The 72,089-nt window shown below is 37.8% G+C and overlaps 1 protein-coding gene and 1 long non-coding RNA gene across 2 annotated transcripts in view; both read right to left on the bottom strand.

The window, feature by feature from the left end:
• The window catches only part of LOC117318145, a 56,105-nt gene extending 36,489 nt beyond the window's left edge, over positions 1 to 19,616 (bottom strand). The window contains exons 1-4 of the mRNA XM_033873162.1: positions 19,279 to 19,616; positions 18,674 to 18,781; positions 4,833 to 4,988; positions 1,130 to 1,324 (exon numbers count right to left, since the gene is read on the bottom strand). Coding sequence (XP_033729053.1) covers positions 1,130 to 1,324; positions 4,833 to 4,988; positions 18,674 to 18,781; positions 19,279 to 19,558 — 739 coding nt within the window. The 5' untranslated portion in view covers positions 19,559 to 19,616. The remainder of the gene's footprint in view (positions 1 to 1,129; positions 1,325 to 4,832; positions 4,989 to 18,673; positions 18,782 to 19,278) is intronic.
• Positions 19,617 to 42,640: 23,024 nt separating this feature from the next.
• On the bottom strand, positions 42,641 to 47,301 carry LOC117318144. Its single transcript, XR_004530300.1, has 3 exons — positions 47,238 to 47,301; positions 46,907 to 46,950; positions 42,641 to 42,765 (listed from the first exon to the last, which is right to left on the bottom strand). It is a non-coding gene; the product is annotated as an uncharacterized LOC117318144 (long non-coding RNA).
• Between the last annotated feature and the right edge of the window lie 24,788 nt (positions 47,302 to 72,089).

The following is a 72,089-nucleotide window of genomic DNA, read 5'->3' as shown; positions in this document are numbered from 1 at the left end:
TCTCGCAAACATGTACAGTAACCTATAGTATGATACAATGTATCGTCTCTATGCCGTTATTGATATATTTCTTTCTCTAAATTATAGAAATACCCATCTAGTTGATAATGATGTAACATTCTAGAATATATATAATACACATTTAAGTAAATCGCGGACATATTTGCAGACCGATGCTATAATGTCAGCCGTTTTGGAATGAACACGGAAGAGCAAAACTTTCTAAACATCCGGAGACGAATGCGCCTGCGCAATATTTGTTTACATAAATATATTGACCTGGAGTTGTTCGCAAAGTTCAGGTTCATTTAGTCTTCACATTTCGCTAGCGTTATGCATTTCTCAAATCGTATGCATCTTGAAAACATCTACTGAATACATTTCAACATTTTCGGTAAAACTACTACATAAAACGAAGATGTTTTTGCAAGTAAATTATTTGAAGCGTAAGGCAATGGGGGCAGCCATATTTCATTGAAACAGACAGTAGATGGCGTATTGGTGAATGTGGTTACCAAATATGGTCATATTTCTCAGTCCAGTTCTTGATGGCAATAACCGAACATTAATGTTCGTTTAAAAACACAGAATGAAGTCAGGCAGTGCAGACACAACGCGGGATCTGTAAACAATGTGACGTCATTGGAATGTACAAGTTGCAACAATGTACAACAATGTATATTTTACATGAATACACTAATGAGCAACAAAACGGGACGCAACATTAACCCACATGCGTGTGTCAATTCTGAAAATGTGCATGGGCTCGGGCTTTGTTTCAAATGAAAGTCTGTGTCTGGTTCAAGGCTGTGTTTTCATCATTGAATTGTGTGTCTCGATCATTCCATACCGTGTGTCCATCACTGTGTGTCAGAGCCAGACCTTGTGAGGCATGCAATGTGGGCCTTATACTTTTCATAGAATCCATAAAATTGCAATGTTCAAAATTTGTCCCCTTTCGCCTTCCATAGTATGGCCATAATCATATAGATGATCCCTGTGCTACATATGAACAACTTACTACAAAGCAAAAACATACTGTAATATATTCTTTGTAGTTCTTGAAATATAATATCTAATTCGATATCTCGTCATCTAATGTTTATCATATAATTATTTTTTTTCTTACCATCTTTAGCAGCAGCTTGTGGTGTTATCTTGAAACTAGCTTCTTTGTCTACATGTAACACTGTTTGTGATTCGTCAGTTAATTGAATAGTTCCACCATCTAACAGATAATGTTTGAACTCTTCAGCCAGATGTAACGAAGATGGTTCTGATGAATTACTGGCAGGCGATATATCTATACATATTATTACGCTTCCTGCAAAGTAAAAATATAAAGTTTGTACATGTACATGCATTTATAAGAATAATTTTGTTTAGTATGTCATTAATATTATATACATCTAATCAGTGCTATTATAGCATTTTTGAGAAGTTTGATCAAAATCCATTAAGGAATGAAGTCGCTCGAGTGCTGACAAAGATTTTCTAGCAAAGACCCTTAAAACAAAAACTTAAATCATGGTCAAGGTCATTCATTTTACCCTAGTTGGCTGCCTTTTACCCCAGTATGCTACAGACCCATTATCAGGTATCTGGGCATCTCCGTTATTAAGGAGAAGTCCTTTAAAGATGTCAGCATATTTGACCCTTGTCACCTTTAATATAGGTCAAGGTCATTCAGTTGCTAATATCAGGTCTCAGAGCCTCTTAGCTTACGAAAAATCATTGTTTTAAGATTTAAACCTATTTGACCCGTGGTATTGAATGTAGGTCAAAGTCATACATTTGAACAGATTTAGTTGCGCTTTAACCAAGCATGGTACAGACCTAATAGCAAGTTCATCAGCCGCTTGGCTTTTGAGAGGTTGTTTAAAGAGTTTAGCCCATTTGACCCCTGTGACCTTAAATGTAGATCAAGGTCATTCATTTGCACAAAATTGGTAGCACGCTATCTAAGCATGTTACAGGCCAAATTTGAGGCATCTGGGCATCCTGGTTATTGAAAATAAGTTGTTTAAATGTAAAAAAAATGTCGCCGGCGATGGACGGATGGCGGACGCCGTGCAACGGCATAAGCTCACTTGCTCTTCTGGCAGGTAAAGTAACAAGTGCAATCGATGATTGCGAAAGCTCACCAGCGGCAGAAATCACACTATGCACTCATTTTTATGTATGTATACGCATGTCATTTTAAAATTGTACGTCACATAATATCGCTTAGACCTCTAATGGATGTATAAACCAAATAAGAAGGGTGTGGACTTACAAGCTTTCCAAAACTTACCCCAAAACCTTTAAAGTAGGTTTTGGTGACAAATAAATTAAGTCCACTGAATGGTAAAATGGCAAAACAAATCACATTTGTTTGCATGATTTTGCTATAACATCACTCTGGGACATCTTATGAATGCCAAAACAAAATTAGAAGGGTGTGAGAGCATGATTTTGGACCTACCCCAAAAACTTTACAGTGGAATTTGGTGCTTAAAAAAATTAAGTTCACAAAATGGTAAATTGCGAAAAAATCGAAAACAATTTCTGCATGATTTTGCCATATTAGAAGGGTGTGAGGTGTATACTTTTGGACTTAAAAGCTTTCCAAAAACTGATCCCAAAAAAGTTTTGGGATGGGACACCGAGGTGGACGACGGAGTGACAGCATTAGCACAAGCTTTTCAAAACTAACCCCCAAAATCTTTAAAGTGAGTTTTTGTGTCAAAAAAAAGTAAGACCACTAAATAGTAAAATGCCAAAATGCAATTTTTTTCTGCATGATTTGCCACAGCATCACTCCTGCATCTCTAATGAATGTATAAACAAAATTAGAAGGGTGATAGGTGTATACTTTTGGACTTACAAACTTTCCAAAAACTGACCCCAAACCTTTAAAGTGAGTTTTGGTGCAAAAAAAGTTAATTCCACAAAATGGTAAAATGCAAAAAAAAGTAAGACCACTAAATAGTAAAATGCCAAAATGCCAATTTTTTTTCTGTATGATTTGCCATAACATCACTCCTAGACCTATAATGAATGCATCAACCAACTTAGAAGGGCCTGAGGTATATACTTTTGAACTTACAAGCTTTTCAAAACTTACTCCAAAAACTTTAAAGTTTTGGGGTGGGACGCCGACGCGGACGCCGGAGTGACAGCATTAGCTCACGGTTATTCGTAACCGGTGAGCTAAAAATGAATCTGCTAGAGCACTGATTTTCTAAGATAGTAATGGTGACCATGATTTTGCTATAACATCACTCTGGGACATCTTATGAATGCCAAAACAAAATTAGAAGGGTGTGAGAGCATGATTTTGGACCTACCCCAAAAACTTTACAGTGGAATTTGGTGCTTAAAAAAATTAAGTTCACAAAATGGTAAATTGCGAAAAAATCGAAAACAATTTCTGCATGATTTTGCCATATTAGAAGGGTGTGAGGTGTATACTTTTGGACTTAAAAGCTTTCCAAAAACTGATCCCAAAAAAGTTTTGGGATGGGACACCGAGGTGGACGACGGAGTGACAGCATTAGCACAAGCTTTTCAAAACTAACCCCCAAAATCTTTAAAGTGAGTTTTTGTGTCAAAAAAAAGTAAGACCACTAAATAGTAAAATGCCAAAATGCAATTTTTTTCTGCATGATTTGCCACAGCATCACTCCTGCATCTCTAATGAATGTATAAACAAAATTAGAAGGGTGATAGGTGTATACTTTTGGACTTACAAACTTTCCAAAAACTGACCCCAAACCTTTAAAGTGAGTTTTGGTGCAAAAAAAGTTAATTCCACAAAATGGTAAAATGCAAAAAAAAGTAAGACCACTAAATAGTAAAATGCCAAAATGCCAATTTTTTTTCTGTATGATTTGCCATAACATCACTCCTAGACCTATAATGAATGCATCAACCAACTTAGAAGGGCCTGAGGTATATACTTTTGAACTTACAAGCTTTTCAAAACTTACTCCAAAAACTTTAAAGTTTTGGGGTGGGACGCCGACGCGGACGCCGGAGTGACAGCATTAGCTCACGGTTATTCGTAACCGGTGAGCTAAAAATGAATCTGCTAGAGCACTGATTTTCTAAGATAGTAATGGTGACCATGTCAAACACAGACAAATGAAGAGGAAAACTATAGTCGTCCCTCCCATCTTTGCTTTGGAAAACCAAAGTATACTATTAGCTTGAAACTGATTTTAATGTAGTAATACAAGACATTGCAGTCCTAGTATTTTGACTTCACTGAAAATTTGAAATCAAATTAAACTGGCATTTTCTGAAAATACTAGCTGTGATCTTGACCTCACGTACCACACTATAAATCTAGCCCGTTTAAGATAGTATGGTCGTTCACAAAAGCTTAGTAAAAATCCCATTGTTAAAGAATAAAGGTGCTAGAACCCTGACAATGATTTTCTAAAAATAGTAAACTTGAACTTGACCTTTAACCCTAAATCTAATTGTCCGAGATATTATGTTCCTTAATTAGTGTGGTAAGTTTGATGAAAATCCTTCAAGGAATGTATCCGCTAGCTCACTAATATTTGTCCGATGTTTTATTACATGGGCATGCGCACTGACTACCTTTAAACAATTACAGCTACTATTTGTGTACATATCAAGCCTATTCAAAACACATTGATTACAGATCTAAGACTATTGTGTAACTTTAATTTTGCGACTTAATTTTAAATGAATAGATAAAAACTAGAACTGTCGCCAGGATGGCTGACTTATATCCCCGCAATCCGCATGAGTCAATGGTAAATCAGGATAATTTTAGGTAAGTTAGAGCTCAGTCCTACAGGTAGGATGTTTGAACTTACCTTTTACAAATTCTCCTGTCTTCGCTCGTTTTTTGGCCCGAGTAACTCTTTCAAATTCATCAGAAACATCTTCTTTTGACTTTCGTCTCTTTAAATCAATGTCTTGTGGTATTTTAAACGACATCTGGCTACCTTGGTCGACAGAAGCATGCATGGCTGTAAACAAACAATATAGTATCTTTGTATCCAATATTCAGCATTTTAACTCTAGAAATGACAGTTAAACTGACATAATTAAAATACAATGCACAATGCCTGTGGATCCTGCACATATGCTTCATCAAGTTATCTAATAGTGTTCAAAATATATGTTCTGGACAAGATTGTGTTGGAAATTTTGCACACAGTTGACCTTTGACCATGAAATCTCAGTGACCTCATTAAAGTACAATAAACAATGCCGATGGATATATACTTCAAGTTCATACTTAAACTGTTTAATTTACAAAGATTTATATTGGAAAGATTGAGTAAGAATAACGATAACAGCAATGAAGAAGGAAGCCAGACATAAAAGAAGGGATTGGACCTCACTGTAGCATTTGGTATAAAATCACGAGTGATTCACATAGATTTGTAATGGTGTCTTATTTTACTTCATGGTTTCATTTCAAATTTATGATGTAGACTGGCATAAAAACCCTTTGTTTCAAACCCCATCTACAACAGCTAGACTGGCCTGTTGGCCTTAATGACCATCTGACTCTAAATACCCTTGTACTATTGTAGCATACATACTCAGTAGCAAGTTGGGACTTAATGAATGCTAATCTTTCTTCCTTAGATTGGGAAACAATAATTGGAAATGACAATGATGTAGATGTAATTAATGATAAAATATTAAACAATATTAGAACATTAGCTAAAACTTACATTCCTTCAAAAAAGATAAGATTACGCCCAAATGACAAACCTTGGATGAATTGGAGTTCATAAAATAGCTAGAAACACTAACAAGGAAAGCGATTGGCTTAAGTTCAGAAATTCTCGTAATGAAGTTATTGACTTAATCCGGGAAGCAAAATCTAATTATTTGACAAAGATGCAAAATTCTCTATTAGATAAAAATACTCCTCCTAGAAAATGGTGGCAAATAGCCAAATCAATAAGTGATCTTCATAATAAATCTACCTCAAATCCCCCCACAGTTAATGGTAATACATTATTACATCATCTTGATAAGGCTGAGGCTCTCAATAATTTTTTTACTTCCATATCTAATGCAGTTGATGAAGATCCTGATGATATTGTTGATGAATTACCTCCCCTTAGTCACTTGGATTTTAATAATATAGAAATCACTGAACAAGATATTATAGACCAAATTAAAATAATCAAGGAGAATAAACCACCAGGACCTGATAATTTGTCACCTAAAATTGTAAAGAATCTTTTACCCTCACTTGTCAAACCTTTAAAAATTCTTTTTCAAAAAACTATAGACCTTGGTAAGATTCCACTTGCATGGAAATCTTCAAATGTAAATGCCTTATATAAAGGTAAAGGAAACACTGATGATCCTAGTAACTATAGACCCATTGCAATTACATCTTGTTTTATTAAAATACTTGAAAAAAATATTTTCAAATATGTGTACAATCATGTAAACAAACATCATATAATTAGTGTTCACCAATCTGGCTTCCAGAAAAATGATTCTACTATTAATCAGTTACTCACAGTATATAATACAATTTCAAAAAATTTAGATGAAGGGAAAGATATAAGACTTGTTTTTTTGTGACATTAGCAAAGCCTTTGACAGAGTCTGGCATAAAGGATTATCATATAAATTAAAAAATATGGCATAAAAGGTAATCTCTATAACTGGTTTGAAAATTATCTCTCAAATAGAAGACAACGAGTTGTATATGATGGTTATTCATCTAGTTTTAAAAATGTAAATTCTGGAGTCCCTCAAGGATCAATTCTTGGACCTTTTCTGTTTTTACTCTTTATTAATGATCTAACTAATGAAGTATGTACCAATATAAAGCTATTTGCTGATGACACTTCTTTATATGTTATTGTAGATGATGACTTGGTAACTCCATGTATGGAATTAAATGAGGATTTAGAATATATCAACAACTGGGCTAGCCAATGGAAAATAATCTTCAACCCAAATAAAACTATAGCATTAACCGTAACAAAAAAAACCAGAAATCATCCAACACTTATTTTTGATAATCAGCCTCTGAATGAGAAAGATATACATAAACATCTAGGAGTCACATTCAATTCTAAAGGCAAATGGAGCAATCATCCAAGATATTTATGAAAAAGGTTATAAAAGATTAAACATTTTAAGAATGCTCAAACATAAAATTGATAGGAACTCATTAATTACACTATACTGTTCATATGTTAGACCAATTTTAGAATATTCAGATACTGTTTGGGATAATTGTACTACTGCAGAGTACTACTTGAATCAATTCAAATTGAAGCAATGAAAATAATAACTGGGTTAAGAAGTGGAACATCTCATCATAAACTTTATATTGAAACTAATTTAGAACCACTTATTGAAAGACGTCGCAAACATAAACTTATCCTAATGTATAAAATATTGAATAAAATGACTCCTGAATATTTATTTGATATTGTTAGACCCTATATTAATAATAATGCTCCACATCATAACCTTAGAAATCATAGATTCATAGATTCTTTAATATTCCTCGATGCAGAACAAACTTGTATGATAACAGCTACTTCATTGATGTCATGAAAATTTGGAACTCCCTTGAAACAGACTTAACTAGTGCTCCTTCACTGAATATTTTTAAATCTAAATTGAATAGAAATAGACCTTTAAACACTGATACTACTCATTTATTTAAACTTTGCTCACCTAGAAAATTAAATATCAATCTTTGCCAATTAAGAAACTCTGCTAGCAACTTAAATTATCACAGATTAATAGATCATCTAATTCCAAATTCAGCCTGTTCCTGTGGTTATTACTCTGAGGATCTAGACCATTACTTCTTCTATTGTCCAAATTACAACCATATAAGGCACTTTATACATGACATATTTATACAAGTTGGTTTTATAGATATTAACTTACTAACATGTGGTAACTATGAACTTTCACTTGATCTTAACAAATTTGTTTTAAGTAATGTAGAAAGATTTATAACTAATTCGAGAAGGTTTTAATTCTCATTGAATCAATTAATTATATAATATTTCATTAATATGTATGTATATCATTATAATTGTTCAATAAAATACTCATCTTTCTCAATGTCAGGTAGGTGAAGCGCTTTTGCTTTACACAATTTTGTATAATTATCTATTTTTTATATATATATATATAATGTTTACCTATATAAATAAAAATATTTCCTGAACTTTTGATACTTTTCAACTATAAACTATTCCATTAAACTATGAAAAACTACTTAAAATATTACAATGATGTGTGTATGAGTGTATGAGTGTATGTTCAAATGTTATAAATAACCCTAATTATATACTATAGCTCTATTGTTCAAGTTGTCTAGAAAAATTCTATCAATATTATATTATCAAAATGTCATTTACATATGTATGTGGGAGAAGACTGATATAGGCTAAGCCTGTTGTCAAATCCCTTTGTACTATAAGATCTTGTATAATAAAATTTGTTGAAATGAGCAAGTAGTGTGGTACTGTTGGCCACGGCAGTCATCTGGGATTTCTAACCAACCCACAAAATAACAACACTTAGGACCATCTCAGGATCATTTCAGGCAAGCAAGATTGAGCTCATTCCTACCAATTTCCAACTCAAGGACATCGGTGAAACAAGAAAACAAGTTTAAATGGTGTTTTCTAAGATAACGGCCACCTTCGATTTTGACCCACTCCGAAAATAACAACCTTTGATAAGAAACCATCTCAGGATTGTTTGAGACAAATTGAGCTGTATCCCACCGGTGTAGTATGGTATTTTGACCCCAATGGTAAATTGACCCCGGGGTCAAAATACCATTATGGTAAAATGACCCCCCCCCCCCCCCCCCCCCCACCCATGGTAAAGTGACCCCCCCATATTAGAGTCACTAAAAACATGATTTTCATATATCATTTAACATATTTTCATTAAAACAATATTGTATCATTATAAAAAGTACAAATTTCAATGGGTAGGTTGACTATAGAGTGAAATATAGGTGAATAGTTGATGGAGAACATCACTGGAGAACAAAAGCTTTTTTATCATTAATTTTGGTAATGGTAAGTGACTTATTTTCACAAAACCTTTATCAGTATACATCAAAATAAATTCTATAAATTTCAACAACAACAAAATTGGTCTTACTTTGATGAGTCGTTTATGCTTGGGGGGGGGGGGATCACTTTACCATGGCCATGGTAAAGTGACCCCCCCCCCCCCCCTCCCGCCCCTCCATACACACCTACTAAAATAACAATATTTTATTTGTTTTACTTCCATTCAGTATAATATACATAAATAAAGTCAAGAAAATATTGGTCTTGGGGTAGGTGATTTTGATATGAGTTATTGTAGAGAGGTTGGGAGAGGGGAGTCACTTTACCATGATTATAGTGAAAATATTTTTTTGTGGATTTAATTTTTTTCACTTAATATTTTCCAATCAACCTCGATTCATTAATCTATACATTTAAAAAAAAATGAATTGAATCGTTATCAGTGAATTTAATGTGAGTCATGTAATGAGGGGGAAGATGGAGGGGGGGTCACTTTACCATGGCCATGTTAAAATGACCCCCCCACCACTCCCGCCCCTCTACACACTTACAAAGTTAACACTATTTTATTTGTTTTCCTTTCATTCATTATAATATCCAAAATAAAAATAATTGAAGTAAACTACTGAAAGTTTGGCAAAAAACTCTTTCTTGATGGAGGGGGAGGGGGTCACTTTACCATAGCCAATCCAAATCATGTTGCTGTTAATGTATAGTCCTGCCACGACTTGAAATGATCTCCCCCAATACAATTCTGTTGATACTTCACGATCTGATGTATAGAATAATACTTATTTAACCAAAATTTTCAATAATTTATTTCAATTAATTAATCAATCTATATGTGAGAACATAAAGCATCTACAAAATGTTTGGGTGTTAACATTATAACAACAACAAGTGATGTTAATGTGAGTCATGTGAGGAGTGGGGGAAAGCGACCCCCCTTCCTTACATAACTCACATCAATATCAATTATCAATTTAGATTTGTTATAATGTATAGATTAAGGAATTAAAGTTTATTAAGAAAAAAGGGTAAAATATTTTATTTTATTATGGATATAGTAGCGTAGTAAGTAAAATTGATTAATATATTTTATCAATTTTACTGATTACACTACCATATCACACATACATGATCACATCAAAAAATTTTCTTAGACAAATCTTGTTTTGTTATGATGGATAGTTTAAGGAATTGAGTTTTTTTAGGTCACCTGAGATGAAGTCTCAAGTGACTTATTCTAATCGCCTTTTGTCCGTCATCGTCCGTCGTCCGTCGGAGTCCATAAACTTTTCACATTTTCGACTTCTCCAAAACCACTGAACAAAATTCAATGAAATTTGGCAGAAAGTTTCTAGGGATGAAGGTCAACCAAAATTGTGAATTATATGGTCCCCACCCCCCAGGGGCCTGAGGGGTGGGGCCAAAAAGGGTCAAATTGACAAAAACTTCAAAAATCTTCTCTACTCTCAGATATGGTGGAGTCAAACACTCTTTATAGATGAAAGAGTCTTGTGGTGCTTTACCAAAATTGTGAATTGCATGACCCTAGGGTCTCACGTTTGCCCCTGGGGAGGGGGTAAACTTTACTATAGTTTATATAGGGAAATCACATTTTTGACTATTATTTGTTGGATTTGTATTGGAATTCATTCTAACTTGGTTCAAATTATCAGCATGGGATGACAGTTTGATGGTATGTACATGTTGGCCCTAGTTGACCCCAGGGGCTGGTCGGTGGGGCCAAAAAGGGTCAAATTGACTAAAATTTCAAAAATCTTCTTCTCTACTCTCAGATAAGGTAGAATCAAATACTCTTGTTTGTTTGCTTGTTTGTTTATGTTTTACGGCCCATCGACAACTAGGGTCATTTAGGGCCAAACAATATTCTAACATGTTTTATTTTTAAAGTTAAAATCGGATAAAATTTGTCATTTTTAAAAGCATCCGTATCGTATATTTACATCATTATGATAAAAGGTGGTTAAAAATGGTAAAATATATATATGTACGAATAGATTATGTGAAATAATATGTACGAGTAGATTATGTGAACTTTGTTATAAATAGAACGTCAAAGACAGTAACGTAAAAGACATCAAAGTCCATAAAATAGATCGATTTCTTTCAAGTAGCTAAATATTGTTTTCGAATCCACGGAACTGAAAAGGGTTTTCATATCCGGGACTCGAAAGTATTTATCACGCATATGCTTAAAATCGGAACATTCTATTAAAAAATGCTGCACTGTGAATTGAACATCACATGCATAACACACCGGTGGATCCTCTCGTTTCAAAAGGAACGAATGAGTAGGATATGTGTGCCCGGTACGGAGCCGAGTGAGGACTATTTCCTCTCTACGATCCTTCCGGCTTGGTTTTGATGTTTAAAGTTTTGGTTGTACTTTAAAAAGAGGTTTGAAATCTGTATATGGTATTTTAATATTTGTTTGTTGCAGATTTAGAGCAAGTTTTGCTTGGCGGTCAACAAGTTCGTTGCCTTTAATTCCGACATGGCTCGGAATCCAAAGTAATGTTATTTTGCATTTTTTTAAGATACGAGATATTCGTAAAACAAGGTTTTAAATGAGTATGTTCTTTGGATCTCTTGATTGTAAATTCTGAAGGACGGATAGAGAGTCGGAACAAATGATTGCTTTTCTGATGCGTTATACTTCGATATGGTCGAGGGCCAAATCGATGGCACATGCTTCCGCAGAGAAGATAGAGGCACCATCTGGTAAGCGGATTCAAATACTCTTCATAGATGGAAAGGTCTTAAGGTGCTTTACCAAAATTTTGGTAAATACTCTTCATAGATGGAAAGGTCTTAAGGTGCTTTACCAAAATTGTGAATTTCATGACCCTGGGGTCACACGTTTGCCCCTCGGGAGGGGGTAAACTGTACCTTAGTTTATATAGGGAAATCGCATTTTTGACTATTATTTGTTGGATTTCTATTGGAATTTATTCTAACTTGGTTCAAATTATCAGCATAGGATAACAGTTTGATGGTATGTACATGTTGGCCCTGGTTGACCCCCAAGGGCTGGTGGGCGGGGCCAAAAAGGGTCAAATTGACTGAAATTTCAAAAATCTTCTTCTCTACTCTTATATTTGGTAGAATCAAAAAATCTCCATAGATGGAAGGGTCTTATGGTGCTTTACCAAAATTTTGAATTTAATGACACAGGGGTCTCGCGTTTTGCCCCTGGGGAGGGGGTAAACTTTACTATAGTTTATATAGGGAAATCACATTTTTGGCTATTATTTGTTGGATTTGTATCGGAATTTATTCAAACCTGGTCAACATCATCAGCGTTAGATAACAGCTGATATAGTACACATATGTTGGCCCTGACTGACCCCCAGGGGCTGACAGGCGGGGCTAAAAAGTGTCAAATTGACTGAAATTTCAAAATCTTATTCTCAATACCTTTATAAGATAGAATCAAAATTTTTTCATAGAAGGAATGGTTTTATGGTGTTTTACTTGAATTGTGAATTTCATGACCCTGGGGTTTCACATTTGCCCCTTGGGAGAGGGTAAACTTTGCGATAGTTTATATAGGGAATTCATATCTTTGACAATCATTTGTTTTGTCTATTTGAATTCATTCTAACTTTCTTAAAATTATCAGCAAGGGATGACAGCTTTATATGCACATGCTGGCCCTGACTGACCCCAAGGACTGATGGGTGGGGCCAAAAAGGGTCAATTAAATTAACTGAAATATTTCAAATCTCAGGTGACCGTTAAGGCCCGTTGGGCCTCTTGTTTTTTTGAAAATATTTTGTGAAAAAAAAGTCAATCACAAAAATGGCCATGGTGAAGTGACCCCCCCCCCCCCTTACATGATCACATCAAAAACTTATGAGATCAATTTTGTTTTGTTTTGTTATTATGTATAGGTTAAAGATTTGAGGTTGACCAAAAAAAAATGTCAAAATATCTTGTTTCGTTATGGTCAAAAAGTAGTGGAAGGGAATAAGCGGGGGAGGGGGGGGGGGGGGGGGGGGGGGTAAAGTGACCCCCCCCCCCCCCCTTCCTCCTTACATGTACATGATCACATCAAAAACTTATCTGGGATCAATTTTGGTTTGTTTTGTTATAATGTATAGGTTAAAGAATTGAGGTTGATCAAAAAAAAAAATTTGAAAAAAAAATGTCAAAATATCTTGTTTCGTTATGGTCATGGTAAAGTGACCCAAACCTGCCCCAGCTTTTGCAATGATCTACCAAAATCTAATATTGTAAATACTTTATTTTTGTGAAGTAAACTTGTTATAAAAGTTTGGTGAAAAAGGTATATCAAAGTATTGTAAAAGTAGTGGAAGGGAATGAGCGGGGGAGGGGGGGTCACTTTACCATGTTACAAAATGGCTACCATGGCTGCCATGGAAAAGTTGTTACCAGGTTTGAAAGATAACAAAATTTTGTTGACTCCCCTTCCTTAACATTCAAACCAGTTTTAAACTCAATGGTACCAGTGGAACTGGGGAAGACGTTTAAAATGAGTATTTTTTTAAGATGGTTGCCATTAGCCATCTTGGATTTCGGACTGACCGAAAATTTTTAAATCCCATTTGGATCCCATCTATAATACCATCAGAAGTATTTTCTCTTGGAGAGATTTGATTATTAGCACAAAAGTCCAAAAATAGTTTGATAATCATTAATGCTGTTATACTTTCCATCCTCAAAACTACCTATAATATAATTTTAGGGCATGAACCTTCACATTTCACCTGTCTTGAGTTATTAGAGGTCTACAGGAAAATAGCAAATATAACCTAGAACTGTAAGTCAACTAATACCCCGCTACCTCTCATTTTCAACGGTTTCTCAACGGTTCTGGAAATACCGGATGTCTTAGAATGTAGACATTAATAAGTTCCATCACTTAAGCAAGTTTGAACATCTAAGGACTGATGAGCCATTAGCTAGCACACAAAACCTGTGTATACTCGCAAGGTTACCATGGCAACCAAAATTATATATATATATTTAAACAAGAGGCCAAGGGCCTGTATCTCGATGGTTCCAAAAATATACCCAAAGAAGAGGCCACTGGGCCTTAACGGTCACCTGCGAGTTTTGATATATTTTAGCATATTTGACCCCTGTGACCTTGGATTAAGGTCAAGGTCAATCATTTGAACAGTCTTTATAACCCTTTACCAAACAATGCTTAAAACCCCATATCAGGTCTGTTGGCCTTTTGGGTATCAAGAACTTGTGTAAAAGATTTTAGCATATTTAACCCTGTGACCTTGAGTGACGGTTAAGGTCATCCATATGAACAAACTTGGTAGCCCTTTACCGAAGCATACTATGGACCTAATATCAAGTCTCTTGGCCTCTTCGTTATTGAGAAGTCATTTAAAGATTTTAACCTTTTTGACCCCTGTGACCTTGAATGAAAGTCAAGATAATTCATTTTGACCAACTTGATATCCCTTCATCCCAGCATGCTACAGACCCAATATCAAGTCCCTTGGCCTCTTGGTAATTGAGAAGTCATTGAAAGATTTTAGTCTATTTGACCCATGACCTGAATGTTGTCACCTGTGTACAATCATTTTATGTTAGAACATCCTACATATCATCCCTACTTCAAGGGGATGCTACAAGGCGAATATGAGCGATATCTATTACTTAGTTTCAGAAAGAAGTTGTTTATATCAATTTAGCCAAATTGACCCCATTTGGCCCTGCCCCTCAGACCCCCAGGGGGTCAGCCCCATCATTTGTACAATTTTGAATCCCTACCTCAAGGGATGCTACCAGGCAAATATGAGCGATATCCATTGCTGAGGATCAGAGAAGACGTTGTCTATATCAATTTAGGCAAATTGATCCCTTTTGACCTGCCCCTAAGCATCAGTTTTGAATCCCGACCCCACAGGCCCCACAAACACACTTTCCTTAGGGACTTGGTTTACATAAAACAGCAGCTGATTGGCTGAATAAATTGTGCGAGTACATGTTGTCGGTCTGTCACGAGTCGTCCTGACATTCGGTTTTCGTCACGATAATAGGATCTTTCGACCACCTTTTTGTTTGGTTTCTAATGTCTAAATTTTACCTTTTTACACAATTACATCTATATGTTTTTAAAACTTGTTCCATTTCATTTAAACGAACTAATTTTAATATGGGATTGGCCACCCGATATTGTCACTGCAACCCGCTGTTTGGGCCGAGTTTTGCGGGACGAAATGTACATATCGAGGGGGAAAAAAACAATAACAAAAACATTCATGACATAACACGCGCTGCCATCACATCGAATCGACCCGCGATGCTTTTCTGTTAAACCTTTAAGTTATATTATTTATTTATTTATTTGTTCATTCATTCATTCATTCATTCATTCATTCATTTACTTTTAGCATCTGTACACCACCAAAGATGTTTCCTTATTAATCGTAATAGGCCCTCGGCGAATTTAGTATCGACCGAGGGGGATCATTTTTACAACATTATGATACTTTTTGTTGTTTATACCTACTATATTTGTGTAACTGTTCCATGTTCTATGTCTATATGTGATCGTATGTAATTTACCTGTGTCTTGATAAAGGGGCAGATTGCCTCGAAAATGTGACAATTTACTTGTCTGTACTGTCGTTATTACTACTTGACATATATATATATATATATGCTGATACACAATATGTGATTGTGTATATTTGTATTCTATATTCATGTAACATATATTTTGTGTGTGTACAGTATATATATATACTGTACACACACAACATATATATACTGTACACACACAAAATATATGTTACATGAATATAGAATACAAATATACACAATCACATATTGTGCATCAGCAGCTGAGCTTTTATAACAAAGGAAGTTGAGGTTCAAATAAATCTGGTGTAACAAGATGTCTTCAAGTGTCCTAGAGTAGTCTGAACCTGAAGTAGCTGCTCCTTTTCGAAACGCATGACCAGAAAAAGAACTTTCAGCATTTCCAGCTCTTAAGAGTTTCCTTTAACTTGCAAGGGGCCGCGGTGGCCGAGTGGTTTAACACTAGCCCTCCACCTCTGGGTTTCGAGTTCGAAACCTACGTGGGGCAGTTGCCAGGTACTGACCGTCGGCCGGAGGTCTTTCTCCGGGTACTCCGGCTTTCCTCCACCTTTAAAACCTGACACGCCTTAAATGACCCCGGCTGTTAATAGGATGTTAAATAAAAACAAACCAAACCAAACTTTTAAAGGTTAAAAAATCTGTTCACTCTCAATGAACAAGGGGAGACAGGTGGGGCAGGAACCTAAATGTGTGTCCAGGTTAGCAGGGTGTCAACACTCCTTTTGTATCCACAGGTGATGAATGTATGCATCATAGATTTTAGATCATTTGGGTGACTTATTCTAATCGCCTTTTGTCCATCCATGTGCGTCAGCCATCCTCCATTTGTGAACAATTTCCTCTCGGGTGACCTAAAAATCTAATATTAATTGACACAACTACATACCAAGGGGAAACCTAAGGAATATCCCTCCTGTACATTTCAAGAAATAGTGGTAACAAACTTCAATACACCAAATCCATGATGGTTGCCTGTCAGCCATTTTGTTTTCAAATTTGAATCTAAGGAGAACTTAAAAACAAGACTATGCTTAACCAGCACAAAGGAATAAAAGCATGATTACCGCAACTTCTTAAGATGTTATGAACGTTATGGGAAAACATATCTGTGATGTTTGGTTTGGTTTATTTTGTTTAATGTCCTATTAACAGCTAAGGTCATTTAAGGACGGCGTGCGTGCGAAATGTATGCGTGTGATGAGTGCGTATATGACCTCTCAAGACATCAGTATGGAAGGAGTAAAAAATTATCTTTCAAAAAAATAACAAGAGGCCCAATGGGCCTGTATCGCTCACCTGGCTCTACAGCAACATTGAAGTTGATTGAGGTCATTTCTACAGATACTATGCTGATTACCTCTTTATTCAAATATCATAGTAAGCTAGGTTTATTCCTATTAATAAATTTTCTAGTCTTTCATTCAAGCAATCTATTGGCCTAATATCAGGTCTAGGCTCTTGGCTATCGCAAAATTATTGTTTACGGATTTAAGCCGATTTCACACCTGTGACCTTGAATGTAGGTCAAGGTCATTTATTTGAACAAAATTGGTAGCCTTTCATCCCAGCATGCTAAAAGCCTAACTTCAAGTCACTGGTCCTTTTAGTCATTAAGGAGAAGTCAATTGAAGATTATAGCCTCTTTGACCAATGTGACCTTGAATGAAAGTCAAGGTCATTATTTGAACAAAATTGGTAGCCCTTCACCCCAGCATGCTACAGGCATAATATTAAGTCCCTGGGCCACTTGGTTATTGAGAAGAAGTCGTTTGAAGATTATAGCCTATTTGATCCATGTGACCTTGAATGTAGGTCAAGGTTATTTATTTGAACAAACCTTGTAGCCCTTTACCCCAGCATGCTACAGGCCCAATATCAAGTCCCTGGGCCTCTTGGTTATTGAGAAGTTGTTAAAAAATTATAGCCTATTTGACCCATGTGACCTTGAATGAAGGTCAAGGTCATGGTCATTTATTTGAACAAACTTTGTAGCCCTTCACCCCAGCATGCTAAGGGCCCAAAATCAAGACCCTTGGCCTCTTGGTTATTGAGAAGAAGTCATTTGAAGATTATAGCCTATTTGACCAATGTGACCTTGAGTGAAAGTCAAGGTCATTTATTTGAACAAACTTTGTAGCCCTTCACCCCAGGATGCTATAGGCATAATATCAAGTCCCTGGGCCAATTGGTTATTGAGAAGTCGTTTGAAGATTATAGCCTATTTGACCCATGTGACCTTGAATGTAGGTCAAGGTTATTTATTTGAACAAACCTTGTAGCCCTTTACCCCAGCATGCTACAGGCCAAATATCAAGTCCCTGGGCCTCTTGGTTATTGAGAAGTTGTTAAAAAATTATAGCCTATTTGACCCATGTGACCTTGAATGAAGGTCAAGGTCATTTATTTGAACAAACTTTGTAGCCCTTCACTCCAGCATGCTAAGGGCCCAAAATCAAGTCCCTGGGATTCTTGGTTATTGAGAATAAGACGTTTGTAGATTATAGCCTATTTGACCCATGTGACCTTGAATGAAGGTCAAGGTCATTTATTTGAACAAACATTGTATCCCTTCACCCCAGCATGCTACAGGCCCAATATCAAGTCCCTGTGCCTCTTGGTTATTGAGAAGAAGTCATTTGAAGATTATAGCCTATTTGACCAATGTGACCTGGAATGAAAGTCAAGGTCATTTATTTGAACAAACTTTGTAGCCCTTCACCCCAGTATGCTACAGGCTCAATATCAAGTCACTGGGCCTCTCGGTTATAGTGAAGAAGTTGTTTGAAGATTTTAGCCTATTTGACCCACGTGACCTTGAATGAAGGTCAAGGTCATTTATTTGAACAAACTTTGTAGCCCTTCACCCCAGCATGCCACAGGCTCAATATCAACTCCCTGGGCCTCTTGGTTATTGAGAAGAGGTTGTTTGAATGAAAAAGTTGACGCCGGACCACGGCATAAGCTCACTTGCCCTTCGGGCAGGTGAGCTAAAAACTTACCTTTCGGCACTGGCTTTTCGGCAAAATTAACTCTTTTTGACTTTTGTCTGTTTAAACAATTTTGTTCAGCTGACATCTGGCTATCTTGGTCGACAGAAGCAACTGTGTCTGTAAACAAACAATACATGTATAGTATCTTTATATTTGAATTTAGATCAAGGTCTTTAGCTTGAACAAACTTAGTAGACCTTCATCCCAGCATGAGATGGCCAGAGGATTGCCAGATGACGGATACCATGGTATAAGCATTCATAATGCTCCAAACAAAATTTCATCAACATCCATTTAGGCTTTCAGGACTAGTAGGGATTTAAAGAATTTACTTAAATTTCCCCTACAAGGCCCTGCCCCCGCCGCCATTTCCAAATGACTTGATAGAAAGAGGAAGGGGCTTTTTTCCTGAACAAGGCCTTATTGCCAGTACAGTAAGAACATTTTAAACAATTCATCACTACTTTGTACTTAGATTTTAAACAAAAGTTTCCAAAACATTTAAGAAATCATCCTGTTGAATTATTTTCAAGCACTTCCGTAGAGTTTTGCAAACATGAAAGCATCTATTTACTGTACAGTATGATTGTTCTTGTACTTGTAGCCATACTTACGCACTTTGAGTTGTACAACATCTCCATTCACTGGTTTCCCATTTCCTACTGCCATACATTGGTAGTAACCTTCATCCATTAGTTTTTCTGGATTTCTTATCACAAGTGTAGGTGCTTCCTTGCCAGAAAAGTATTTATGATTGTCAATAAGAACTCTTTTCCTCAGTGGTCGACGTTTGAGTTTGTCTCTTTTCCATTCGATACTGTCTGGTTCAGGATCAACTTTACATACTATAAATGCTGCAGAACCTTCGTTTGTCACATATTTGTCCTGATGCATGAAAATTTCTGGTTCTTTGGCTACAAACAAACAAGAGGCCCAGAGGGCCTGTATCGCTCACCTTGTTTCTTGAGATATGAAACAAGAAGGATGCTGAAGTATATTTGTCGCTGGTATTGCTATGTCAATATATATCATAAGCATTTTATATGGGTACATGTACATTGGTTTTATTTTAATACTGAAAATTCCAAAAAGTGCATTAATCCATGAAATGGTATTGACTTTTGGCGCAACCTCATAGGGATGCTACCACCCAAATCCATTGCTTAGTTTCAGAGAAGAACTTGTTTAGACCAATTGACCCCTTTTGACTCTGACCTCTGCCCCCTTGGGGGTCAGCTCCTTCTTTTATGCAATTTTGAATCCCTACCCCAATAGGATGCTACCAGTCAAACCATTGCTAAGTTTCAGAGAATAAGTTGTTTAAATAAATTTAGCCAAATTGACCACTTTTGGCCCCTCCCCTCAGCCCCCTGACGGCCCGGGTCAACCCCGTTATTTGTACAATTTTGAATCCCCATTCCATAGGGATGATACCCGGGAAATATGAGCGACATCCCTTGCTTAGTTTCAGAGCAAAAGTCTTTTTTTCAATTTTGCAAAACTGACCCCTTTTTGCCCCGCCCCTCAGCCCACTGGGGGGTCGGCCCCGTCATTTGTACAATTTCAAATTCCTACCCCAAGGTGATGCTACCAGTAAAATATGAGATATCCATTGCTTGGTTCCAGAACAGAAGTCAATTATACGAGTATAGCCCGATTGCCCAAGTTTGGCCCCAACCCTCAGGCCCCTGGGGGGTCAGCCCCATCATTTGTACAATTTTGAATCCCCATCCTATAGTGATGCTACCAGGCAAATATGAGCGACAGCCATTGCTCGGTTTCAGAGAAGAAGTCGTTTATATCAATTTAGTCAAATTGACCCAATTTTGCCCTGCCCCTAAGACCTCCGCGGGATCAGCCTCACCATTTGTACAATTTTCAATCCCCACCGCAAAATAATGCTACCAGGCAAACATGAGCTATAGCCATTGTTTGTTTTCAGAGAAGAAGTCGTTTATATCATTATAGCCAAATTGAACACATTCTGCCCTGCCCCTCAGGTCCCTTGGGGGTCAGCCCCATCATTTGTACAATTTTGAATCCCCATCCCATAGTGATGCTACCAGGCAAAAATGAGCGATAGCCATTGTTTGGTTTCAGAGAAGAAGTCGTTTATATCAACATAGTCAAATTGACCATATTTAGCCCCGCCCCTCAGGTCAGCCCCCTCATTTGTACAATTTTAAATCCCCACCCAATAATGATGCTACCAGGCAAATATGAGCGATAGCAATTGCTAGGTTTCAGAGAAGAAGTCGTTTATATCAATATACCCCAATTGACCACATTTGGCCCAGCCCCTCAGACCCCTGGGGGGTCAGACCAACATTTGTACAATTTTGAATCCCCACCCCTTAGTGATGCTACCAGGCAAATATGAGCGATAGCCATTGCTTGGTGTCAGAGAAGAAGTCGTTTATATCAATATAGCTGGATTGACCACATTCCGCCCCGCCCCTCAGGCCCCTGGGGAGTCAGCCCAAGCATTTGTACAATTTTGAATCCCCACCCCAAAGTGATGCTACCAGGCAAATATGAGCGATAGCCATTGCTAGGTTTCAGAGAAGTTGTTTATATCAATATAGCTGGATTGACCACATTCAGCTCCGCCCCTCAGGGCCCTGGGGGGTCAGCCCCATCATTTGTACAATTTTGAATCCCCACCCCATAATGATGCTACCAGGCAAATATGAATGACAGTCATTGCTCGGTTTCAGAGAAGAAGTCGTTTATATCAATATAGCCGGACTGACCACATTCGGCCCCGCCCCTCAAACCCCTGGGGAGTCAGCCCAATCATTTGAACAATTTTGAATCCCCACCCCATAATGATGCTACCAGGCAAATATGAGCGACAGCCATTGCTCGGTTTCAGAGAAGAAGTCGTTTATATCAATATAGCCCAATTGACCACATTTGGCCCTGCCTCTCAGGCCCCTGGGGGGGTCAGCCCCATCATTTGTACAATTTTGAATCCCCACCCCATAGTGATGCTACCAGGCAAATATGAAGGATAGCCATTGCTCGGTTTCAGAGAAGAAGTTGTTTTTATCAATATAGCCCAATTGACAACATTTGGCCCTGCCCCTCAGGCCCCTGGTGGGTCAGCCCCATCATTTGTACAATTTTGAATCCCCACCCCATAGTGATGCTACCAAGAAAATATGAATGACAGCCATTGCTCGGTTTCAGAGAAGAAGTCGTTTATATCAATATAGACCAATTGACCACATTTGGCCCCGCCCCTCAGGCCCCTGGGGGGTCAGCCCCATCATTTGTAGAATTTTGAATCCCCCCCCCCCCCCATAGTGATGCTACCAGGCAAATATGAGCGATAGCCATTGCTTGGTTTCAGAGAAGAAGTGGTTTATATCAATAGCGCCAAATTGACCCCTTTTGGCCCTGCCCCAGAGGCCCCCAGGGGGTCAGCCCCATCATTTGTACAATTTTGAGTCCCCTACCCATAGGGATGCTTCTGTCAAATAAGTCAATTGTTGACGGACGGACGGACGGACGACGAACGACGAACGACGGACGCCACGGTATGGCATAAGCTCACCTTGGTCCTTCGGACCAGGTGAGCTAATAACAAAGGAACTAAGTCTTCATAGGTTGGTAAATACCCCCGGGCCTTTTTCTATAATATGAATGAACATTTTTATCTTTTGATGCCAAGCAATGCTATTAATCGGCAATGCTATCTATGGTTGGGGGTGGGACTGATCTCAGCAGTTTCAAAAATACAGGAAGTCGTTTATCATAATGTAGCCAAACCGTTCCTTTTACCAAACCCCAAATTTGTACTAATTTGAATCCTAGCCACAAAGAGATGTTAACACTGAACTTTAAATTTCATATATTACTTCCGAAAAAGAAGTCATTGCAATACATGTAATATAGCCAAATGTACTGCCTTTGAGCCCCCTCAGGCCCCTGAGGGGTCAGCCCCCTCATTTGTATACATTTGAATCCCAGTCACCTAGGGATGTTACCACTGAAATATAGATGTCATACATTGCTTAGCTTCAGGGAAAAAGTCGGTTATATCAATATATGTAGCTAAATTGACCCCCTTTGGCCCCTCCTCTTAGGGCCCTTGGGAGTCCCACCTTTAGCACAATTTTGAATGTCAACCACCTAGAGATGACTCCTGTCAAATAATGCTTAATTTCAATCAATGCATGGTAATGAAGAAGAATCAAATTGTTGACGGATGGACGCAGGATGGCAGATGCCACAGTAAGGCATATCTAGCTCACCTTGGTCCTTTTGACCAGGTGGGCTAACAAGTGGAACCTAAATGTGAAGTTTGAGAAACATCCAATCAGTTCTTGTCAAGAATTAAGTGATAACAAGCTTCGTTTCTCAATATCCAAGATGACCGCATGTCAAATATTTTGGTTTTTCTGATAAAAAACATGAAGTGGTACAAGTGATCAAGGGAAAAATACATGTGAATCCCTCCAGTACTTTTCAAGAAATAGCTATAACAATCTTCACCCAATCATGCTACAGGCCCAATATCTGGTCTCTGTGCCTCTTGCTAATCGAGGATCTTCATTACTTTTATGAAGCCAAGGTCTCAAGATGTCAAGTGGCAGCAGGGACATTTATGTCTTATAGATATTTTCTAGTTTGTTACTCTCACTACTCTTTACTATCAGCCACATACACAATAACATAAGTACCGTTTCACAGTGCGTACGTATGGTTTAATAGTATCACATACCAACCTCTTGACGATCTAGAAACCAACCTGAAATTACTCGAATATCATGTATTCCTCGAACTATTTATCAGATTGCGACAAGTTTGAGTAACCGGAGTTTTACTGTTAAACCATTTCCAAGTTTCTGGACTTGTTAGACCTTCCATTCATATATTACCTTTTATTCTACCTGTATCTGTTTTCAGCCTTTCTTTGCTGACTTTGACGTCACTTATTTCCTCTGAAAGACAAACAATATAATATTATTGTGGAGAATGAATATCAAACTACATGCACTGTAAGTGCTATTTCTTAAAATTTTAAAATTCTGACAAATTAATGATTCATGAACATTTAAAAATATTGGTAGATTTTGATTCATGAACAAATATTCATTAATATTCATCAACTTCATCATGAACCTTTATGAATTATTTATAAAGCCATTAATTCACATTCATGATTGTTCACGAGTCTTGTGATATCAATTATAAACTTTTATGCAGACATCATTAGAATTCATCAAAACAAGAGATCCCACAAGTTATTTTCTTCATGATAACACTGAGGTTGTGATGATATAAAGCGTGAAACAAAAGACATTAACAAGTTAATACCAGTTGATGGTCCGTCATTACCGTAATGTCCAAACAATGCACTCCAAGAGTTAAATCAAAGGGCCAAAGGCCCTGAGAAACGTCAGGGTCCGAGGTCATATTATAAGAAATTTAAAATTGGATTTTATAGTCAGACAGTTACATTTGTATCAGATGAAATGTCTTCATCTGGCCCTGGTATTTCTATTCTATATATATTCAAGAAAATATGTATAACATATATCAGCTGACAACTTTACAATAGCTGAGTATAGTTCTTTCCACATTTCTTTAATGCTTGTGGAAGATTATTGATATACTCCTGAATCAGTAAAGCTGCTTGTAAGCTTTGAAAAAAGAATCAACTGAGCGATAAATCGGTCTATTAACAGAACATGTTGTAACTACAACTAAAGATAAAATCCAAGATGTACACAGCCGAAGTTTTTTATTTTATTTATAATATAAGTTATTAATAAGGCCTATCAAACGTCTATTTTATGACCCCTTAGGTAACACATTTGAACTCTGATAGAAAATTGCGGTCGCGTTGTCCGACGAGACATATCTAGTTTTGACACCGCCAGTACACCAGTCATGGATCATAATCATTAGATTCTTTTCAAACAACAAATAATAACCGTATTTAATAAAATCCTCACGAAAAACGGCAATGTAGTTTGTTACAACTTGCCCTCAATTCCTGGTCATATTTCTTGCGTATTCTAGCGACTTACAAATGAATATGAAACTACGAACGGTCCTTGGTTTAGTTACAGTAGACATAACCGCCATTTTGGCCGACTAGTGTCGTGAAGAGTCACGTGACAGCTGAAGTTATCTCGTGGAATGCTCGGGTGCATTTGACTACGTAAATAGGATTGGTTTTAAGCTATCAAATGTTCCTGCATCCTGAACTCAGGATGAACAGATGTGGATAGTTTCTCTGTGAATGCATGTAAATTTCTACAACGATCAAACTGATTTTTCTACTTTCGTTTTCAAGGCAGTATCGAGACAGAGCTACGTAATCCTACGCCAACAAAATTGCATATACTGACGAGGGAAAAGGTTAATAATTATACTCTAAAATAGTCTAGAACACCAAACATGAACATTTCATTTTAAATAATTGCAGTAAACACGGTTTACATCACTTAAATTGTGTCAATAATTGCTATCAAAATAGGAACTATATTAGGCTGCGGATGTATATCATTTGTATGACAGAAAAGAGGAATAATTAGCCGGAAGAGATCTGTCAGTAACAACATTTTCCCACCACGCCTATAACGGCAGGTGCCAAAGGCACCCTGACGTTAATTATTGTTTACAGATTTAAGCCGATTTCAACCTTGTGACCTTGAATAAAGGTCAAGGTCATTTATTTGAACAAACTTGGTAGCCCTTCACACCAGCATGCTACAGGCCAAATATCAAGTCCCTGGGCCTTTTGCATGGTTATGGAGAAGAAGTCGTTTGAAGATTATAGCCTATTTGACCCATACAGGGATCAATCTAGGGATGTTTTACTACCGTTTATGGGTAGTTTCCCCTCAGGATTTTGTTCTATTTTTCCCCTCATCAGATTGTATTGTCTACATTTTTTAATTTAGTTCATCTTTATTTCCACACTATTCTCAATGGAATTTTTTTTTCTTTGTTATAAATCCTCACTACAACTATTAAAGTGAAATACATGTATATATATATAAATTGTATGTAAAAGGATATGATTCTTGACAACTTGACTACAGAGCAGGAATTAAGCTTTCAACATCCAATGCACTCCACATCATATTGTGTGTTGACATTTTTCTGTGACAATTATGATTCATACACCTATTTTTTAGAATACTGTGTTATATAGATTCTTGGATCAACTCAAACATAAGCATTTCCTTCAATTCTGAAATCTGTAATGAAAATAATTACAGAAAATATATAAGTTTGCTTTAATAATACAAAAACAATTTTGTTAAACATTGGTGGATCCATCCAAAAACACTGCAATATGTATTTCTTTCCTATATATGTCTTATAGGGTTCTAGCTATTCTAGCAGTTTATAGTTCATTTTTTCCCCATTGTTTTGCACTTCATAATTAATATACATCTGATGATACATATGCATCTGGAAGTGTTTATTTTGTTTAGTGTTATTGACTTCATTTCTCAAATTTATCAAGTTCAAGAAGTCTTAAAGTTACAGAAGATTCAAAACTTTACAAAGTCATTTCTGTTTCCATGATTTAATTATGGTTGTTTTACTTTCCATTGTGGGGATAGGGGACTTATTCATATCAATCAGATATAACTTTTATATAGTAAGGTTCCCACTTTCTTATTTGTATATTTCTGATTATTTTTTTTCATAATATCTCTTAAGTTAAAGTCCCTCAAAAGATTCTTTATATTTCTTTCTGTTAAATATTTTCTTCTCATTTCTATATCTTCCCAGTTTCCTTTGGGTAAAATATGGTCATATTTAGGTGAATTTTGAGAATTGGTTGTTTTGCAGAATTTCTTTTTGTTTTTCAATACATCAGTATTTTGCATATAGCTATAATAAATATAGACATGCTCTGTCACTTCCTTTTATGTTGAATGTTTGAGTTTCAATAAAATTTCCCATACTGATGGTGTTGGACATCTTGAATTTGCTGATTTGTCAGATCACAATGTTTTCAAACTTGTTCTGGAGCATTACTTATTATAGGGCACAGCTATAGGGGCCAAACATGCAAACATTTGAAAATCTTCTACTCAATAACCCAGAGGCCAAGTGACCTGATATGGGGCCTGTAGTATGCTGTGGTAAAGTGATGAAAAGTTTGTTAAAATGAATGACCTTGACATACATTCACAATCACAGGAGTCAAACATGCTAAAATATTGAAACACTTTTTTCTCAAATAGGCAAGAGGTCCAGAGAAGCAGGTCATTGATACAGGTATATAGGGCATCTTGTTTGGTTGCTGCACAATAACTTAATTACTCTTTCAGGTCTGCAGGTCAATGGTACTATTTCTATAAATTGAAAATCAGTTGAAGTACAATATATTATGAATTCAGCTGAGCTGATTATGCGTATTAGAAGTTAAAATTATCAAGTTCTACCTTGTGCCTGCTTTCAAGGATAACTTATAAGGGCCCGATGGTCAAGATCACTGCTACTAAAGAAAGTATTTGCTTAGAATACTACATGTAGCTTCAGGCTTGAAAGTCAAAGGTCAAGGATAATGTTACTATAAATAGAAAAAAAATTCAAAAAAATCATGTACATAACTTTTTTGTTGGATTTTATGCACTCAGACTTTGTCAAGTGCTTTATCGCAGAAATACTTTATTTTCCCCGATTACTCAGATTGTTTTATTCTTCAATGAACACAGGTGATATATACAGTAGTTTTTTTTTAAATATATAAATACTTATTACCGGTTAGCTTGTAATAATAATAATAAACATAACAGAAACAATAGGTCTTTTCAACACTTAAGTGAAAAGCCCTAATTATTATTCTTCTTCTGCATTTTTTTTTGTCCGATCCAAATCTCCAAAATGGTAAGAGATATGCCAATTATTTATTGTTCATGTTATTAGGCATAAGTCAAAGGGGTGACAGCAGTAACAAGAGATCCCAGAGGGATCTTGGCACCCACCATTGAATGATCTTCATAGGTTCCATGTCAGATTGATCTTTTCTCTACTTTTCCCTTCCTCTAAGTCTTACTAATCTGTGTAAATTCAGAAACAGCCCTCTATAGCTAGTACTTTTTCAACAATGGGAACCTATATACAAAATTTAAGATTTAGCAATAATGGCTGTCTGTCGGCCATGTTGTTTTCCGATTGGTCCCTATATGCAAAACTATATATAGCTAGGCACTGAGGGGAACTTACATATAAAATTTGAGAAAGATCCCTTCAGTACTTTCTGAGAAATAGCGATAAAAAACATCAATTGGTCTCAAAATGCAATATGCATAATAAGTCACCAAGGGGAACCTACATATGAAATTTGATAAAGATCCCTTCAGTACTTTCTGAGGAATATCGATAACAAACTTCAATTGTCAAAATCCAAGATGGCTGCTTGTCGGCCATGTTGTTTTCCGATTGGTCTCAAAATGCAATATGCATAACTAAGCACCGATGGAAACATACATATGAAATTTGAGAAAGATCCCTTCATTGCTTTCTGAACAAGAGATCCCAGAGGGATCTTGGCGCCCACCATTGAATGATCTTTATAGGTTCCATGTCAGATTGATCTTTTCCCTACTTTTCCCTTCCTCTAAGTCTTATTATCTGTGTAAATTCAGAAACAGCCGTCTAGTACTATTCAAACAAGGGGAACCTATATATAGCATTTAAGATTTAGCTATAATGGCTGTCTGTCGGCCATGTTGTTTTCGTATTGGTCCCAGTATGCAAAACTAGGCACTGAGGGGAACCTACATATGAAATTTGAAAAAGATCCCTTCAGTACTTTCACAGAAATAGCGATAACAAACTCCAATTGAAAAAATTCCAAGATGGCTGCCTGTCAGCCATGTTGTTTTCCGATTAGTCTCAAAATGCAATATGCATAACTAGGCACTGAGGGGAACTTGCATATGTAATTTCAGAAAGATCCCTTCATTACTTTCTGAGAAATACTGATAACAAATTTTAATTGTCAAAATCCAAGATGGCTGCCTGTCAGCAATTTTGTTTTCCGATTGGTCTCAAAATGCAATATGCATAAGTAGGCACCAAGGGGAACCTCCATATGAAATTTGAGAAAGATCCCTTCAGTTCTTTCACAGAAAAAGCGATAACAAATTTCAATTGTCAAAATCCAAGATGGCTGCCTGTCGGCCATGTTGTTTTCCGATTGGTCTCAAAATGCAATATGCATAACTAGGCACTGAGGGGAACCTGCATATGAAATTTCAGAAAGATCCCTTCATTACTTTCACAGAAATAGCGATAACAAACTTTAATTGTCAGAATCCAAGATGGCTGCCCGTCGGCCATGTTGTTTTCCGATCGGTCCCAAAATGCAATATGCATAACTAGGCACCAAGGGAAACCCACATATCAAATTTGAGAAAGATCCCTTCAGTACGTTCTTAGAAATAGCGATAACAAACTTCAATTGTCAAAATCCAAGATGGCTGCCTGTCGGCCATGTTGTTTTCTGATCGGTCCCAAAATGCAATATGCATAACTAGGCACCAAGGGAAACCTACATATCAAATTTGAGAAAGATCCCTTCAGTACTTTCTCAGAAATAGCGATAACAAACTTCAATGGTCAAAATCCAAGATGGCTGCCCGTCGGCCATGTTGTTTTCCGATCGGTCCCAAAATGCAATATGCATAACTAGGCACCAAGGGAAACCCACATAACAAATTTGAGAAAGATCCCTTCAGTACGTTCTTAGAAATAGCGATAACAAACTTCAATTGTCAAAATCCAAGATGGCTGCCTGTCGGCCATGTTGTTTTCCGATCGGTCCCAAAATGCAATATGCATAACTAGGCACCAAGGGAAACCAACATATGAAATTTGAGAAAGATCCCTTCAGCTCTTTCTCAGAAATAGCGATAACAAACTTCAATGGTCAAAATCCAAGATGGCTGCCTGTCGGCCATGTTGTTTTCCGATCGGTCCCAAAATACAATATGCATAACTAGGCACCAAGGGGAACCTACATATGAAATTTGAGAAAGATCCCTTCAGTACTTTCTGAGGATTAGCGATAACAAGAATTGTTTACGGACGGACGGACGGACGGACGGACGGACGGACGGAGGGAGGGACGGACGGACGGACGGACCACGGACCACGGACGCAGGGCGATTTGAATAGCCCACCATCTGATGATATTGGGCTAAAAATAGCGATAAAAAACTTCAATTGTCAAAATCTAAGATGGCTGCCTGTCAGCCATGTTGTTTTCTGATTAGTCTCAAAATGCAATATGCATACCGAGGCAACGAGGGGAACATACATATGAAATTTGAGAAAGATCTCTTTATTACTTTCTGAGAAATAGCTATAACAAACTTCAATTGTCAAAATCCAAGATGGCTGTCTGTCGGTCATGTTGTTTTCCGATTGGTCTCAAAATGCAATATGCATAACAAGTCATCAAGGGAAACCTACATATGAAATTTGAGAAAGATCCCTTCAGCACTTGCTGAGAAATAGCGATAACAAACTTCAATTGTCAAAATCCAAGATGGCTGCCTGTCGGCCATGTTGTTTTCCAATTGGTCTCAAAATGCAATATGCATAATAAGGCACCGAGGGGAACCTACATATGAAATTTGAGAAAGATCCAATCAATACGTTATCAGAAATAGCGATAACAAACTTCAATTGTCAAAATCCAAGATGGCTGCCTGTCGGCCATCTTGTTTTCTGATCGGTCCCAAAATGCAATATGCATAACTAGGCACAAAGGGAAACTTGCATATGAAATTTTAGAAAGATCCCTTCAGTACTTTCTCAGAAATAGCGATAGCAAGCATTGTTTACGGACGGGCGGACGGACGGACGGACCACGGACCACGGATGCAGGGCGATTTGAATAGCCCACCATCTGATGATGGTGGGCTAAAAACTAATAGTAACTTCATAGGGGTGTGAAAAGACCCCAGGGGCCTATACCTACAACATGATTTTGTTGATCTCTTTATGCCTAACAATGCTGTATATGGTTATCAGGTTGGGATCTAAATATCAAAGAAATTAAGTAAGCAGGGACAGAAAAAGTCCCCAGGGCATATTTTTGAGTTGGTCACAGTAACTATTTTTGAAAAAATCTGTTTCCCTTTCTCAAGAATGTTTCTGACCATATTTGGCAAAAATCTATTCAAAACTTTTACAAGTAGCGATTTGAAGTGATTAAATTTACACTATTTCTCCAATTGGGTCCTGCCTCTTGGGCCCCTAGGCTGGTAGGTCAGTCACCATTGCTGCAAAATCTGTTCTTCCCCCAAGGATGTTTTTGACCAAATTGGGTTCAATCCATTGATAAGTTTATGACAAGTATAAATGAAGCAATTTAAAGGAATTACCTCTATTTCCCCTATTGGGCCCTGCCCTTCTGGCCTCAAAATCTGTTAATTCCCCTTTCCAAAGGATGTTTTTGACCAGATTTGATAAAAATCCGCCGAGTATTTTATGACTAGTAGTGATTTGAAACAAATGTTGATGGACGGACGGACCATGGCTATTGAATTTGTTTGTTTGTTGTGGGTTTTTTTTATTACATGTACCTCCTTTTGGATCACAGGCCTCTTTGCTCCCTAAAAAGCCACACATTCCATTTATAAATCATGAGGATTTGCCTCAACTTCCCCTATTAGGTCCTGTCATTCTGATCCCTATAGGGACCCCTAAAAAGCAAGGGGGTCATACGCCTTAACAGAAATATGGCTGTCAATTACGCCTTAACAGAAATATGGCTGTCAATTTTATCCTTTTTTACCCTGCTCATCAGACGCTGGGGGTCAGTCGGGCCAACATTTGCATACCATCAAACTGCCTTTGAATACTGCTAATTCTAGCCACGTAAGAATGAATTCAAACAAGAGATCCCAGAGGGATCTTGGCGCCCACCATATGAATGATCTTTATAGGTTCCATGTCAGATTGATCTTTTCTCTACTTTTCCCTTCCTCTAAGTCTTACTAATCTGTGTAAATTCAGAAACAGCCCTCTAGTACTTTTCAAACAAGGGTAACCTATATATAAAATTTAAGATTTGGCGATAATGGCTGTCTGTTGTTTTCGGATTGGTCCCAAAATGCAACACCAGGGACCAAGGGGAACCTACATATGAAATTTCAGAAAGATCCCTTCAGTACCTTCTGTAAAATAGCGATAACAAACTTCAATTGTCAAAATACAAGATGGCTGCCTGTCGGGCAGGTTGTTTTCTGACTGGTCTCAAAATGCAATATGCATAACTAGGCACTGAGGGCAACCTACAAATGAAATTTCAGAAAGATCCCTTCAGCAATTTCTGAGAAATAGCGATAACAAACTTCAATTGTCAAAATCCAAGATGGCTGCCTGGCGGCCATGTTGTTTTCCGCCGATAGGTCTCAGAATGCAATATGCATAACTAGGCACCAAGGGGAACCTACATATGAAATTTGAGAAAGATCCCTTCAGTACTTTCTCAGAAATAGCGATAACAATCTTAAATTGTCAAAATCCAAGATGGCTACCTGTCGGCCATGTTGTCTTCCGATTGGTCTCAAAATGCAATATGCATACCTAGGCACCAAGGGGAATCTACATATGAAATTTGAGAAAGATCCGTTCAGTACTTTCTCAGAAATAGCGATAACAAACTTCAACAAGAGATCCCAGAGGGATCTTGGCGCCCACCATTGAATGTTCTTCATAGGTTCCATGTCAGATTGATCTTTTCTCTACTTTTCTCTTCTTCTAAGTCTTACTAGTCTGTGTAAATTCAGAAGAAACCTCTAGTACTTTTCAAACAAGGGAAACCTATGTATGAAATTTAAGATTTAGGCACCAAGGGGAACCTTTATATGGAATTTGAGAAAGATTCCTTCAGTACTTTCTGAGAAATAGCGATAACAAACTTCAATTGTCAAAATCCAAGATGGCTGCCTGTCGGCCATGTTGTTTTCTGATTGGTCTCAAAATGCAATATGCATAACTAGGCACCAAGGGGAACCTACATATGAAATTTGAGAATGATCCCTTCAGTACTTCCTCAGAAATAGTGATAACAAACTTCATTTGTCAAAATCAAAGATGGCTGCCTGTCGGCCATCTTGTTTTCTGATTGGTCTCAAAATGCAATATGCATAACTAGGCACCAAGGGGAACCTACATATGAAATTTGAGGAAGATCCCTTCTGTACTTTCTCAGAAATAGCGATAACAAACTTCAATGGTCAAAATCCAAGATGGCTGCCTGTCGGCCATCTTGTTTTCCGATCGGTCCCAAAATGCAATATGCATAACTAGGCACCAAGGGGAACCTACATATGAAATTTGAGAAAGATCCCTTCAGTACTTTCTCAGAAATAGCGATAACAAACTTCAATTGTCAAAATCCAAGATGGCTGCCTGTCGGCCATGTTGTTTTTTGATCGGTCCCAAAATGCAATATGCATAACTAGGCACCAAGGGGAACCTACATATGAAGTTTGAGAAAGATCTCTTCAGTACTTTCTGAGGATTAGCGATAACAAGAATTGTTTACGGACGGACGGACGGAGGGACGGACGGACGGACGGACGGACGACGGACCACGGACGCAGGGCGATTTGAATAGCCCACCATCTGATGATGGTGGGCTAATTATCAAAATCCAAGATGGCTGCCTCTCGGCCATGTTGTTTTCCGATAGGTCTCAGAATGCAATATGCATAACTAGGCACCAAGTGGAACCTACATATGAAATTTGAGAAAGATCCCTTCAGTACTTTCTCAGAAATAGCGATAACAATCTTAAATTGTCAAAATCCAAGATGGTTGCCTATCGGCCATGTTGTCTTCCGATTGGTCTCAAAATGCAATATGCATAACTAGGCACCAAGGGGAACCTACATATGAAATCTGAGAAAGATCCCTTCAGTACTTTCTCAGAAATAGCGATAACAAACTTCAATTATCAAAATCCAAGATGGCTGCCTGTCGGCCATGTTGTTTTCCGATTGGTCTCAAAATGCAATATGCATAACTAGGCACCAAGTGGAACCTACATATGAAATTTGAGAAAGATCCCTTTAGTACTTTCTGAAAAATAGCGATAACAAACTTCAATTATCAAAATCCAAGATGGCTGCCTGTCGGCCATGTTGTTTTCCGATTGGTCTCAAAATGCAATATGCATAACTAGGCACCAATGGGAGCCTACATATGAAATTTGAGAAAGATCCCTTCCGTACTTTCTCAGAAATAGCGATAACAAACTTCAATTGTCAAAATCCAAGATGGCTGCCTGTCGGCCATGTTGTTTTCCGATTGGTCTCAAAATGCAATATGCATAACTAGGCACCAAGGGGAACCCACATATGAAATTTGAGAAAGATCCCTTCAGTACTTTCGGAGGATTAGCGATAACAAGAATTGTTTACGGACGGACGGACGGACGGAGGGACGGACGGACGGACGGAGGGACGGACGACGGACCACGGACGCAGGGCGATTTGAATAGCCCACCATCTGATGATGGTGGGCTAAAAAAAAATCAAACAAATGATAGTCAAAAATGTGATTTCCCTTTATAAACTATAGTAAAGTTTACCTCCTCCACAGGGGCAAACATGAGATCCAAGTGTCATAAAATTCATAAATTTGGTAAAGGACCTTTAGACCCTTCCATCATTTGGGGGCGCCTGAGAAGGTTTTTTGAAATTTCAGTCAATTTGACCCTCTTTGCCCCTCGCCCCTCAGTCCCCTGGGGGATGGGGACCTATATAACAAGAGGCCCAATGGGCCTGTATCGCTCACCTGGCTCTACAGCAACTTTGAAGTTGATTCAGGTCATTTCTAAAGATACTACGTTGATTACCTCTTTCTTCAAATATCATTGTAAGCTAGTTTTATTCATATTAAACATTTTCTAGTCCTTCATTCCAGCATTCTATTGGCCTAATATCAGGTCTTGCAGGCTCTTGGCTATCGCAAAATTATTGCTTATAGATTAAAGCCGATTTCACCCCTGTGACCTTGAATGTAGGTCAAGGTCATTTAATTGAACAAAATTGGTAGCCCTTCACCCCAGCATGCTACAGACCAAATATCAAGTCACTGGGCCTCTTGGTTATTGAGAAGAAGTCGTTTGAAGATTATAGCCTATTTGACCCATGTGACCTTGAATGAAGGTCAAGGTCATTTATTTGAACAAACTTTGTAGCCCTTCACCCAAGCATGCTACAAGCCCAATATCAAGTCCCTGGGCCTTTTGGTTATTCAGAAGAAGTCATTTGAAGATTATAGGCTATTTGACCCATGTGACCTTGAATGAAAGTCAAGGTCATTTATTTGAACAAACTTTGTAGTCCTTCACCCCAGAATGCTATATGCCCAATATCAAGTCCCTGGGCCTCTTGGTTATTGAGAAGAAGTCGTTTGAAGATTATAGCCTATTTGACCCATGTGACCTTGAATGAAGGCTAAGGTCATTTATTTGAACAAACTTTGTAGCCCTTCACCCCAGCATGCTACATGCCCAATATCAAGTCCCTGGGCCTTTTGGTTATTGAGAAGAAGTTGTTTGAATGAAAAAGTTGACGCCGGACGGACGACAGACGCCGCACCACGGCATAAGCTCACTTGCCCTTCGGGCAGGTGAGCTAAAAATTAAAGTAAATCTTTTTTTCCAAGACACAGATGTCATAATGGAGGAGATGAATAAATCAACCTCAGACTTCAATATCAGCTTTGGTATGTATAAGTGTTAAAAAAAACTTCAAGTAAATATAATAAGTAAGAGTACTTGACAATGTGTAATGAAAAGTAGAAATTGGTTAAAAAAAATATATCATTATATTCATAAGAGTTTGTGTGTCCTTCCCTCAGAATTTGTTTGAGTTTAACATCATTTAAGGACGTGCCAGGTTTTGGTGCTAGGGGAGAGCCAAAGTTCTTGAAGAAAAGCCACCGACCCAGCTTAGATTTTCTGAGTTTAATATCTCGGAATGAAGAAGATCTCTTTTTCTGAAATGTTACATAAAGGTGTGACACCGGAGAGCCCTTCCTGGTTTATGATTCTAGTAGTTTATCAATTTCTTTATAGCATTAACTTTTGATATTCATAATTGACAAGATTGACAAAAATTGACCCCTTTTGGCCCCGCCCCTAAGGCCCCTGGGGGGCCAGCCCCATCATTTGTACAATTTTGAGTCCCCTACCATAGGGATGCTTCTGACCAAATTTGATTTAATTCTGATCAGCGGTTATGAAGAAGAAGTCAATTGTTGACGGACGGACGGACGGACGACGGACGACAGACGACGGACGCCACGGTATGGCATAAGCTCACCTTGGTATTTCGGACCAGGTGAGCTAACAAGAGGCCCAGGGGCCTTAACGGTCATCTGACTCTAAATTAAAACCCTTATATTATTGTAGTATGCATTCTCTGTAGCAAGTATATAGTGGCACTGTTGGCCATGGTGGCCATCTTGGATTTCTGACGGACCCAATAAATAACAAGAGGCCCAGGGGCCTTAACGGTCATCTGACTCTAAATTAAAGACCCTTATAATATTGTAGTATGCATTCTCTGCAGGTTTAGTGGCACTGTTGGCCATGGCGGCCATCTTGGATTTCTGACCTACCCTCAAAATAATAACACTTGGCCATGACCATCTCAGGATCATTTCTGGTAAGTTAGAGCCAAATCCCACGGGTGGAGTTTGAGAAGAAGTTTGAAATACGTGGTGTTCAGGAAAAACATGATTGCGCAATCATGCTACATAATGGCTGCCGTGGCTGCCCTTTCAAAGTTTTTACGAGGCCGAAAAATAACAACACTTTGTTGGCTCCCCTTCCTTAACATCCTCACCAATTTCCAGCTCAATCGCACCAGTGGAACTGGAGAAGAAGTTTAAAATGTGTTTTTCAAGATGGCTGCCATGGCGGCCATCTTGGATTTCTGACTGACCCGATAAATAACAAAACTTGGCCAGGAACATCTCAGGATCATTTCTGGTAAGTTAAAGCTGAATCCCACTGGTGGAATTTGAGAAGAAGTTTGAAATAGGTGTTGTTCAGGAAAACCATGATTGCGCAATCATTTTACAAAATGGCCACCATGGCTGCCATGTCAAAGTTTTTACGAGGCCAAAAAATAACAACACTTTGTTGCCTCTCTTTCCTTAACATCCTCACCAATTTCCAGCTCAATGGCACCAGTGGAACTGGAGAAGAAGTTTAAAATGTGTTTTTCAAGATGGTTGCCATGACGGCCATCTTGGATTTCTGATCGACTTGAAAAATAACAACACTTGGTCAGGACTATCTCAGGATCATTTCTGGTAAGTAAGAGCTCAATCCCACTGATGGAATTTGAGAAGAAGTTTGAAATAGGTGTTGCTCAGAAGAACCATGATTGCGCAATCATGTTACAAAATGGCTGCCGTGGCTGCAATGTCGAAGTTTTTACGAAGCCGAAAAATAACAACACTTTATTGGCTCTCCTTCCTTAACATCCTCACCAATTTCCAGCTCAATCGCACCAGTGGAACTGGAGAAGAAGTTTAAAATGTGTTTTTCAAGATGGTTGCCATGGCGGCCATCTTGGATTTCTGACCGACTTGAAAAATAACAACACTTGGTCAGGACCATCCCAGGATCATTTCAGGCAAGTTTCAGCTCAATCTCACCAGTGGAACTTGAGAAGAAGTTTCAAATGTGTTTTCAAAATGGTGGCCATGGCGGCCATCTTGGATTTCAGACTGACCCGAAAAATAACAACACTTGGTCAGGACCATCCAAGCATCATTTCAGGCAAGTTTCAGCTCAATCCCACTGGTGGAACTTGAGAAGAAGTTTGAAATGTGAAAAGTTTACGCACGGCGCACGGCGCACGGCGCACGGCGGACGGCGGACGGCGCACGACGACGGACGAAACATGATGACTATAGGTCATCCTGACCCTTCGGGTCAGATGACCTAACAACACTTGGTCTGGACCATCTAAGGATAATTTCTGGTAAGTTAGAGCTGAATCCCACTGGTGGAATTTGAGAAGAAGTTTGAAATAGGTGTTGTTCAGGAAAACCATGATTGCACAATCATGTTACAAAATGGCCACCATTGCTGCCATGTCAAAGTTTTTACGAGACCGAAAAAATAACAAAACACTTTGTTGGCCCTCCTTCCTTAACATCCTCACCAATTTCAAGCTCAATGGCACCAGTGGAACTGGAGAAGAAGTTTAAAATGTGTTTTCAAGATGGCTGCCATGGTGGCCATCTTGGATTTCAGACCAATCTAAAAAATAACAACACTTGGTCGGGATCATATCAGGATCATTTCTGGCAAGTTTTAGCTCAATAGCACTGGTGGAACTTGAGAAGAAGTTTAAAATGTGTTTTTTAAGATGGCGGCCTCAGCGGCCATCTTGGATTTCGGACCGACCCGAAAAATAACAACACTTGGTTGGGATCATATCAGGATCATTTCAGGCAAGTTTCAGCTCAATAGCACTGGTGGAACTTGAGAAGAAGTTTAAAATGTGATTTTCAAGATGGCGGCCTCAGCGGCCATATTGGATTACGGACTGACCGGAAAAATAACTACACTTGGTCGGGATCATATCAGGATCATTTCAGGCAAGTTTCATCTCAATAGCACTGGTGAAACTTGAGAAGAAGTTTAAAATGTGTTTTTCAAGATGGCGGCTATGGCGGCCATCTTGGATTTCGGACCGACCCGAAAAATAACAACACTTGGTCGGGATCATATCAGGATCATTTCAGGCAAGTTTCAGCTCAATGGCACCAGTGGAACTTGAGAAGAAGTTTAAAATGTGTTTTTCAAGATGGCGGCTATGGCGGCCATCTTGGATTTCGGACCGACCCGAAAAATAACTACACTTGGTTGGGATCATATCAGGATCATTTCAGGCAAGTTTCAGCTCAATGGCACCAGTGGAACTTGAGAAGAAGTTTAAAATGTGTTTTTCAAGATGGCGGCTATGGCGGCCATCTTGGATTTCGGACCGACCCGAAAAATACCAACACTTGGTCGGGATCATTTCAGGATCATTTCAGGCAAGTTTCAGCTCAATGGCACCTGTGGAACTTGAGAAGAAGTTTAAAATGTGTTTTTCAAGATGGCGGCTATGGCGGCCATCTTGGATTTCGGACCGACCCGAAAAATAACAACACTTGGTCGGGATCATGTCAGGATCATTTCAGGCAAGTTTCAGCTCAATGGCACCAGTGGAACTTGAGAAGAAGTTTAAAATGTGTTTTTCAAGATGGCGGCTATGGCGGCCATCTTGGATTTCGGACCGACCCGAAAAATAACAACACTTGGTCGGGATCATCTCAGGATCATTTCAGGCAAGTTTCAGCTCAATGGCACCAGTGGAACTTGAGAAGAAGTTTAAAATGTGTTTTTCAAGATGGCGGCTATGGCGGCCATCTTGGATTTCGGACCGACCCGAAAAATAACAACACTTGGTTGGGATCATCTCAGGATCATTTCAGGCAAGTTTCAGCCCAACAGCACTGGTGGAACTTGAGAAGAAGTTTAAAATGTGTTTTCAAAATGGCGGCTATGGCGGCCATCTTGGATTTCGGACTGACCCGAAAAATAACAACACTTGGTCAGGACCATCTCAGGATCATTTCAGGCAAGTTTCAGCTTAATCCCACTGGTGGAACTTGAGAAGAAGATTGAAATGTGAAAAGTTTACGCACGGCGGACGGCGCACGACGGACGGCGCACGGCACACGGCGCACGACGACGGACGAAGCATGATGACTATAGGTCATCCTGACCCTTCGGGTCAGATGACCTAAAAATTGAAAAATAACTCATTTGAATCCTGTGACCTTGAATGAAAATCAAGGTCATTTCTGTTAACGTACTTTGTAGTCCTTTATGCAAGCTTGCTATAGACCAATGTAGTCCTTTATGTAAGCTTGCTATAGACCAAATATCAGTTCTCTGGGTCTATTGGTTCATGAGGAGTTGTCCTCTACAGATTTAGCAATGATTGTGCAATCACTGAAAATTTCAAGATGGCGTACTGCCTTAACCGCAAGTGATATGAAAACACAGAAGGTATGAAAATAATCAGATTGGCATACACCATTGATTTGTAAGAGAATTTTTCAAAAAAAAATTATAACGAAAAATTTCTAAAAATAGCAAAAATTACCTTCAGCGAGCTTTTTTGTTTGACCTCTAACCTCAAAGCTGTTACATTATGTATTATGTAAAAGTTGGCCCCAGATGAATCCTACATGAATATACCTTTGAATATTTTTAACCTCATCCCGTTTTTGAATTGGTTGTGGCCATTTAAGCAAAATAAGCTTTGACGTCATGGCGGCCATTTTGGATTTTCGACCTACTTAATTTTTATTTTCTGCACCCCTCCAAATCATTCTATAATAAAGGCTGAAAAAGAAATCTGAATAACTTTAACCAGTTTGGCGTTACAGTTTCTACAAAATGAAATGCAGAAGATTAGGAAGAATAATAATAAATAGAAGAAGAAACAGGTCAAAAACAATAGGTCTCTTCACCACAATGTGAAAAGCCCTAATGAAAGTCAAACTTGAGACCCTAGGGTTATGAAATTCACTCTTTTGGTAAACACCTTCAGACCCTGCCATCTATGAAGTGTATTTGATTCCATCATATCTGACAGTAGAGAAGAAGACTTTGAAATTTCAGTCAATTTGGCCCTTTTTAGCCCTGCCCATCAGCCCCTGGGAGACAGTCAGGGCCAACATGTGCATGCCATCAAACTGTCATCCCATGCTGACAATGTTTACCAAATTAGAATGAATTCCAATAGAAATAAAACAAACAAGAGGTCCAAAGGGCCTTAACGGTCACCTGAGATTTGAAATATTTCAGTTAATTTAATTGACACTATATAAACTATAGCAAAGTTTACCCTCTCCCTAGTGGCAAACGTGAGACCCCTGTGTCATGAAATTCATAATTTAAATAAAACACCATGAAACCCTTCCTTCTATGAAAAGTATTTGATTCTATTTTATATAGGTATTGAGAAGAAGATTTTTGAAATTTCAATCGATTTGACCCTTTTTAGCCCCGCCCATCAGCCCCTGGGGTCAGTCAGGGCCAACAAACGCATACCATCACACTGTTATCCAATGCTGATAATGTTGACCAGGTTAGAATGAGTTCCAATACAAATCCAACAAATAATATTCAAAAATGTGATTTCCCTATATAAACTATAGTAAAGTTTACCCTCTCCCCGGGGCAAACGTGAGACCCCAAAGGGTAATGAAATTCACAATTTAAGTAAAACACCATGAAACCCTTCCTTCTATGGAAAGTATTTGATTCTATCTTATGTCGGTATTGAGAAGAAGATTTTTGAAATTTCAGTCAATTATACCCTTTTTAGCCCCGCCCATCAGCACCTGGGGTTCAGTCAGGGCCAACATGTGCATTCCATCAAACTGTTATCCCATGCTGATAATGTTGACCAGGTTAGAATGAGTTCCAATACAAATCCAACAAATAATGCGCCAATCAGCCCCTGGGAGACAGTCAGGGCCAACATGTGCATTCCATCAAACTGTCATCCCATGCTGACAATGTTTACCAAATTAGAATGAATTCCAATAGAAATAAAACAAACAAAGAGGCCCAGAGGGCCTGTAACGCTCACCTGGTTGCATGAGATATGAAACAAGAATGATGCTTAAATATTTGTCACTCAGGTACCGGTATTGCTATGTCAATATATATCATAAGCATTTTATATGAGTACATGTACATTGGTTTTATTTTGATACTAAAAATGCCAAAAAGTGCATTAATCCATGAAATGAAATTGACTTTTGGCACGACTCCATAGGGATGCTACCACACAAATGTGAGTGATATCCATTGCTTAGTTTCAGAGAAGAACTTGTTTAGACCAATTGACCCCTTTGACCCTGCCCCCTGCCCCCTGGGGGGTCAGCTCCTTCCTTTACGCAATTTTGAATCCATACCCTAATAGGATGCTACCAGTCAAACCGTTGCTAAGTTTCAGAGAATAAGTTGTTTAAATCAATTTAGCCAAGTTGACCTTTTTTTGGCCCCACCCCTAAGCTACCCCATTTAAATGTGAGTAAAATCCATTGCTTAGTTTCAGAGCAGAAGTCTTTTATATCAATTCTGCAATACTGACCCCTTTTGGCCCCGCCCCTTAGCCCCCAGGGGGGTTGGCCCGTCATTTGTACAATTTCAAATTCCTACCCCAAGGTGATGCTACCAGTACAATATCAGAGATATCCATTTCTTGGTTCCAGAGAAGAAGTCAATTACATGATTATAGCCCGATTGACCACATTTGGCCCCGCCCATCAGGCCCCTGGGGGGGGTCAGCCCCATCATTTGTACAATTTTGAATCCCCACCCCATAGTGATGCTACCAGGCAAATATGAGCGATAGCCATTCATTGATTTCAGAGAAGAAGTCGTTTATATCAATACCGCAAAATTGACCCCTTTTGGCCCCGCCCCAGAGGCCCCTGGGGGGTCAGCCTCATCATTTGTACAACTTTGAGTCCCCTACCAAAGGGATACTTCTGACCAAATTTGTTCAAATTCTGATCAGAGGTTGTGAAGAAAAAGTCAAATAAGTCAATTGTTGACGGACGGACGGACGACGGCCGCCACAGTATGGCATAAGCTCACCTTGGGACCAGGTGAGCTAATAAGATCTGTATGATACAAAGGTATAACTATATATATGTACACTATTCTTACCTTCATTCAGGATTTCCTGAATTCGTCTTTGTTGTTCCTCCACATGTGTAGCCTGTTGACGATTAATAACCTCCAACTTTGATATAATTGTTTCGTAGCTTCCCAAATCAATTTTCGTATAGTTGGTAAGACGTTCAAATAGGTCATTAACATTCTGAATGTCATTTAAGTCTCTACGAGTAAAAGGACAATCCCTAAAAAGCTCTTTCAGTCGTTTGAAATCTTGTGGCTTAAGATGTTGATCCAAATGATCAGCCAGTACATTATGGATCTCTGTGGCCTTTTCCCTATTGTCTGATGAGGATGCAGCCATTTTCTTACAAACCTGAAAAATAGCATGAACATAATCAATGTAATTAAAACTCTCATTAATGGTTCATGCAAAATAAACTTTTAATAGGTTTAAAAAACTTTCTTAGAATGTTTTTTTTACCAACAAAAGATCCAAGAGGGATCTTTATTTGTTGTATGCATGCTCTTTTCTCTCCTTACGGGTGATTGATCTGATAACAAGGAGACATATTAAATCTGAGAGAAACATTCGAGATGAATTTTCTGCGAATCAACAATATCAAAGCTTAACTTCTGTCAGTCATTTTGTTTTCTAAGTACGTAAGACTCACAATCAAATGGGCACAACAAGGGATCAAGAGAAAACTAAATATGAAGTTTGAGACAAGGGGGACCTACATATGAAGTTTGAGACAAGGGGAACCTACATATGAAGTTTGAGACAAGGGGGACCTACATATGAAGTTTGAGACAAGGGGGACCTACATATGAAGTTTGAGACAAGGGGGACCTACATATGAAGTTTGAGACAAGGGGGACCTACATACGAAGTTTGAGACAAGGGGAACCTACAGAGGAAGTTTGAGACAAGGGGAAACTACAGAGGAAGTTTGAGACAAGGTGAACCTACATAGGAAGTTTGAGACAAGGGGAACCTACATAGGAAGTTTGAGACAAGGGGGACCTACATATGAAGTTTGAGACAAGAGGCCCAGAGGGCCTGTATCGCTCACCTGGTTGGTTTGATCAAACTTCAAAATAATGTTGTTAACAGCTTTATTTGATGATGTCTTACAATGCTATATATGGTTATGGGGGGGGATCTCAATGGTTTCAAAAGATATAACAAAGAATCCAAGTCCCTAGGGTTGGGGAAAGACCCTAGGGCCTATTTTTACAACATGATTGTGTTTATCTCTTCATGCCCAAGAATGCTATTTATGGTTAAAGGGTGGGGATCTCAATGGTTTCAAAAGTTATAACAAAGAATCCCAGTCCCTAGGGGTGGGGAAAGACCCTGAGCCTATGTTTAAAACATGATTGTGTTAATCTCTTCATGCCCAAGAATGCTATTTATGGTTAAAGGGTGGGTATCTCAATGGTTTAGAGGCGGGGAAAGACCCCAGCTATTTTTCCAACATTATTTTGTTTATCTCTTGATGCCAAGAATGCTATACGGTAAACCTCCGGTTAGTTCGAACAAAATTAAATAAATATTGACGAACCTGTTCGAATTATTCGAAATTATGCTTCAAAAAATATGCGTGAGTTCGAACTATTCGAGACAATATCGGCGAAAATCTCGGCAGAGTAAAATCATTAGACACAAACACATCCACCATAAATCTGTTACGTAATAACGGCGGCCTGAACAATGGCACATTTATAAGTCAGTAAAATGATAGTTTTTCATTTAATTCAATATTAATTGATCGTTAAACGTTTTTCATTTCGCAATAATTATGATGGTTTTTGCGCGAAGCCGCTCGCGGATCGGCTACAGTAGGCCCCAAAACAGTACAGTACACGTTTCATTTGTGACACAAAAGTTAAACATTTGTACAGTATAATCTTTGCATGATTATATTTTCTATCTGAATGAGAAACTATCACTTTATTATTGTAATAAATGGTCTCTTAAATACATCCAAAGCAGTCTTCATTACCTGTTGCGTTTACGAAACCACTGCTGTAAAAATAGGTGATATGTGTTGGTAAAATTAGGTCAGAACATCAACATGTCTGCTTTTAAATATGCCCAGTCGTATTATCTACAAAACATAGTTGATACCTGCAAAATTATCGATCACTAATTGGGATACCTGTGGATTGTTTTGACTGGATATGAATGCTCTTCACGTCACTCGGCACGATTGGGCGGCCGATCCTTTCAACTTTACCGCAAGCGACACCTCGCGTGGCCTGCTTACCTAGCGTGAGGTCGCTGGTTTTCAGGTAATACCTTGATTGACAATACTTAAGAGATTGTCCAGTCACAATTAAATAATCATAATGTTAAGTTAACACTATATGTGAAAATACAACGACGATTTCTTAGTTTGCCATACACAGCGCGAATACAAATACGCATGTTATTTATACATTGTCGGGGCCTAAATTTGGCAATCAGCTGTCTCGTGCGTGGTGTGTTTGGCAATGTAACAAAAACTGAATTAAAGTTAAAATATGTGGCATATATTAAATCACAGACGCATTCTAATGATCACGCATACAATCTTATAACCTAAACGTGCTTGTTGATCAAATTTAAATCTTGGCATTTTTTCGGGGCCGGTCATCGGGGCCGGGTCGTCGCGAGCTTTCAATGGAGTTTGCCGGAAAAAATGTTACTTTACGTTCTTCATTTGACAAGTTCGAACTATCCGAAATGGTGTCAGTTATAAACAGCCAGTGTTCGAACTATTACTAGCTAAAAAATTACTGTTTTTCTAGAAAAAAATGTGTGTTCGAACTATCCGCGTGTTCGAATTAATAGGTTTACCGTATATGATTATGGGGTGGGGATATCAATGGTTTCAAAAATATAACAAATTAACTAATATAAGTCTTTAGGGGTGGGGAAATACCTCAGGCCCCCAGGGGTTAGCCAAACTATTTGTACAATTTTGAATCCCCATTTCATAGCGATGCTACCTGGCAAAAATGATCAATATCAACTGCTTGATTTCAGAAGTCTTTTATATCAATAGACAAATTAACCCCTTTTGGCCCCACCCCTCTGGTCCCAGGGGATTGTAGGTCTCCACCATTTGCACAATTTGGAATACTATCCCCATAGTGATGCTATCATTGAAATATGAGAGATATCCATTGCTAGATTTCAGAGAAGAAGTCGTTTATAACAATATAGCTAAATCGACCACATTTGGCCCAACCCCTCAGGCCCCTGGGGGTCAGCCCAATCATTTGTACAATTTTGAGTCCCCACCCAATAATAATGCTACCAGGCAAAAATGAGCGATATCCATTGCTCGGTTTCAGGAAAGAGGTCGTTATATCAATATAGTCCAATTGACCACATTTGGCCCCACCCCTCAGGCCCCTGGGGGGTCAGCCCAATCATTTGTACCATTTTTAATCCTCATCCAATAGTGATGCTTCCAGACGAATTTGAGTGATATCCATTGCTCGGTTTCAGAGAAGAATTCGTTTATATCAATATAGCTAAATTGACCCCTTTTGGCCCCGCCCCTCAGGCCCCTGGGGGGTAGCCCCATCATTTGTACAATTTTGAGTCCCCTACCCATAGAGATTCTTCTGACCAAATTTGGTTAAATTCTGAACAGCGGTTATGAAGAAGAAGTCAACGGTATGGCATAAGCTCACCTTGGTCCTTCAGACCAGGTGAGCTAATAAAAGTCAAAAATGTGATTTCCCAATATAAACTATAGTAAAGTTTACCCCCTCCCCAGGGGCAAATGTGAGACCCCTGGGTCATGAAATTTACAATTTTGGTAAAGCACCTTAAGACCCTTCCATCTATGAAGAGTGATTGATTCCACCATATCTGAGAGTAGAGAAGAAGATTTTTGAAGTTTTAGTCAATTTGACCCTTTTTAGCCCTGCCCCTCAGGCCCCTGGGGGGTGGGGACCATATAATTTAGGATTTTGGTTGACCTTTCGCCATAGAAGCTACCTGCTAAATTTCATTGAATTTGGTTTAGGGGTTTTGGAGAAGAAGTGGAAAATGTAAATTGTTTACGGACCGACGACGGACGACGCACGACGACAGACAAAAGGGGATTAGAATAGGTCACTTGAGACTTTGTCTCAGGTGACCTAAAAAACATTATCAAACAAGAAATATCTTTAAAAAAGATAAACGTCATAGTTTTAATGCTGGTGGTTATATAATGTAATACTGCTGGTGAAATAAATCAACGAACTAATGCGTTTCAGCACGGATAACAAAATTAGGTCAGTTTGAATCATTTTTGGTAATAATAAGACTGCATTTGAATCAGGAATATGATTTTATTAATGTGTCATTTGAAAAGATACATCCACTTATTAAGCTTGCATTCAATCTCAACTTTGTTTTGTTTTTAACTGCATATCTGCATTTTGTATTGACCGCTACATTGACCAATCACATCCTGTCGCGTCATATCCGGGGCCAAAACAAAATTAGACGGCTATGCCTAAAAATATACCTTGTGTTTGCTTGGTCTGTTCACGCTCTGTCATGGACGAATGGCTGTGATAGCAATAAAAAGAAACACAATATAAAATACTGTTAATAAATCTATTGTTAATGAAACAATACATATATGCTGTCTTCCATATGCATTCATTATGAAAATTATGTGTTGTTATTGAAAGCCTTCACAAAAACTTCCTTAGTTGCTGGCCAGGAAATGTTTCTTTACAATATAATTATCAGAGAAAAAACCACCATTAGAAATTTCCACAACAAACACACTGTGTTTTTATAGATTTTAATTACTATCATTAATATGTCAGTTTATAATCTCATCAACTGACCTTGATATGTTGGGTTTTGCTCTACTCACTCCTGGATCGTCATCAACTATTGGGGAAAAAATAGGGAATAAACAGTCGGTTTACATGTAATTCAGTTCTACCTGTTTAAAGAATTACTAAAATGTTATTGTAATTTCTTTTCATTATGGAAATACACCTTTTACCACTTGGAAATATCCTCTCTTCATATTGATTCAACAAGATCAAATATGCATCGATACAAATGTAGTTTTGGTGGTTGGTAATGACCCTGTCTTCCCGATAGTGACCTACATGTAGGTTTCGAATCACTGATTGGACATGCAAAGGCACAGAGCTACTTACCCGACCACAGGAAGTTACCTCCACCAATAAGAGTAATACATTTTACGTCAGTTCATTTAAAGTTGATACCATTGGGTACCAATTTTTGAAAGTATTAAAACCCAACATCAATCAGCTGTGTTAAATTGGACATAACATTGTCTATATCATGTAGTATTATGGAACGCCAGGGCTGTCTTAGGTGATCAACTATGATTATATTCGGTGGTTATGTCTTTATATGATGTAGTTATACCATTATATGCGGTGCTTTTTACTTTATATTTGGTGGTTATGTCTTTATATGCGGTAAACACATCCTTATATTCGGTAGGTACGTCTTTATATTCGGTAGACATAACCTTATATTCGGTGCATCCAGGTTTTTAATCTGAAGTGAGTGCGTATTGGACAAGTTGTGAAAAAAGGCTTCATTTTCCACACAAAGAAACAAATGACTAAGTCTGTTTTCCCCTTGGGAATTTTGGAATACTTAACGTCCTCAATGTATGCCAAGACAATGAGAACTATAACGTGGAAGTTTGTAATAGAACATCATATAGATTTTGGAAAGTTAGAGTAATACAAACAGAGTAAAAACCTCCACATTCCCATAAATGTTTCAATACACACTGTACAATGATAACTTGCGCTATATTTTTCATGATGCCTTGTTAATCATGATATCTAGTTATTTAAGGTCAGGGTTTAAAGAGGTCGACACAGTAAGATTTTTTTAATTGTGAAGTTTTCTTAATAAAATACAAGTTTTGATATTTTTTTAAAATAAATAAAATAGAACAGCTACTGCAGTTAATACAGTCTATATCCACTTAGAAAATACTGAAGATATTGAATTGTTTCCCTTAAATTATCACATATTTCACAAAAATCTGGAAGACGAAACTCTTAAAATATACGCGCTGAGAAAGCGCGGGAATCAGTGGCAAAATCTTTGACGTTGAATTCTTATGACGTCACACTTGACGACAATACAGTACCATTAAGCTCCTGAATGGGGTGTTCAAGTCAGTAATATTTCAGGGTTTTCGGTTGTAACCTGGAAAGTTGTGCTAACAATGCTGTTATCTAAAGATAATACATTGAAAAACTGTTCTATGTAACGCACATATGCAGCAAAATAACCTCTTATTCTACTCTCGCATCCAATTTGATCAGCACCGAAACAGGGAGGGTTCCGATTTAGGTAACCAGCGAAATATCTCAAGCCAATCAAATTCGCAAGGTGACGGTGAAGGTTACGAGTCCATAACTTCCAAATCTTTATTATGACGTCATTATCATAGTGATGTCATAATTGTAACGTCGGCGATAACGAAAGATGGCTGTTGAAAACGCTGTTCCGTCTTTGACGATACTAATTTGATCATTCATCGTAGAGACAAAATTCCTGGATACAGTCTTTAAAAGTCGTTGTCAAATGTAAATATAAGCATAGCGCGCTTCATGTTGAATTTGCCTTTGTCCAGTTGGCATTCATCAGCCCATAACTTCCAACTGAAAGCAGTTCAATGCTTAAATGAATCAGGCCTTTGACATGGGTTGTGTAGATATTTTAAGAATTAACCAATTTGAACTAACTTTCAGTTATTTGTTTTGACGAGAGAGAAATTAGTCAGATCTCGTCGTGTAGGGAATGAGATTTCAAACATGGCTGCCTCTACTGGAGGCGCGCGACTTTTCCCGCGGGACACGATTTCAAAGTTGAAGGGGTTATAGAATTGATTGGAAATATAACGTATACACGTGATGTTTTAAAGAGAGCTGCGATGAGCTGCGCTCTTATAATCATGAAATAATATGAATTAAGACAAAGCCTTAGAACAGCGCAGCTATAATCACCTGACTCGCCATTAATTAAGAAGGAAACACAGGGACATGAGAATAACAGTCTAAAAACATGTACCACATTTTCCGATTTTATTTTTTTTCAAAAATCTTTTTTTTTTTTGGGGGGGGGGGGGGGAGGGAGGATGTTAATTTAAAATAATGACACAATGCATCTGCAAAATATGCTACAAACTAGGCCAATATTAGGGCCTTATCCAATACATATAGACTGTAAATTATACATCCCCATTAAAAAAAAAAAACAAAAAACAAAAAACAAAAAAAAAAAACAAAAAAAAAACAAAAAAAAACCCAACAACATGTAAACACAATGTATTACATCTATACGTATATCGGCTGAAATTCTTATTGTTTGTCCTGATGTGACGAGCATTGTCTTCACTTTGCATTGTCGGATTCCAGATGATCACATTTATCATATCCGTGATGACATGTGCACTGCATAATGATATCATTATTCTACTGCCACATTTCATATGCTACTTACAACGTAAAAGTGCGGAGGGATCGAACCCGCAACCCTTGCTTACTGGTCCACCGCTCTACAGACTGAGCTAAATGGACATTCCCCCATCACCGACACTAGAAGCAAGGCGGCCGTATCACTATGTACACTATTTACAATTAAAACCTGCCCCGAACACACATTAACCCAGGTTTTATCCCCAACGAAGCCTCTCATTTTCCTATAGCTTTTTTCACTTGGAGTGGTCAACGGCACCAAATGTACTGTAACAGAACAGCAAGTAGTGTACCTCCATCGGGATCGAACCCGCGACCCCTGATTTAACTAGTCAGCCGGATCAGACAGAACTAAAGCGCTAGAAGGCAACCGTATCACTACATATATAAACTATTTACAATTAAAACTTGCGACGTTTATGTATATTATCTTTTGTTTTATGCATGTTTTTGGTTTTGGTTTTGTTTTGTTTTTGAAGCATGGACACATCTTAGTATGTACATTGTCCGTGGTTGAAATAACAAGAAGCAAAACCACTCACTTATAGACTAATAGACTATTATTTGAGATACATGTATATTATAAACATCGAGGTTTTTAATCTGAAGTATATGGTGTTCTGTTAGGGCCAAATTTCCAAGATCGCTCCTTCGACCTAAACGCGAAGGAGCGAAAACACGATGGCGAAGGAGCGAAGAAAACACTATGGCGAAGGAGCAAAAATACAATGGCGAAGCAGCGAATGAGCGAAAATACGATGGCGAAGGAGCGATGGAACTTCGCTTCTTCGCCATCGTGTTTTCGCTCCTTCGCCTTTGTATTTTCGCTCCTTCGCGTTTAAGTTGAAGGAGCGAAGGAGCGATATTGGAAATTTGGCCCTAACGGAATACCATAGAAGTGAGTGCTTAATGGACAAGTTATGAAAAACAGGCTTCATTTTCCACACAAATAAACAAATTACAAAGTCTGTTTTCCAGTGGGAAAGTTTGGTATACTTAACGTCCTCACTGTATGCTTAGACAATTTAATCATGCTTGATAATATAATTTTCATTGACTTAGAAAGAGGTATGGTCGTTTTCCGATTATTCTGACCTAGACCACGTATGTACAGCGATAGTCCGGTGTCATGCATAATATGTACCTCCTGCATAATAAGTATCCGGATACTTTTTATTCTGCATAAAAAGTAACCGGATACTTTTTATACCCCTACCAAAACGTACCCCCCTTGCATAAAAAGTACCCCCCCTACCAAAAATCTTTAATTTTGACTTTATCAATCTGAAATTGGGAAGATATGATAAGAGGACCCAAGGGATGTCATTTTCAATGTTTCTCACCCCATCCCACCAAATCCCCACCCCAGGGGCAAAAAAATGAAAAAAAAAAATGTTTTGCTTAAACTTCCAAATATGACTAAGGATCAACATAGGAAACCTTCAAATGCATATAAAAGACAATTCGCAAATTCCCCAACCCCCCGGATACTTTTTAATCTTCTGCATAAAATGTACCCCCCGGATACTTTTTATTCTCCTGCATAAAAAGTACCCCCCTACCAAAAATCTTTAATTTAGACTTTATCAATCTGAAATTGGGAAGATATGATAAGAGGACACAAGGGATATCATTTTCAATGTTTCTCACCCCATCCCACCAAATCCCCACCCCAGGGGCAAAAAAAAATGAAAAAAAAATTTTTTTGCTTAAACTTCCAAATATGACTAAGGATCAACATAAGGAAACCTTCAAATGCATAGAAAAAACATCTCGCAACTTCCCCACCCCCCGGATACTTTTTATTCTTCTGCATAAAATGTACCCCCCGGATACTTTTTATTCTCCTGCATAAAAAGTACCCCCCAACCAAAAATCTTTAATTTTGACTTTATCAATCTGAAATTGGGAAGATATGATAAGAGGACCCAAGGGATGTCATTTTCAATGTTTCTCACCCCATCCCACCAAATCCCCACCCCAGGGGCAAAAAAATGAAAAAAAAAATTTTTTGCTTAAACTTCCAAATATGACTAAGGATCAACATAGGAAACCTTCAAATGCATATAAAAGACAATTCGCAAATTCCCCAACCCCCCGGATACTTTTTAATCTTCTGCATAAAATGTACCCCCCGGATACTTTTTATTCTCCTGCATAAAAAGTACCCCCCTACCAAAAATCTTTAATTTAGACTTTATCAATCTGAAATTGGGAAGATATGATAAGAGGACCCAGGGGATGTCATTTTCAATGTTTCTCACCCCATCCCACCAAATCCCCACCCCAGGGGCAAAAAAAAATGAAAAAAAATTGTTTTTGCTCAAACTTCCAAATATGACTAAGGATCAACATAGGAAACCTTCAAATGCATATAAAAGACAATTCGCAAATTCCCCACCCCCTGGATACTTTTTATTCTTCTGCATAAAATGTACCCCCCGGATACTTTTTATTCTCCTGCATAAAAAGTACCCCCCCCCTACCAAAAATCTTTAATTTTGACTTTATCAATCTGAAATTGGGAAGATATGATAAGAGGACCCAAGGGATGTCATTTTCAATGTTTCTCACCCCATCCCACCAAATCCCCACCCCAGGGGCAAAAAAAAATGAAAAAAAAATTTTTTTGCTTAAACTTCCAAATATGACTAAGGATCAACATAGGAAACCTTCAAATGCATAGAAAAAACATCTCGCAACTTCCCCACCCCCCGGATACTTTTTATTCTTCTGCATAAAATGTACCCCCCGGATACTTTTTATTCTCCTGCATAAAAAGTACCCCCCCCTACCAAAAATCTTTAATTTTGACTTTATCAATCTGATGTTGGGAAGATATGTTAAGAGGACCCAGGGGATGTCATTTTAAATGTTTCTCACCCCATCCCACCAAATCCCCACCCCAGGTGCAAAAAAAATGAAAAAAAATTGTTTTTGCTTAAACTTCCAAATATGACTAAGGATCAACATAGGAAACCTTCAAATGCATATAAAAGACAATTCGCAAATTCCCCACCCTCCGGATACTTTTTATTCTTCTGCATAAAATGTACCCCCCGGATACTTTTTATTCTCCTGCATAAAAAGTACCCCCCCCTACCAAAAATCTTTAATTTTGACTTAATGTTTCTCACCCAAAAAAAAATGTCCTTTTAAAAATGTAGTTTTTTGGCTATATATAGTCATCAGTCCTTTTTGTTTCAGGAGAAATAAATGAAACCTTAATATGTATTAAATTCCACAACATCCCATGTGTTCTTTATTCTTTTAAAGTAATATAAAAGGTTGTCATGACAGCACTTATTGAAAGAAATTAAATCAATTGTACAGTACCTCTCTGGAGTACCATGGTAATTGCATGTCACACTGTCTCCCCAGGTAAGGACCAGGGAGTTGACTGGACTGACGAATAGTTGAATCCTATTTACCTATAGATTGATATACAATTAAAATGACGTGCTATTGTCTAAGAGGTCCCCTAAGACAGGGAAGCCATGCATCCATTAACACCTTTACCATGGGAACAGGGTGGGGATAGGGTGGGGCAGGGGATACAGGTGATCCCCAAGCCATAGGATTATATATACATTCACTTTCAAACGCACCACTGTGAACACAACATGGATCCAGATGAATATCGAGATATAGTGACATTTCTACAAAGTTCAACTTTGAAGAAGAGAATTTGGCCGTAATTACTATATAGAATTGTTATTTTTTAAATATCCATGTTCTATTGAATTTTTTTTATCTTAGAATAAGCATATAATGTTATGATATTTCTGGTTATAATTATAGGCACTATCAGAAATTCTTCATATCCAGAAATTAAAATAATGACAAATATCGATAAATAATGTAAATTATTTTTTTTATCTGAATTCTAGATGACACATTTAAGATTAATATGAGTCACTATCTGTTTACTCTGAAGTTACAGGTGATAACCATAGCAAGTTAATTTTTCCAAACTTGCTCAAAGATCAATATTGTAAAAAAAAAAAAAAAAATAAAAAAAAAAAAGTAATTTCTTTTATTTACACTAGGAAAAGTTTAAATAATATCAGTATATATGAGATATCATGTTATTCTGGAGTAAATGTCATTCTTGATATTCAGTCTTCTTTTTAAAGTACATATTTATTCTCAGTTTTTGAACATGATAAACAATATATATAATGTTCTTATATAGTACTATTGTGCCACACTTTTACTACATTTCCTTTCTTACATGTATAACAGTTGGTGGTATCTAAAACTGATGATTAAAAAATGGCTATAGATTGTTCAATTTTAATTGTTTGCATTTTTTAATATTTATATCAAGTAATAAACTAAATGTATTTACTAGTTTCTAAACTTAATATCTTTAGAACAATGAAATAAAGGCATTACAAGTTAATACTGTTTCTTTTAATACCTGATGATCAATTCTCGACTCTGTATCAAAGGACTCATATCCATCATTTCAGGTCACAATATCATAGCAATTAATACACTTTGTAAAAAATTTCAACAATAAACTTTAATAACATAACCAGGGTTTAATAAATGTATCAGTTTAATTGATCAGTTTAATTCATTTCAGATATCCTTATGTAAACTCTACAAATCAGTACATCACTAAATTATGTTAAATAGGATACTAGAAACTATGTAAATATAGGAACAATGCTATATATCGTGATCACATTTTAGATATTATGGATACATTTGATCTTGTAGATATCAGGCGAGAATAAATCGAGAAGTACATTTATAAACTTGGCATATGGTCCAAATAATAAACAAGCAATGTTAACTTATTTTTTAGTATATTCAGATTTGGCTCCATTAGATAATATATGTGACAAAGAGATAAGTTACAAGTCAGATAGTCCAGAGACCTATTTACTTATAAGTATAAATCTATATGCAGAAAATCCAGAAATAGATAATAAGGACTTATTAATTTTTAGAATCAGCAATTCTTTACTAATTTATTATAAGAATTCAGTGTTAGGTGAATGACTATTGCTTATAATATATATGGCACAGAAAAAAAGAGATGGGTGAAGGAATTTTAGGAGAAGCAGTTAGAATCCAGATATAGACAAGTAGAACATATACAGTAATTAGAAAATGAATTAAAATTACTAAGAGAAAAGAATATTAATGGTACATATTATCCAAAAGTAAAAGCAAGATGGAAGGTTGATAAAAGTACTAAATATTTTTGTGATTGAGAGAAAAGACAGGAAAAACTAATTCTAAAAATCATAACAGATGTCTTACTTGAACACAAATTCTAATATGGAAAAATATAAATGATTGATATGATTAAAATAAACTGTTTTTAAAAGAATTGGAACTTTTTTCCATTTTTTATCATTTGACCTCAGTGATCTTAAACAAAAGTCAAGATAAAATTTAAGGAAAAGCAATAAGTTTTGTAGGCCACAAACATGGTGTCACTGTGCCAAATATCACTTTAATATTGTTTATTTGGTCACATATCGAAGGACATATAATTTTGAAGATGCATGAAACGTTTCAAGGCCGCATCATCAAAAATAACATAAATAAAAATGTTAATATCATAATAATACATGATACCGAACATTGTGCTGTTCATATTACACCAACATTTTGGTGATCATTATTTCAAAGATCAGTGTCACAGATCCAAAAACAGATTTAAAAAAATGTTTTTTGAACAACCATAACCTTGTCAACGTTTGTGCTATTTCATGCATGCTAATATGTGTCATGTATATTACAGTCAGTGCTAAACTTGTTCCATGCTATATGTTATAATAGAATGTGTCAATTAAGGTCTAGACCTCGTTAGGGGGGTTAAAAATAAAATCTTAAATTAAGTGATTTCTTTTATCGGATATGAAAGAGCATCATCAAAACAAATTCTTTCTAATAAGGTTCTTTAAGGAAGGAAAATCCAAGATGTATATGAAGAATCAAGAGGCCCATGTAACACTCTTAAACTTTAATAATCTACTTTTTCAAAAAGAATGAGGAAAATTTAGGCACTCTTAAAAGTATTATGCCAAAAGATTTTATAAAAGGAAGATATATTGGTGAATGTAATAGATTAATTGCAGATTTGTTTGAAAAAAACAGAATAAAACTAGTATGATTGTATAATAAATAGGGACCACTACAGGTGTCCCCAAACTCCCCTGCAGTGGTAATGGTATTAATGTTCAGCATATATACCCCACACCCCATATATTAATTGTTGTTCATCATATCTCATAACCCCTAATTTTTAGCTCACCTGGTCCGAAGGACCAAGTTGAGCTTATGCCATACCGTGGCGTCCGTCGTCCGTCTTCATAACCCCAGATCGGAATTTGACCAAATTTGGTCAAAAGCATCCCTATGGGGTGGGGACTCAAAATTGTACAAATGGTAGGCTGACCCCCTGAGGTCTTAGGGGCAGGGCCAAAAGGGGTTGATTTGGCTAAATTGATATTAACAACTTCTCCTCTAAAACTAAGCAATGGATATTGCTCATATTTGCCTGGTTGCATCTCGGGGTAGGGATTCAAAGTTGTACAAATGGTGGGGCTTACCCCCTGGGGTCTTAGGGGCAGGGCCAAAAGGGGTCAATTTGGCTAAATTAATATTAACAACTTCTCCTCTAAAACTAAGCAATGGATATTGCTCATATTTGCCTGGTTGCATCTCGGGGTAGGGATTCAAAATTGTACAAATGGTAGGCTTACCCCCTGGGGTCTGAGGGGTGGGGTCAAAAGGGGTCAATTTGCCTAAATTGATATAAACAACTTCTTCTCTGAATCTAAGCAATGGATATCAATCATATTCACCTGGTAGCATCCCCTTTGGGTAGGGGCTGACCCCCCAGGGGGCTGAGGAGGCCAAAAGGGATCAATTTGACTACATTGACATTTTTAGAATTACAATAAAACCAATGTTCATGTACCCATCTAAAATGCTTATGATATATTGACATAGCAATACCAGTGACAAATATAGTTCTTGTTTCATATCTCATGAAACTAGGTGAGCGATACAGGCCCTATGAGCCTCTTGTTATCTTAATCTGAAAATATCTAGATTTTGACCAATCAATGGCCTCTGTTTTGTTACCATTGTAACCAACAAAATGTTTCCATGTTGTTCGGCATACCTCATAACTCCTATGTACCAATTTTCACCTTAAACAGACGATATCTAAATTTCGACCAATCAGGGTCCTCAATTTGGTCACTGTGGCAGCCAATCTTTCTGAAAATGTAACCACGTTATTCGACATCCCTAAAAGCTCCTATGTACCAATTTTACAAAAACATGAAGACTTAAATCAAAAACACGAAAAGGGCTCTGGCGGCCATCTTTGATTTCCAACCATGAAAAACTAAAATGTGTGCACACACCCGCCCCTAATAAGTATGTCTCTGAATTTTCAGAAGATCCTCCCAGTAGTTTTTTAGGTCACCTGAGACCAAGTCTCAAGTGACCTATTCTAATCCCCTTTTGTCCGTCGTCGTCCGTCGTGCGCCTTCCGTCAGTAAACAATTTACATTTTCGACTTCTTCTCCAAAACCCCTTAACCAAATTCAATGAAATTTTTTTTCATTTTTTTGGCCCTGGGGTGGGGATTTGGTGGGATGGGGTGAGAAACATTGAAAATGACATCCCTTGGGTCCTCTTATCATATCTTCCCAGTTTCAGATTGATAAAGTCAAAATTAAAGATTTTTGGTAGGGGGGTACTTTTTATGCAGGAGAATAAAAAGTATCCGGGGGGTACATTTTATGCAGGGGAATAAAAAGTATCCGGGGGGTGGGGAAGTTGCGAGATGTTTTTTCTATGCATATGAAGGTTTCCTATGTTGATCCTTAGTCATACTTGGAAGTTTAAGCAAAAAAATTTTTTTTTCATTTTTTTGGCCCTGGGGTGGGGATTTGGTGGGATGGGGTGAGAAACATTAAAAATGACATCCCCTGGGTCCTCTTAACATATCCTTCCAATATCAGATTGATAAAGTCAAAATTAAAGATTTTTGGTAGGGGGGTACTTTTTATGCAGGAGAATAAAAAGTATCCGGGGGGTACATTTTATGCAGGGGAATAAAAAGTATCTGGGGGGTGGGGAAGTTGCGAGATGTTTTTTCTATGCATATGAAGGTTTCCAGTGTTGATTCCAAGTCATATTTGGAAGTTTAAGCAAAAAATTTTTTTTTTTCATTTTTTTGGCCCTGGGGTGAGGATTTGGTGAGGTGGGGTGAAAAACATTAAAATGACATCCCCTGGGTCCTCTTAACATATCTTCCCAATATCAGATTGATAAAGTCAAAATTAAAGATTTTTGGTAGGGGGGTACTTTTTATGCAGGAGAATAAAAAGTATCCGGGGGGTACATTTTATGCAGGAGAATAAAAAGTATCCGGGGGGTGGGGAAGTTGCGAGATGTTTTTTCTATGCATATGAAGGTTTCCAGTGTTGATTCCAAGTCATATTTGGAAGTTTGAGCAAAAAAAATTTTTTCATTTTTTTGGCCCTGGGGTGAGGATTTGGTGGGATGGGGTGAGAAACATTGAAAATGACATCCTCTGGGTCCTCTTATCATATCTTCACAATTTCAGATTGATAAAGTCAAAATTTAAAAAAAATTGGTAGGGGGGTACTTTTTATGCAAGGGGGGTACGTTTTATGCAGGAATAAAAAGTATCCGGATACCTTTTGGTAGGGGGGTACATATTATGCATGACACCGGGCTAAAAATACAGGTAAAATATCACGTGACCCAAGTGATTCCCTCAGTTCATTCAGATTTTACTTTGAATGATACAGACTATTCATTATGAAGTTTGAGACAAGTGGAACCTTCATATGAAGTTTGAGACAAGGGGAACCTACATATGTAGTTTGAGACAAGGAGGACCTACATATGAAGTTTGAGGCAAGGGGAACCTACTTATGTAGTTTGAGACAAGGGGAACCTACATATGAAGTTTGAGACAAGGGGAACCTACATATGAAGTCCGAGACAAGGGTTACCTACATATGAAGTTTGAGACTAGGGGGACTTACATATGAAGTTTGAGACAAGGGGAACCTACATATGAAGTTTGAGACAAGGGGAACCTTCATAGGAAGTTTGAGACAAGAGGCCCAGAGGGCCTGTATCGCTCACTTGGTTGGTTTGATCAAACTTCAAAGTAATGTTGTTAACAGCTTTATTTGATGATGTCTTACAATGCTTTATATGGTTATGGGGTGGGGATCTCAATGGTTTCAAAAGTTATAACAAAGAATCCCAGTCCCTAGGGGTGGGGAAAGACCCTGAGCCTATATTTTTACAACATGATTGTGTTAATCTCTTCATGCCCAAGAATGCTATTTATGGTTAAAGGGTGGGTATCTCAATGGTTTAGAGGCGGGGAAAGACCCCAGCTATTTTTCCAACATTATTTTGTTTATCTCTTGATGCCCAAGAATGCTATATTTCACCCCTATATATTGACCCCTTTTGGCCCCGCCCCTCAGGCCCCTGGGGGTCAGCCCCATCATTTGTACAATTTTGAATCTTCACCCAATAGTGATAATACCAGGCAAATATGAGCAATATCCATTTCTAGGTTTCAGAGAAGAAGTCATTTATAACAATATAGCTAATTTGAGCACATATGGACCAACTCCTCAGGCCCCTGGGGGTCAGCCCCATCATTTGTACAATTTTGAGTCCCCACCTAATAGTGATGCTACCAGGCAAATATAAGCGATATCCATTGCTTGGTTTCAGAGAAGAAGTCATTTATATCAATATAGCCTAATTTACCCCTTTTGGCCCCGCCCCTCAGGCCCCTGGGGGTCAGCCCAATCATTTGTACAATTTTGAGTTCCCACCCAATAATGATGCTACCAGGCAAAAATGAGCGATATCCATTGCTTGGTTTCAGGAAAGAAGTCGTTTATATCAATATAGTCCAATTGACCACATTTGGCCCGACCCCTCAGGCCCCTGGGGGGTCAGCCCCATCATTTGTACAATTTTGAATCCTCATCCAATAATGATGCTTCCAGACAAATTTGAATGATATCCATTGCTCGGTTTCAGAGAAGAAGTCGTTTATATCAATATAGCCTAGCTAATTGACCCCTTTTGGCCCCGCCCCTCAGGCCCCTGGGGGTCAGCCCCATCATTTGTACAATTTTGAATCTTCACCCAATAGTGATAATACCAGGCAAATATGAGCAATATCCATATCTAGGTTTCAGAGAAGAAGTCATTTATAACAATATAGCTAATTTGAGCACATATGGACCAACTCCTCAGGCCCCTGGGGGTCAGCCCCATCATTTGTATAATTTTGAGTCCCCACCCCGTAGTGATGCTACCAGGCAAATATAAGCGATATTCATTGCGTGGTTTCAGAGAAGAAGTCGTTTATATCAATATAGCCTAATTGACCCCTTTTTGCCCCGCCCCTCAGCCCAATCATTTGTACCATTTTAAATCCCCATCCAATAGTGATGCTTTCAGACAAATTTGAGTGATATCCATTGCTCGGTTTCAGATAAGTCATTTATATCAATATAGCCTAGCTAATTGATCCCTTTTGGCCCCGCCCCTCAGGCCCCTTAGGGGTCAGCCCCATCATTTTTACAATTTTGAATTCTCAGCCCATATTGATGCTACCAGGTAAATATGAGCAATATCAATTGCTAGGTTTCGGAGAAGAGGTCGTTTATATCAATATAGCTAAATTGACTACATTTGGCCCGGCTCCTCAGGCCCCTGGGGGTCAGCCCAATCATTTGTACAATTTTGAGTCCCCACCTAATAGTGATGCTACCAGGCAAATATAAGCGATATCCATTGCTTGGTTTCAGAGAAGAAGTCATTTATATCAATATAGCCTAATTGACCCCTTTTGGCCCCGCCCCTCAGGCCCCCGGGGGTCAGCCCAATCATTTGTACCATTTTTAATCCACATCCAATAGTGATGCTTTCAAACAAATTTGAGTGATATCTATTGCTCGGTTTCAGAGAAGAATTTGTTTATATCAATATAGCTTAATTGACCCCTTTTGGCCCCGCCCCTCAGGCCCCTGGGGGTCAGCCCAATCATTTGTACCATTTTAATCCACATCCAATAGTGATGCTTTCAAACAAATTTGAGTGATATCCATTGCTCGGTTTCAGAGAAGAATTTGTTTATATCAATATAGCCTAATTGACCCCTTTTGGCCCCGCCCCTCAGGCACCTGGGGGTCAGCCCCATCATTTGTACAATTTTGAATGCTTACCCCATAGTGATGCTAACAGGCAAATATGAACAATATTCATTGCTCGGTTTTAAAGAAGAAGTCGTTTATATCAATATAATTTAATTTTGCTTGTAACAAGCATTTTCATTGGCTCAAAAAATTATGTTATCATCTCATAACATAAAAAAAAACTGTGACGTCAGCGGAGTAATTGTTGTTCACGGGATTTTGTATTTATCGATGTGTTTTTAAATATCTGGAGGAAAATAAACACGTTAAACTTAATGAAAATGTTTCTTATCGTTGTTAATTAAATTACAAACTGTAATATTTTGTTTATGTTATTGAGCAACAAGAGGCCCATGGGGCCTGCATCGCTCACCTGTTTGGATTAGACCAAATGTCAAAATAATGTTCATATTCAATTTGTTTTATTTGTAAATCTCTAACAATGCTTTATATGGTTATATTGTAGTAATCCGAACTCTAAGGTCTGAAAGACCTCAAAAATTGCTTTTAGAACATGCATTTATCACTGTATGACTAGTAGCGATTCAAAGGAATTACCTCTATTTCCCCTTTTGGGCCCCGCCCTTTTGGCCCCTCGGGGGGTCAGAGTCATCATTTATGCAAAATCTGTTCCCCTTCCCCCAAAGATGTTTCTGACCAAATTGGGTTCAAATCCATTCATCAACTTTATAACAAGTAGCGATTCAAAGGAATTACCTCTATTTCCCCTATTGGGCCCCGCCCCTTTGGCCCCTCTGGGGTCAGAGGTACCATTTATGCAAAATCTGTTCCCCTTCCCCCAAGGATGTTTCTGACGAACTTGGGTTCAAATCCATTCATAACTTTATGACTAGTAGCGATTCAAAGGAATTACCTCTATTCCCCCTATTGGGCCCTGCCTTTTCGGCCCCTCGGGGGTCAGAGTCACCATTTATGCAAAATCTGTTTCACTTCCACCAAGGATGTTTCTCACCAAATTGGGTTCAAATCCATTGATAATTTTATGACAAGTAGTGATTTAAAGGAATTACCTCTATTTCCCCTATTGGGCCCCGCGCATTAGGCCCCTCGGGGGTCAGTCACCATTTATGTAAAATCTGTTTCCCTTCCCCCAAAGATGTTTCTGACCAAATTGGGTTCAAATCCATTCATAACTTTATGACTTGTAGCGATTTAAAGGAATTACCTCTATTTCCCCTATTGAGCCTCGCCCTTTTGGCCCCTCGGGGGTCAGAGTCACCATTTATGCAAAATCTGTTCCCCTTCCCCAAGGATGTTTCTGACCAAATTGGGTTCAAATCCATTCATAACTTTATGACGAGTAGCGATTTAAAAGAATTACCTCTATTTCCCCTATTGGGCCCCGCCCCTTTGGCCCCTTTGGGGTCAGAGTCACCATTTATGCAAAATCTGTTCCTCTTTCCCCAAGGATGTTTCTGACCAAATTGGGTTCAAATCCATTCATAACTTTATGACTAGTAGCGATTTAAAGGAATTAACTCTATATTTCCCCTATTGGGCCCCGCCCCTTTGGCCCCTCGGGGGTCAGTCACCATTTATGCAAAATCTGTTCCCCTTCTTCCAAAGATGTTTCTGGCCAAATTTGGTCAAAATCCAATGAGAACTTTTTGACTAGTAGCGATTTGAAGCAAATGTTGACGGACGGACAGAGGACGGACAGAGGACGGACGCTGCGCCATGACATAAGCTCACCGGACCTTCGGTCCAGGTGAGCTAATAAAACAAAATCAAAGTACAGAAAGTACTGAGGGAGGCGTTAATCAGATGAAAAGGTGATATTTGAAACAAAGCAAAGAAGAATGATTAAACTGATATCAACATGATTGTCGATAGATACATGCAAGATTGAGGTTTTAAGTACTTAAACGTTTCTTCTCAAGAGTTTAAAGCCAATAAGATGAGATGGTTTTCAATCCTGATGGACACACAGTGTAATCGATGGTTTAACGGTCTTGATGTACACAATGGTTTTAACCATATTGAAGTTTCAAACAAACTTCTACTAAAATATTTAAACATATCCACTTAAATCTTTAAAGTCAACACTTTTAGCTAGGTTGTTGTCTAACATTTCTACTTATTGTTTAAACAAGCTTCCACTTAAATAGTTAAACATTTCTACATAAGTGTTTCAAACAAATTTCTGTTTCAGTAGTTAACATTCATACTTAGGTATTTAAACCGTCCTGTTGAACATAATGCTTTTAACCATCCTGATGACAGTCTTAACTGTCCAATTAAGTTTCAAACTTCCACTTGTCCAGTTCACAGAGACTAGTACTATTGAATTGCATTATCAAAGACTAATTATTATACTGATCTACAAACAACTGTCAATTATACGGTTGTGTATTATAATAGTATTGTTATTCACATGGTTCTATTAATATTGTTTAACATGATAGGTTATTTTTTAATAAACATTTACAATGTATTTTTACATTTAAGAATAAATCTGTGCATGTATGCATGTAATTCAATTAGAAACAGAAATAACAAGAACACATATAATCGTTGATATGTTGAATTCATGACAGTTCCTAGTCATAGTTACAACTTTTGAGTATGAATTAAATGAACAATGGAAATACCAAACACAAAGAATGTTCTTTCAACGAAAAAATAGAGCTATACAATTATAATTATGATGATTTATATTGTGTTTTTTGTATTATGAGCCGCCTGTCAAAGGATCATATTTTGTTAATCCTGTACATACTGCATTATAATAACATTGTCAGCATAAATGTGTGTGTGTGTGCGTGCGTGTGTGTGTGTGTGTGTGTGTTTCATCTCTACAATGTAAGAAGTTTTACAGTTTTGAACAATACCTTTGACAGACACATTGTAATGTCTGCATACATAACAGGAGTTAGCTTCCGACATAAATTCAAATGTTCTAAAACGTTTTCGAGAGTTGGCTAAAACATTTTTGTCCATTTATTAGCCCAGCATCATCAGATTACTTATCTAACAATCATTTTTTGTGACGTTGGTCCTCCCCTGCCCCCTGTGATAAATATCGTAAACAGAGTGCATGCTTTATTAAATCTAAATAACTGCCTCCGCTAGGGATCGAAGCCGGGCCTCTAGCTTACTAGTCTTACACTCAACCAATTTGCCTAAAGAGAAGATCTCTCTAGCTGAGCGGTAGGGCTATATTGCAGCTAGTATAAATACCAAGGTTACAATATAAACAATTTGACAGCAATATTAATATTTATTGAAGATATTAATGATATATATATATAAATATATACTTCAAAAAGTAGTACATGTATATGGCATGCAATTGGTTAACATTTTGATTATCTAAAATTATTTTTCATTTTATTAATTAGCCCAATTTTACTCTGGCCCTGTCACCGCCGGAATCGGAACGCAATGGACCGAAAAGACCACATATGCTTTATTGAGTTTTTCTTCTTGCATAGTTTAAATTAAGAAAACTAAGCTTATCATTTCCTAAAACCTGTGTGAATTATATTAAACTCAAAAATGCATTATTTTTAAATTTATACGGACGAAACAAAACACCTAGATGGAACTAAATGGGTGTTCCTGGGTAAATAAATATATGATTTATCCATATATGTTAGGTAGGTGTTAATGTCACATCTGATTTTATTGTATTTGCACCAAATTCTTAGCGACACTAAACGGTGTCGGATATAAAGGACTCGCACAACTAAATCAGCCAATCAGCTTGTGTTTCACGTAAACCAAGTCCCTGAGGAGAATGTGTTTCTTAGGTTTGAAGCTGTTTTCCTGAGTAATTAATATATGAAATGGGTACTTTCTATATACGAGAATAAAGTGTAGGGTCTTGAGGTTTGGAAAATCAAAAATATACACTCCTACTGAAAATAGAACGGCGTAGGTTTCGAGGTGTAAAAAGGCGGGAATTCCCCAGTGTACTGTTAATGTCGGGGTTACTGTCTTCCGAGTACACATGTGCTCTTATATGCCATTAAACCTATACAATAACGGCATTTATCCGATATCAAAATCTTCAAACTTTAATTTGATATAAATTCCACATCATTTGAACTTCAAATGAACGAATAAAGGGATTGGGTCACTAGTAATAACATATAGTAAATTATTTAGTTGTGTGAGTCCTTTAAGGGTAACGACCACATGTCTAGGTGACCCTGACCTCCGGTGTCTGTACGGCCATTTTGATTAAAATACTACCTTCCGTAAACACTGTAGAGGAATTTCAAATCATAAATCTGTCTAAAAAACCAGGAAAATGGATGAGGGAGGGGGGGGGGGGGGGGGAGGAGATGGGTCTGATGGAGGGGGGGGGGGGATACAGTCAAAAACGTATCTACATTTTTTGTGTAGTTTTCTGATTAATCCGTTTCGTAGTCACTTGATATTAGTTTAGACCTGTACAACTTCCTAATGTAGCTGTCTGAATTTCTTGTTTTGTGTGTTTCAGCTCATTTGTAGGTATATCCTCAGTGTGTCTTTTGGCCATATTATTTTCATATTAGTCGGAATTCATGCTATATGACAACAAGTGGGAACATCTTTGTTTTCAGACATGATTCTGGATTCAAATACACAAGTAGATATCATTTTTGTGTTGACCAGTGATGTGTGATTGCTGTGTGGGACATTCCCCATTGGAAATCTTAGATATTTAAAAAGTTTAATGTACTTTCGGCGAATTTTCTCAGAACGCAATGAAAATTAATTTCAGTGGGTGTTATATACATATGGTAGAGTATCTCTGCTAATGAGATTAAAGGATAATGACGTCTGTCAGGTCAGTCAAGCGTTATTATAGCAGCTTAATTGCCCCCACCCCCCATTCTGACAGATCACTCAGACACCCCACCTGAGGGAGCAGAACGGCTATGTTTGATTCCCAGATTAAATCTGGTTACCAATGTTTATTTATATCATATAAGCATACTCTTCACAAGTAAAAGACACACTCCAGGGGTTCCAGAGTCACCATTAATATACGTAACCTCCTTCCTCTAAGAATGCGCCTGATCAATTTGGTAAAATTCAATTCAGTCCTTCATGACTAGTAGCAATTTAAACGGAAAAGTTGCAAATGAGACCCATGAAACAGACGGACGGAGGAAGGACACTGCACCATGCCATAATTTTACCAGCCCTTTGAGAAGGCGAAGTGAGCAAACAAAACAATTTGACAGGTTATAGTACCCACCATATGTAGGTCGAAGGTCAGAATGCATGTTTGACTATGATACATGCAAGAGTGCCTCGCCAATCAATCTCAATTGAAATAGGTTAAAGGTAAAACTAGAGGGCAGATTGACAAATAGTGTGTGACATAAATTCCGGACAGGCTAAATTGCGAAAGGACAAATAACAATCACGTATTCCCTCTTGGTTTTCAGTGGGGGACTAACAAGCTTCTATGCTAAAATTACTTCCTTACTTTTCAACTTATTTTTTTTTCATTCACAATATGTTGATACGATCAAATATAAAAACAGATATTTCCTTGTAAGGATAAACAATGATAAGAGGCCTTAACGGTCATCTGACTCTAAAGACTCTGGTACTATTGTAGTATACATACTCATTACCAACAGTGTAGTGCTACTGTTGGCTATGGCAGCCGTCTTGGATTTTGGACCGACCATATAAATAACAACACTTGGTCAGGACCATCTAAAGATCCTTGTAGCCATGTTTGAGTTGAATGCCACCGGTGGAACATGAGAAGTTTAAAATAGGTGCTGATCATTCAGTAAAATTATGATTGCGCATTCATGTTACAATATGGTCGCCGTGGCTGCCGTGTCATAGTTTTTACCAGGCGAAAAAGCAACACTTTGTTGGCTCCCCTTCCTTAACAACCTAGACAATTTCCAGCTCAATGGCATCAGTGGAAATATAGAAGTAGTTTAAAATGTGTTTTTCATCTTGGATTTCGTACAGACCCGAACTAGAACAACACCGGGGGCCAACTCTTCAAAATCGGAAAATATTTTTATTTTGATTTTGATATACAAATGTAGATAACATACATCTACAATGTATAAGGATTATTGCCATCAAGTTTTGTTGAAATCCCCTCAATAGTTTATGAGGAGTAGCCGGCAGATCGTTTTGTCTACAAATGGAAAGACAGACGGCAACCTGATTCCAATATCAACATAACAACACTTTGTCATGACCATCTCAGGATCATTTCAGGCAAGTTTCAGCTCAATTGCAGCATTGGAACTCGAGAAGAAGTTTAAAATATGTGTGTCAAGATGGCTGCAATGGCGGCCATCTGGGAATTCGGACCTACCCGAAAAAATAACAACACCTGGTCAGGACCATCTAAGGATAATTTTAAGTTTCAGCTCAATGGCACCAGTTGAACTTGAGAAGAAGCTTGAAATGGGAAAAGTTTACGCACGGCGGACAGCGCACGGCGGACGACGGACAAAGCATGATGACAATAGAAACATTTTGACCCTTCGGGACAGATGACCAAACAAATACTGGATTAGTAGTAACAGTAGTGAGAACTTAACGGTCATCTAACTTCTGCAAGATACTGAATTAGTAGTTATGTTAGTTAGAACTTAACGGTCATCTGACTACAGACAAAATTGTCAATAAGTAGTAACGGTAGTTAGAGCTTAGTGGTCATCTGTCTTTACAGAGAAAAAACTGAGTAAGTAGTATTTAATCTTTTTCCTTATTTTGACCCCTTAGCGAGGTTTTGACCTTGACACATTCTCTGATATCAACATTGTCATGGAGAAAAGTTAGCACTGACCGTGATCTTCATGACACACTGACCATGATCTTCATGACACACTGACCATGATCTTCATGACACACTGACCATGATCTTCATGACACACTGAGCGTGCATGAAATTGAACAAACGTGTATGAAGTTATGGCGCCAAAAAGTTCTGAAATGTTCTATTTATAGATATGTGACCTTGACCTTTAAACTCATGATAACCAAAACGTTAGTATAATACAAAAGAATAAGAATACTTAATAACAAGAATTGTTAAAAGGTATTGCAGTTGTTTTAGTGTAGACATGAGGTTTGTGTCTATAAGCAGAACAATTCACATTGAATATCTTTGTATGCGGTCAAACTACAGCGAAAGTCAATTCATGATCAGTTGTCCTCACAATAATAAAGAGTCATTTAAGGTGATACACTCATATCATCGAGCTATAAATAGATTTCCCCCTGCATCTACAGTCGAACCCACTTAATTTGAAATCGGATCTATTGAAATATCGTTTAATTTGAAGTGAAATAAAATCCCCGTCCAAATGCCTTCTTTGTCTTTGTATTGTCTCATCGGTTATTTTGAAATCGGTTTATTTGAATATCGCTTTATTTGAAAGGAAACTATTGCCCCCGGCAATGCTAAACCATTGCTTATGTATCGCTTAAATTGAAAGTCGCCACGACTGGCTTAGATTATATAATTACCGGCCGTTACGGTACGTGCGTCCGATCAATAGATAGGTAAAAATGAAATTCTGATTTACACAATACAAATATATTGTTACTTTTAATAATTAAATGCGTTCGTTATGATCATAAATCTGTATTTTTTTACGAATATACCTTAAGGGACACAGCTTTTTTTGGCTTCTGCTACATATATACATCGAAATTGACTCTCATTTAACTAGGCCTACACGCAAGACAATTACAAATGACGAGGCCATAATCAGAATAGTGATATTGACAACGACCCTCAAACATTTCGTGAAAATCATCTATCATCGACGCACATGTCCGATTTCAGACGATAGTTTCTTGGAAAGTAGCCCGGATGTACCGGAAACTGTTCTCACGTGTGTCCGCGAACTCAACATCAACAAAAACAAGCAACAGTCGAGACCTCTCCCGTGGAACTTAACATTATTTTAAATAAACTGTGAAACTATTATCATTTTGGAACCGATTGTAAATACTGACTTAGTAAAATCAACTACATTGTGTATATTGCACAATGGTGTGATGTTTGACGTAACGCGGTACTGAAATATGTCGGCAAAAGGCTGGATCCCGGTTGTATTGAAAACCGGTTAATTTGAAGTATTTTTCCATTCCCCGAGCATTTCAATATAACAGGGTTCGACTGTATATGCCTTTTTAATTCAGACCATCTTTATTTTCTCATCCATCTCTGTCTGACAGGTTTTTTTTCACATTTTCAAATTTTCTCGAAAATCCTAAAACCAGTTTTAATAAGATGGTCAAGAAACCTACTATGGCTTAAGAACAATTGATTACACTATGTGTAGATCGCACCTTAGCTTTATGTATTAATAAAATGTACATTTATAATATTTATAATGTGATGATTACTGAGTCATGGGTTAAACTTGTCCTGTTGGCCCTAGGCTAAATCATGATATAATATGTGATGATTACTAGGTGATGAGTTGATTTATCTTGTTGGCCCTATAGGCTGAATCAATTAATAAAATTTACATTTATAATGTGTGATGCTTACCTGATGTTGGGTTAAACTTGTCCTGTTGGCCCTATAGACTGAATCGTGATATACGCCTCCTCAGCTATATTATATAAAATTTACATTTATAATGTGTGATGCTTACCTGATGTTGGGTTAAACTTGTCCTGTTGGCCCTATAGACTGAATCGTGATGTACTCCTCCTCAGGTATATTATATAAAATTTACATTTATAATGTGTGATGCTTACCTGGAGATTGGTAAACTTGTCCTGTTGGCCCTATAGGCCAAATCGTGATGTACACCTCCTCGGGTATATTATATTAAATTTACATTAATAATGTGTGATGCTCACCGGGTGATAGGTTAAACTTGTCCTGTTTGTTCTTGGTTGATGTACACCTTCTCAGCCATAGGTAGGATGATCTATGACGACATGGTTAAGGTGGTTTTGTCCGATTGTTCTCTGCTTGTAGAGGATGCGCCATGCTGATGTAGACTTGTGGGGATGACCTAAAAGATATAAGCCGAAAACTGAACAGTAAAATACTTAACAGAATAAGTGGTTTGAGGCTAAAATTTTCTGGATCAGACTAAAATCTAATATGGTTTAACTAAGCAACATAAGAAGTTTGATAACAATCTTTCAGGAACTTCTCAAGACGTAGGGATAAAAAATGTTTATGGACAACAAACGGACAGATGATGTGATAATAAGACAAGAACCTATACATGAAATCTAAAAGATATCCAAGAAAATTGTTATGATGAATTAGAAATCGTAATGCTTATCTTCAATTGTCAGCCATTTTGTTTTCGGATCAGACTCAAAATAAAACTTGAACACTGATAGGAGTTATCTGCCCTTGATGGCGTGTGGTTGTGTTTTCTGAGGCTCCGAATATTTTTCTATTTTCTGGTATTTTTACCAATTATTCGACCTCATTATCGTCATATACAGTATCCTAAGAGGATGAGAGACGATATCCTTCACTAGACTTTCAACATACTTGATGCTGAGGTGACTTTTAGAGCCTGGAACAGGGATTTTCTATCCAGGTGAAAAGTACTCACGATCGCCAAGGATATCAAACCAACTAACTAGATCCATGTCGGTTCACTTTAACCACAAATTTCACAAGGGAATAAAACATAAAGATGTATTGAAAGGACTTGAAAATGTTATTGACAAAAAAGACTTACGATCAGTGCAAATTACAGAAAGCATGTGCGTTATAACTGTGAGTGACGCTGCTGCAAAAAACAAACTGTTAATACATGGAATAGACCTAAGTGGTAAATCTGTGAACCTCCTAGAGGTTGAGAAAAACATTACAAATGTGACTATTAAAGACATCCCTTACGTGATGACCGACACTGCAGGCTTTTATGGCCCAATTTGGGGAGGTAATACACGGAAGCTTAAAAAGGGGCGCACCATTAGGGGGACAGACATTGAGAACAGGACAAGATATGTGCAACTTGCCAACTGTCGTCAAATTCTCCCACTCACAACTTCCTTCGGAAGGTTTCAAGTAAGGTTATTTGCAGATAATAACAAGATCCAGTGTTTTAGGTGCAACCAAACAGATCATCCGTCATTTAGGTGCCCACTGAAAGATCTGCAGAGTGTAAGTAAATGTTATAAGTGAAACGCGACAGATCACTTAATTCGAGATTGTCCCGAAAACAATGTAAGGACCTGTCATTTCTGTGGATGCTAGACAGAAATATGGACAATATGCCAACGAAATTATGGAAGGCGAGGCAGCAAAAAATGGTACAACGGAAAATGACTCACAAAATATACACGACAACAGTGAAACCATACCTAAGGAGAATGTGTCCGACATCAACGCGACAGCTGGAAACTCTACTGTACAGACTCGAGCTCGTGTTTTAGTAGGCCTAAATGTGTGTTGCTTGGTGCATCAAAAAAACATTGTCAACGCAGCAATATCGGGAACGACGTTCACCAGAATAGACGACACGATAAACAAAGCCATAGACACACTAAACGAGACTGACGAAGTGAACAAAGTAGTAGTTTGTCTAGGCACGAATGACATTTCTGGAAATAAACAGGAAGCTACGAACGTAAACATCAGTGTCACTGAGGCGCTTGCCTTGCCAAGGTCAAGGACTCATTTCCGGAAGTAAACAATATTGGTTTGTTTACAATAATCCCTCGGAAAGGTAAGGGTGCAAATATCAACATGCTCAACGAAACAACTGTCGAAGTCAATACTTTTATAACAAAACTGTGCGAAAGAGACGAAAAGCTCAAACTCATTGACTTGTATGGAGCTTTTGTGCACAACGGTTCACCTATAAAAGCAAATTTTGACTCAAATGATCATAGTGTTGTCCATGTTAACAAAGCTGGCGCGGAGAAAATCATGAATATGATACTCTTTTGCTGATTCTGATTTCACTCCGTCGGCCAGATTGTCTTTTAACACCCCAAATGTTAGAAAACGCGTTCGCAGTAGCATGAC

Source organism: Pecten maximus, chromosome 19 (assembly GCF_902652985.1).
Source record: "Pecten maximus chromosome 19, xPecMax1.1, whole genome shotgun sequence".
In the NCBI taxonomy this organism is placed as follows: domain Eukaryota; kingdom Metazoa; phylum Mollusca; class Bivalvia; order Pectinida; family Pectinidae; genus Pecten; species Pecten maximus.
The sequence above is the reverse complement of the archived record's forward strand: the minus strand, read 5'-3'. Positions and strand labels throughout refer to the sequence as shown.